At 40.0% G+C, this 51277-nt stretch overlaps 1 protein-coding gene across 2 annotated transcripts; it reads right to left on the bottom strand.

Annotated features, from left to right (window-relative positions):
• Nucleotides 1–9369: 9369 nt before the first annotated feature.
• On the bottom strand, nucleotides 9370–47753 carry COL1A2 (collagen type I alpha 2 chain). Of its 2 annotated transcripts, XM_052692374.1 has the most exons (52): nucleotides 47496–47753; nucleotides 45645–45655; nucleotides 45023–45040; nucleotides 44336–44371; nucleotides 42642–42725; nucleotides 41279–41335; nucleotides 39229–39273; nucleotides 39074–39127; nucleotides 38729–38782; nucleotides 38318–38371; nucleotides 37802–37855; nucleotides 37533–37586; nucleotides 35866–35910; nucleotides 35577–35630; nucleotides 35423–35467; nucleotides 33123–33176; nucleotides 31789–31887; nucleotides 31656–31700; nucleotides 31441–31539; nucleotides 30861–30914; nucleotides 30653–30760; nucleotides 29744–29797; nucleotides 29542–29640; nucleotides 28710–28763; nucleotides 28268–28366; nucleotides 27495–27548; nucleotides 26733–26786; nucleotides 26589–26642; nucleotides 26414–26467; nucleotides 25538–25582; nucleotides 23923–24021; nucleotides 23202–23309; nucleotides 21731–21784; nucleotides 21123–21176; nucleotides 20581–20634; nucleotides 20423–20476; nucleotides 20214–20321; nucleotides 19232–19285; nucleotides 19085–19138; nucleotides 18081–18242; nucleotides 16983–17090; nucleotides 16446–16553; nucleotides 15169–15222; nucleotides 14959–15066; nucleotides 14695–14748; nucleotides 14263–14370; nucleotides 13634–13687; nucleotides 13393–13500; nucleotides 12746–12992; nucleotides 12158–12348; nucleotides 10805–11047; nucleotides 9370–10299 (listed from the first exon to the last, which is right to left on the bottom strand). In XM_052692374.1, exons 1-52 carry the CDS (start codon nucleotides 47563–47565, stop codon nucleotides 10153–10155), a joined length of 4092 nt encoding a protein of 1363 aa, XP_052548334.1. In that variant the 5' UTR covers nucleotides 47566–47753; the 3' UTR covers nucleotides 9370–10152. The 2 variants fall into 2 exon arrangements, with proteins under 2 accessions (XP_052548334.1, XP_052548335.1); XM_052692375.1 differs by lacking the exons at nucleotides 25538–25582; nucleotides 26414–26467; nucleotides 26589–26642; nucleotides 26733–26786.
• Between the last annotated feature and the right edge of the window lie 3524 nt (nucleotides 47754–51277).

The raw sequence follows: 51277 nt of genomic DNA, 5'->3' as shown, positions 1-51277 counted from the left end.
TATCTCTTATGTTCCTGTCTGCTGATGAATTTAATGTTAATTTTAAAAGAAGTAAACCAGAAGTACGTTAGCTCTCCTGCAATTACACCTCAGTTTTTGTTTTCCAAATGCTCGAGCTTGGCACTGGCTTTCAGCTTGTTCTGGTGGAAGGATCGTAAGTGGGAGGGGAAGGTCTGGAGCAGTCATGGAGAAAGGCTCAGCACAGCGACAAGTAATTCATCTGAGGCGGGAGGAAGTGTGAGAGTGCTTCGCAAATTGGGTAATGGCTGTGAAGAGTGAACAGCCACAGGAGAGATTTCACATTTCTGTTCTCTACAAGGAAAGCCCTGGCTTAACTGAATTCATTATTTTGATAAGACACTGTGGTGTTATGTGTGGTCACTGAAAATAAAACAGCTGAAAATATTAATGTGGTTTTCAACCATGCTGTTTCCCCAAAGTGTCAGAATAATAAAGTGGTCAGGAGAGATGGGGTTCACTGCACCTAGCTCCAGCCACTTGTAAGTCTATTTATTTTAAATTCATTATCTGAACTCCTCTGTAGGACTGGTGGAAGAGAGGCACCAGTTTCTTACTCATAGATAAGAATGCAGCTGATAGACTCACTGTTAGGTATGGCAATCCTGTGTTGAATTTAGATAATTAAAGTGGACAGATGGCATTTATACAGATGTAATTAAAGTAAGATAATGCTTATTTTACTGCTTCCTGTTTTGCTTGGCAGGCTCAATGTTTATGGGAGGAGAACGCTGTGCTGCAGGTTGTAATGGGTATGCACTTATGACTCTGCTGATAAGCTCAGTTCCCAGGAAACCTCATTCTCTTGGTTCTGCTGATTTCAGTATTGCAGCCAAGTGTGGCTTCTAGAGAGAGCTACTGTCCTCAGTCAAAGTCACATGGCAGTCCCAAGACCTGAAGCCTGAAAAACAAGGACAGTGATTATCTGTTACTGAGAGGTTATGTATACGTGTGTTCTCAGTCAGGGCCTTCCCATATGCTGTTTTCCCCTCGGAGTTTTTGCATGCTTATAGGAGTGGAATTAATTTTGCATACATTTATATAATGGACACCAAAGCTGAAAGAAAAACTGCAACGTGTTTAAAATGTCCATTTCTTGTGTTATTTTGGGAACATACTGTTTGTGATTTCCTGACTGGATGAGTCTCTGTGTTATGTGATAGATTAAGTTTGTTGAATGATCAGTAAGTAGGATCTGCCATACCCCAAACCATATCAGATCTTAATTTAATTTGTGCATCATTATCAGTTTGCTACCCAGACACTGTAATTCCAGAAACAAAGCTGTATTTCCAGCAGATTCCTGGAGAGAACTATCCTGTTGGTAGTGCAGGTTTTCCTTCTGGAGCTTTTATAATCACCAAACAACAACATCAAACATTTTGATTGTTGAGTGTTCAACCTCGGAAAAGCAACCAGTCTTTCTGTAAGCATCACATCTTCATGTGGCAGGCGTGTGTGGTAACCATCCATTGCAAATACTTAATTATGTTAATGAAAGGAGAGTACAAAGAACAAGATTTGTTCAGTCAAACAGATTACCGTCTCAGGCAGGCTCCTGAGATCTTGGAAATTCTATCAGATTACTGCTTTTACAGATTTCTAACTTTATAAGAGTTATAATATTCCTCAATAGTCTGCACTAAAAGGAAGCTGATATTAAGAAGAGTAGTTTTGAAATCATGTGCATAAGGGATATATTTGGCTTTATCGCTAATAGATAAGTGCATCTGCAATTCTGTAACATGAGCATTACTGTTTTAATTTCATGTATCCATGGATCTGGAATAGAAGGGAGTTGGAAGGGTTGGAGGGATGGGAAATAGACAAAATCCAAATGTTTAAGTGTACTCTCCTCTTCCCTTAAGAAAATGCACCTTTCTATACCATGGGATGTCATCACCATGCAGCCACGTAGGCTTGAGGTCAGATGGGGACTCTGCACAGCTCATCAATGCAAATCGATTTTTCTTTCAGCTGCTTAGATTCTTGCCCTCAAAGCCTTGTATACGACAATATAAGGGGTTCAGAATGTTCAGCTTTTATCAGTAGGTTGTTAACTAGTAGGTGCCTTTTTTTTCTGTTTTTCTTTTTTTTTTTGTTTTTGACTCTTAGTAAGAGAAAATGATAGCTCCCTGTCAAGCCAAACTGTTCTCTTTTTGTCTTTTCCTGGTCGCCCCTTATGGTCCCAGATTTGCCCCTTTAAAACTGAAAGTTCTGTATACACATCAGGCAGTTTTTGGAAGCCAATGCAGCTGCTGTCCAAGCTTTGTCATGCTTGAGGAGCAGTAGAGCATTTTCTTTTGGCTGCTTACAATGCAAGTATCATTCTGTAATTACATTCTCTTTAGAACATAATACATAATTTCCACCTCTATCAGTCTGCAATAATCTATAATAAAAATCATTCATACTGATTGCCATTAACATTCTGTACAATACATTAGTAGTCTGTGTGATATTGGCCCATTAGAAGAAATGCTTAGCTTTGAGTTCCAGGAGTTCTTCATCACAGTCTCTGTTAGCTCATGGTGTGCAGCTATAGTGTATCCAGCTACAGCAGGCACTGCTGTCACAGATGTTAGATCACTGTACTCTGATAAAGGGACAGGTGCCTGTGGGCCGGAGTGGGGATTTTCATGTGCTGATATCCTTGACATGAAGCTGAGAAGCTGGACAATTCTAGGAAGAACTTTACAGAATGTAGTAACTAAGGAATACAGCAATGACATAAAATAATATAATAAAATATGGTAATGCAGTAAAAGATGGTATGGAAGAAGTGAATTGAGAAATAGCACAAAGTGAAGAAAAGTTATCTGGGAAGAAATAAATTTTCCTGCACATGATATGAATGGTAGTTGAAGATAAAACAGTTGAAGATAAAACTCTGTAAAACAGTTCTCCTAATTCTCTTAATTATTAAAGAATCACTTTAGTTTTAGAAGCCTGGAGTCTGTAATGCAGTCGGTAATTGATATAGGGCATCAAAGAAAAGGGTATGGTTGACAGGAAAATAGACAAAACCTAGAATGTGATCAAAAGAACATCATTAAGAGGCTCATATAATGATGTTAGCTGAATTTCCCTGTGAAACAATGTTCACAAGCATAAAAACAGTGTAGAGAAGGAATGACATTTTGAATGCAGGTGAATGTAGGACATTTTGAATGTAGGTGAAAAGCTGCAACAAGAATGCAAAGCTTTTCTTTGAGAGAAGAAGAGAAGCAATGCAGCTGTTTTTGCTTTCAGTAAAGCCAGAGATGCTGAGATAGCCAATAAAAAAAAAAAGAAACTGTGATCCCTGAGAACAAACAGAGGCAGACTTCAAAGAAGATGTTTGGTTAAAGAAAAATTAAGAACAATGTAAGTGTTAATGATGAACGACGCGACAACTCCTACTGTCTGTGAGAAGCTTGGAAGAATGAAGAACTTCAGAAGGTGCCAAAGATAACCAAGCTTTTCTGCTGATGTATGACTGAGACTATTTCTGTGTAGTTCAGTGTTTCAGAACCTCTCTGAAACAGAAAATGAAATACTAAATATACCTACATTGCTCAGCAAATACTTGACCAGATCATTTAACACTGCTGGAGAGAGGCTTCACAGCATTCCTTCAGCTGGCCAAGGAGAATGAGCAGATCCACTGGGCAATGTTCAAGCTGTCTTCTTCCAACAGTGTGCCCTCCATGTTCTCGGTGGATGTGGTTATCTGGCAGTAGTTCAGACAGTGAAACTGTGGCTGTGAAACTGGCATACTTTCACTGTGGATCCTGCTGTGAATTTACAATTTAAAAACAAAAGTGAAAGTGAGAAGGTCTGACTACTTATGGGACAAAAGCTGAAATGGAAAACTCTAAGTACAGGAAGCTTTACCATGGATGGAAAATTGTCATGGGCTGTTTTGGACTGCAAAAACACTTCCTTGAAATTATTTCGTGTCTTGTCAGCTCTATCTTTTCCAGAAAACTGGTATGTATTCTCTTTTTTAGAAATGGAAGAGGTCAATTTTGTAAGGATGTCTCCAGAAATTCATTTCTCACTGAACTTGATGCAACTATGCATCTTTAGAGTAACGGCTACTATCCCAGGTTTCTTTAAATAAGTAAAATTGGGTGGAACTGAGCATGTTTGCCTGAGATCATGTGGGAATATGTGTAGCATCTTTTGATTTTGGTCAAGAGGGATCAAGGCTTTGGAGGAGAACTCTTTCCTCACCACTAAGAGGAAGATCCTCCAGCCAATCTGACCTCTCTAGTAAGAATTATCTTAATTCTTCTGTATTCTAATTCTTTGTTGGAATATGCAGTGTTCTTTTGAGTAGCTTTTACATTGAAACCTGAAATGACTGAGATACACTGTATAAATACTATAATGCTATATAAAATAATCTGCCAGAATGAATCATCATACTGTGAAGTTATTTTCATCTTGCAACAGTCTGTAACTTCATAGAACCTAATGCAGGGGATCTGTACTACTTGGAGCCAATGTTTTTAGGAAGGTAATTATGTTTTAGGAAGGAAAATAACTTCTTATATGAATGATAATCATAACATTGGAAAAAATATCTCTATTTTAGCTTCAGGCTCAGTAAAACACTGTTCAAGTATTTGCAATAGATTAACAGAATAGAATATTCCCATGAGTCATTATTTAAAGATGAAACTGCAAAGAAGGAATTTAATTTAAGCAGATTACAGTGGTCCTTCGGGTTCACATTGCTCTGCTGTATCTGTTTGTCTGTGTGGTTCTCCGCTGGGTTGCTGTGAACTCTCATGGGTCTAAGCAATTTTGTGATGCTGAAATGTAAACATGCATGCAGAAGGATCATCTGCACACCTCAGACTTAGCAAAGATTTATCGCCTGGGAATTAAGAGATAGCTGAGTAGCTATGCCATTCCTATAAAATATTCATAAAAGCCTGGTGAGCTGGAACCTGCAAGGCAGCTGTTATTGTTTGCTTGTACCTTCAAACGTCCTGTGGATGACACACTTCAATAATCGCTCAAGTGAGAGTTTATGGAGTATATGGATCTAATTTTTTTCATTCCATATCGTTGCTTATGCTATAAAAACACTTGTATTGAAATGTTTCAGTAACAAAATATGACTTTCCCTAAAGCCTAAAACCTGAGCAAATTCTTATGAAGTGAATCTACTGAAGCCTGTATCCTCAGCAACGCCTTACGTCAGCCTATCTCAGCAGAAATTGATAGGGCTCTCTGCATTGCTCATCTGCATATTTTGATGGTAGATGGCAGAATTTAATGTTCTTGAGATGTCATCCTTTGTATAGTGCTGAAGCAGAAGGATCTAAAAACTATTTCAAAGCTGAAGGCAAAAACTCTCAAATACAGGAGAAGGAAGAAGATATTTTGCTGCTGAAGAGGTGAACCAACAGCTAAGGAAAAATGCAGGCCTTGATCTAGGTGCAAAAGAGCAGCAAATAAAAAGAGCAGAGATCTTTGGTCTGGCTTGTTGCCTTTGACAGTGCTTCCACTTTACGTAGAGGACACAAACCTTACAAACACCTCCTGTTTTGTAGAAGACTTCTCTGCATCCTCAAAGTTCAGGGAAATGTAAAACAGCTTCAAAATGGAAATGAAACTTCAGTTTCTCCACTTGGTCTTCTTCTCCGAAAGCAAAGAGTATGCTCAAAGACTGAGGCCCATGCATGGGAGCTGAATGAGCACAGAATTGACAGAGGGGCTATCAGTCAGATGAGTTTGCCTCTCCTGCTTTGGTTTCATAGTCACTGAAAGCTAGATTATAAGTATTCTCATCTTGATTTTTTTTTTTCTATTCCCCACATAAGGCTGCATTTTGCTGCCAGGGTCTTTCCTGGGTTGGATGGGTGTTCTTCTGGCAAGCCAGTTTATTTGTAGAAGAATTGTGGAGCTGATATTTTGCTGAAATATCCCTTGGGATATTCCTGGCCACACAGCTCAAAAGATTTTGGTAGTAACCACGGCAGGTAGCAGCTGCACTGGAACTCTTCAATGGCCAGTAATGACTGCCTGAGTCAATAGGTGGTGCACTGCTCTTGTGGAATCATTCTGCTATTTCACTCATGGTCTTAAGAACTGGCGTTCAGGAAAACTTGTTTGATTTCACTCAAAGAACCAACTTCTGCAGCTTGAAAAGCAACATGAGAAAATTTTCTCTCTCTATGTATATATACACACATATATATATATTTATAATATGATTTTTACATTGAAATAATTATTGTAATGAATTACATAGATTTCAAAATCTTGCTATCAAAATGTATTTAGACTTTAGGGCAAATGTATTTCTTTGGATGCTTATGTTTGGGTTAATGAGAGCTATCAATTCATGATTAGCTAGAGAATATACGTAAGCCTGGAATTGTGGCTAGAAATTTTTTTTCATGCAATACCTGCACCCAACCACTCAATGTCCAAAAACAGACTAATGTGTTCCAGCCCAGGAGCATAGAAATAGTCATAGCTGTGGAAGATATTTGCATATGCTTTGCAGAGCACATTCAGGCTGATTCTGATATGTATATGGAAACAATATGGAAAAATAATGCTTTTTTAATAAGCCAATAACAAAGACTGCATGTAAGGAGATGAATTATAAGCCACTTCTGATAGCGTGTCTGAGAACTGCTTTATTTGAATGTGCTATTCTTGCATTGTTTGGCATCAGTATACACGATTCTAATACTGTAAAACCAGATTGAGTGGGTTCCAGAATAACAGCTTCTAGGAGAGCCTGTCTGAAACCTCCAAGCACTACAGAGGAACAAACCAAAAATCACATCAAAAGGTGCAGTTTAAAGCTGCATCATGGAAACAGAAGATAACTTGCCTTTTCATAGCCCTGAGCACAGTATTCATGTTTCAAAATGGTCTATGCAGATCTTTAAGATGATTCTCAGTGGGTCATGATTTTTCTCCCCAGTGAAGAAACCTGGACAGTTACAATTTTCCCTTCCATAACTTCTTTCCAGTTTTATCATTTCTTTTCTCTCTCTGCATTGGTTGAATTCACCACGTTCCCTTTCCCCACCTCCGTTTTTCACCTACTTATGCCATGTTCCTACAAAGGCATGTGCTGCAGAAAGCCCCGCTTCTGCTAAGTTCTGAGTAACCATCATGGATGCCGTAAAGTATATTTGCACTGGAGACATCAGGCATCAGGAGCATCTCAGCCTCTGCTGTCTCCGAGGAAGGCTGTGTGAGAAGAGCCGATGGGTAGAACGCTTCCACTGGCCGCACAGGTGGGTGTTTGGACCTGCAGCACAGATTGGGCCAAATGCTCCAGTACTGCCATTTACAGCTGTACCACAGCTGAGCCCTGCATTCGGCAGTGGTTTTAACCCTACTGTTTTAGCTTCTCTGTGCTGATGGTCTACTTAGGTTACTGCTGATGCATACCTGCTTGTAATTAAATTCTGCAGAGATAATTTGCATAGGGAGGCAGATGACTCCCAGAAATAAGTAAGCAAACTTCACCAAAAATTTATTCAACACATTATATTTCTTAAATGAGACAGTATGAAGACTCCCTGCACTGTGTGCAGCTCACCTTACTTATTTTCAGCTACGGTCCTTGGAGAAGAAAGAAGCTCTGCAACACTGTGCATAGCATGAGAATAATGCTTGATTGTGCAGTAATTTCTGATGAGTTCAAAACCCGAAAGCCGAACAGTATTGTCCAGGTGCTAACACCCAATGTGAGGTGGGGGCTGTTTTTTCTCTTCTGGTTTGATTTCTGACTAAGCCCACCTCAGTGGCAAAGGTGCAAAAAAGACACAGACCTTGGGTACAACTAAAGGGCTGGTGGAAGTAGAATGGGAGCATTCTTCATCTGGAAGGAAGTGCCATAAAGTAGATCAGGCAGAGCACAGGAGAAATCAGAAGATGACCAAAGAGAGAATACTTGCCCTTTCCTTTCAAAATCACAAGTATTGCACTTTTTTTCCCCTTCTCACAAAGGTATGGGCAGCAATAGCTCACCTATCAGCCCTGGCAATAATGCTTGCATACTTCCTAGTGAGTTACATGGACTCAGGAAAGTAATTCTACCTTTGCAGTCCAGTAGAAAATTCCTGGCTTCTGGATAATCTAGGTGAGAAAACTCTTAATATTTCAATATTTCTTTTTCTTTACAACAGCAGTATATATTTTTAAATGCTAAGACAGTGAAATGCTAACACTTCACAAATCATCATGGTCCAATGAATAACAGTGGGTAGTTACATTAAACTGTATTTTACTCATTTAAGTGAAAGGCTATATTTTATCATGGCAATTTCCCTATTGTTAATCTAGCACAGTGCTGCAAACATTACCCCTTTTATGTATGCAGCACACAACTAGCTGTGAGCTCACAGCAGCTGCACACCAGGCTGTGTTTTCCTATTTGCCCTTTCTCCATTAAGCAATTAATTGCATGCAAGAATGAAAAACTTCCTTTAGAAATAGTGCTTATTTCTCTTTTCATTGTCCAGAGCAGCTTTTGGACTCTACTCACCCACCAGCATTGGGATGGTGCTGTGTTCATGCTACAGGATCTTCTTCCGGTTATTTTCTCCAGGCTTTTCTTTGCGGATTCCTGCTGATTAAGCTCATCTCATCTCTTCCCTTACCTGCTCCAGCTGCTGTCCTCATGTTCTTGCATATCTCTCCAGCACATCTCAAGACCCTCCCAATGCCAAAACAAAGCTGTTGAAACTGCTGTTCATTTCAGGCTTTTAGAAAAGCACTGTATGATAGCATCATCTTAAAAGGTCTCAGCCAAGAAATGTCTTTGGTTTTCAGCATGTTCATTGTGACAGTAAATTATTTAAGTTAACAGCAGCTAGATCTGTTTCATACACAACTGAATGAAGTATAAAGGCCTAATGAAGTCTGATCTTCTGACTCTTCCTCCACATTATTTCAGAAGTGTACATGCCTACAGACTGCAGCAGAGCATCAGCCAACAGACTTCTCCCCACAGTAAGTTTTCACAAGACAGAGCCCTCATTTTCTGTCTATTTTATGTGAGATGGTTATCCTTCTTTTAGTCATTAATTTTGTTTAGAATTCAGATAAAATGAAGAATCTCTTCAACTTTTGAAGTTTGCATACTAGGAGGCATGGTTTTTTTTTTTTTTTTTTTTTTTTTCTTTTTCTTTTTCTTTTCCCCTCAGACTTCCTCAAAAGGGGATGTTGAATTGAAGGGTCAAGTAGACAATTACAGTCAGAAGACAGCAGTAGGCAGTCTCTGAATGCTGCATTATTTCTTAAATTAATGCTATAAAATATTTCTTCACTCTAAGTGAATTTCTGCTGATGCACCTAAGCAAGTAACTTTACTCATTCGATACCTTCTTTTGGAACACTGGACATGCTTTATTTTTTTTTCTTTTCACAATTTATTTAAACATCTCACATATACAAAATACATTTTCTTTTTTTTTTTCTTTTGAGAAATGATGATTCTTTTTTATCCATTGGAGATGAAGATGAGATTTGTAAGCAGAAATACCTGATTTTGGAGGAAGAGGACAAAGATGAGAAAAAATGATCCACGTGCTTAAGCTGGGGATGAGATAGATTTCAAAGAAACAGAGAAGTAATGCTTTAACTGCTGCTAGCACCATCAAAATTCAAGTATTGGAACATACTCTGGAATAATGAAATTAGCACCACTATATTCTGAGTGGAACTGAAAGTAACTCATATGATATGGAGGAGAAGTGCCTACAAAGGATGTGGATCACACTTGGTTGAGTGTATGAGGTAGTTTAAACCTTTGGAAGTTGTGGTTTTAAACTTCCTCTGTGGAAGATAGTCAAAGGCCACAAGTGGTGCAAACTTTCATGATTTTTTTATTTTATTTTTTTTTGGTTTTTTTTTTTTTGGTTTTTTTTTCTTTACAAAGGTTGACATTTCCCAAAGCAAGGTGTTAAATCTTGAAAGACTTCCAAGTCCTTTTGGGGCTGTATTAAGTTTCATTGCACAATGCTCCAATCAATTCTTCTCCTTCTCTTTCGCCCAGAGTTTAAGCAAGTAGATGAACAGAAAAAAATGGAAGGAGTCAGCTCTCATTACAAAAAGAAATGACAAAGAATAATTCTGGGGGGGGGCGTTAAGTTAATTTTAGTTCATTCATTTGAAACAGACTGGGCCAATGTGCAAACCGAATTCTTGGTCAGCGCCACCAATGTCCAAAGGTGCAATGTCAAGGATGGGCAAGCGAGATGGCTTATTTGTTCTGTACTCAATAATTGTTTTGCCCCATTTGTTGTTCTTTCTCTGCAAGAGAAGATGTATTAGAATTGTTATTGCATTGTTCATAGAATTGAGAATTGTTTCACCTAACTGGATAAATTCTGAAATAATTTTACTTAAATTTTACTGCCATTGTTTGCAAATAAGATACCCATATCCAATTATTTAGAACTCTAATACAGAGAAAACATTTACTTTAACCTTTCCATATTATTCATGCTGATTAAACACTCAGTGACCCTTGCCTGATCTTTTGAAGACTTAACCCTGCCCTTCCTGTACCTTTCTCAGCATGCTTCAGTTTCCACAGAATTTGGATCTGGTTCCTCAGTAAAGCTTTTTTTGTCACATTGCACAGTACAGGAAGCACCCCAGTCTTTGTCACTTATTAAAGACCTGGCACAGGTGGTTCTATAGGCTATTTATCCTCACTGGATAAATTTTTTCTGGTCTGACTGATAATCTAGTTCTGAATCAAAGCACAACTCATTAATACAATCATACTGCCCATGCTTTCTGTGTTACTTACAGAGCAGCCATCCACAAGAACACTGAAAGTGAATCTGCTGTTGCCTTCAGCTCGTAGTTCAACATCATTGGATCCCTGGAGTATAACAGCCTTTTTAAGATTTCCAGTCTCCTCATCCATGTAGGCAATGCTGTTCTTGCAGTGGTAGGTGATGTTCTGGGAGGCATGGTTGGCCAGCAGACGCATGAAGGCAAGTTGGGTGGCCATGTCCTTTGTGGTCACACCTTCACCATTGTATTCAAACTGAAAAAGACAAAGAAACCCACTCAATTGAATTTCTGGGGAAAAGTGAGTGTTTACATATTTTTTGTAGGAATAGAAAAAAAATTAAAGAGCACAAATGTCTGAGATCAATTGCCTATTTCAACTGCAGAGCTAGACAGCACCACCCAACTAGCAGGAAGTAAGGTGAAAGCTGAGCACAAGTAGTGGATGGAGTTAAGTTGTAGAACTCTGATGCAAGATATGGTGGTTTTTAGCCGTTTATGTGGATTTAAAGATGAGATCAGACATATTCAAAAGAGGAGAAATCCATTGTTTCCACAAATACACAGACAATGCCTGGCTCAAGAAAGCCCTGAGTTTTTATTTCTTATTTTAGTTTTATAGAGTAGCGTCTGTGGATGTTATGAATGTTTGCTTCCTCATATTCTTTGACAACAACTGCTTTCAGCCAATGTGAGAAATAGGACTCTAGAGTACCCTGGGTCCTTGTTCTGACCCAGTGATAAACTTTTTTGATTTTGTATTAAAGAACTTGGAAACTGGGATTTCATCATAAGACTGATTCAATTTCATTTTAAAATTATGAAATTAATTCTTAGTTGTATAAAAAGGACTTTCCAGCAGGCTGGTACAATGTCTGATATGCAGGTAGATATATTTCTTGATTTTACTTAATGGCAATTCTGAGTGCTACAATGGCATATAATTAGGATCTGTCATGGGTAATAAAAATATTTTTTTCAAGAATAGCACAGTATGTCAAAAATAAATCCCAACTTAAAAAATAGCAAAAATTATTATTATTCCTTTCTCAGTTTCCAGACTGTCTTTGTACTAAAGTAGCACATTCCAGGCCAGAATTCCCTTAGGTCTGGACACTAATCATGCTGAATTGATCACTGGCAGACACTAAGAAAAATTAGAACAATACTAAGAAAATCTCTTTAGCAAACTCTGTTTGAAGCCAGAACTGGAACCCTGGTCCCTTGAGATAAAACATAGCTGTTCCCCTTTTCATATTTTTCCTCTAAGAGTTTAATTAATGAGTTTTGCTCACTGAGTGTCAGCGGGTAGGGAATTATTCAGAAAGCACTGCAGGAAACAATCATCCTCCAGTGCATCACATACCTGAGTACCACCATTGATAGTTTCACCGAACCATATGTGCTTTTTGTCCTTGGGATTCTTGCTGACATACCAGGTCTTAGTTGGAATATCTTCAGTGCTAGCATGGATGCAAGTCTCACCAGTGGCAAAGTCACAGTATGCTCTAATGGCATCTGCAGTGCAGCCTTGGTTAGGATCAATCCAGTAGAAACCTTTGAGAAAAGAAACACTTGCGTTCAGTTTATATTCACTGGTTTGATACAGAAATTCAGAGAGGTCATAAATGTCACAGCTAAGTACAGTATTGAAGTGATAACTGGGAGAAATATACCTTTTAAACTGTCAATGTGTAAGAAATTAACTGTACTCCAAAACTAGGATTACACATTTTTGCATTATTTTTAAAGAAGACTGCAATAATTCCACAACAGTAAATGTTTGAATGTCTCTGAATGTCCTCATAGATATGCATTTTCACTGGAGGCACAGAACATCTTCACTAGCCATTTAGTATTCTCACTGGTTGACCAGGGTTACCATTCAAAGAAAGCTAATAAGCTGAAAATAACTTGCTGAGCATGAAGGGACAAATATCTGGCACTAACGTACCGCTGCTCCATTCTGGGTGGCTAAGTCTGAGGTCACGGCAGGTGCGAGCTGGGTTCTTTTTGGAGCCTTCTGGGGTCAGCAGGGTCTCAATTTGGTTGTTCAATGTTTTCAGAGTGGCATCAACTTCATAATCCTTGGGTCTAAGAGAAGGCTGATCAGCCCGGTAGTATTCTGCATCAAAGCCAACTTCGTATCCACCACCATTGGGACCAGGAGGACCAGGGGGACCAGGAGGACCAGGGGGACCCTAAAGTTTTTCAAAAGCAAAAGTATTTGTATTCTATTACAAATATGATTATTTCAGACCACTATTTTCACACATGCATTGTCCTACTGAAGACTTAGCACCCTCAGCAATAATCTGAGGAAGGACCTATGGACCTGCTCTGTGGTAACTCCTGTGAACTAAAGCAGAAGATACAGTGTGTAGGACAACCACACCTTTGTGCTTATACTGGCTGGCCATAAAGAATGAAGAAAGACTTCAGGTTTAAATCCATTAGGGAAATGTTGGATGTTAAACAACAACATTTCAAAATCCCTCATTAAAGTAGAAATAAATCTCTCCATAAACTAAGATTTTAAAGTGTTTTTCATTTAACTGTTACCTGCATGTGTTAAATCAACAAGACATAAGTTATACTCACAGCAGGGCCTTGGCTACCGTGAGAGCCACGTACACCAGCAGGGCCAATGGGTCCAGGGAGACCATTGCGACCATCCTTACCAGGAGGACCAGAAGGACCAGGAGGACCCTAGAAGGAAACTTGAACAGTTTAATGACAATAGGGAATGCTACAAATAGGGATTCATACAAATTAGAGCGTAGAAATATATTCCATAAAAAGAATGAGAGAATTATTTGCATATACTCTTAAAGTCACATACCCTTGGGCCAGCAGGACCGTTGTTACCAGGAGGACCTTGATCACCGTGCTGACCCTATTGGGAAAAACAAATACATATTCATTAAAAAGTGCAATGCCACACATTGTATTAACATGATTCAAAAGGGGATCAGCAGATGTATTTGGGTTCAGAGAATGGAAATCTAGGGCAACTGGCATTAGTATCCCAACTGCAGTTGAGATATAAAATGTATAAAAGGAAAGAGAGTGAAAATAGTTGTTTAAAAGGATAACCTATAGGAGTCTCTATATTGTTTCTTAGGTTTTTCTCTTTAAAATAAGAGACAGAATTCCCAAAGACAATACCAGAATTTAAAGGGAAGATAATCTGTAAATGACTCGCTTCTCTCTGATACAGAAACTTTACAATTTCTGACCAGAAAAGAAGAAATACTAATTAAACAGATGCAGAGCTTTTTGAATTCTGTGCTACCCAAATGTAGTTCGTAGTTTTCAGAGCAAAAAAATCGTACAGTTCTAAAATCAGCTATCAGCAGCATTATTAAAATTCATCTTATTATGTGGAAAGCACTGAGTGTTTGGATCATATGGCTTTAGAAAGATGATGCAGAGTGAACTAAGTCAAAATATTGAAAATCATTTACTTACAGCAAGACCAGGAAGACCCTGCAATCCATTGTGTCCCTTCAGGCCAGGCAGACCTCTATGTCCCTTATCACCAGGTTCACCTTTCTCACCACGTGGACCTTGTGGGCCCTAGGAAAGGATATACATGCTAAAGAAGGCCTGAATTAGATATTACCGACAGAATGAATTCAGTATAAGCATTCTACATTATGCCACAGGTTGCCCCTGATATATTTATGTATATCCTGTTAAGATGCCCAGAAAAAGCATTAATTCCAAAAGCTTCAGGTTCAATCCCGTGAGAGAAGATGATCAAGATCCTAGATTTATAAATATTTACAGCTCCTTAAGCACTACTTTTTGTGCTTGAATGCAGTTGCAGGCCCTTAATGTTAAGCATACGTTTTCTATTCTGGTATCAATGTAGTAATGTATAAAGAAATTAAGACTTACAGCGAGACCTCTTGGGCCAAAAGCACCAGCAGGCCCAACAGCACCAGCAGGACCCTGGAACAGGAAAAGAAAATGCATGTCATTGATGCATATCATACCTAATGAAGGATCCATGCTAAGCATGTCTCTACAGAAAGCAAAGTAATTATTCACATATGATAGGGTTTTGATGCATATATGTATATAAAATGCACATGTGCAGGTACAATGGACAAATGTTAGTCCTGTATCAATCAAAAGAAATGTAAAATCTCATCAACTTACAGGATCACCACGGTTTCCAGGCTTTCCAGAAGGACCAACTTGGCCATGAGGACCAGGAGCACCCAAAGCACCACTGGGACCAGGGTTACCAGGAGCACCACGCTCACCCTGAGCATAAGGAAATGCAAGAGTGATGCTGTGTTACTACTGACTTGTACATACTGGAAGATTTCTTTCATAAATATGAAATAAAAGGAAAGAAGTAGTCACCTTGAAACCAGGAGCACCATCACGGCCTGGAGGACCATCATTTCCAGGATTGCCCTGTTAAAGTACCATTTAAAAACATTAAAGTCTATCAATATCTCACATAGAACTTTGACCCAGCCTAATTGCTCCTTATGAGATCTAGAAGACATTGAGATAGAATAGCATGAATCTTGAAGGCAAACTTTGTTATAAGTCCCACTTCAAGTCCCTTACACAGATTAACATTCTCTGAAAAATAGGGTGGCCTTCGAATATTTTAGATTTTACAATACCAATATAAGAAAAATTCATGACTTTTGGTTCTATTTCTGTAAATGAAAAGTTAGTACAAGAGTTCTGTACTAACAGTATCTCAGATTATCACATAAACATCCCTGATAATGCCCAGAGAAAAATTTATATCTTAAATCCTTAAGGAAAACTATAACGTGCGAATATTTTGCTTTTCTTAGAGTATAAGTAATACCTAGAAACTGTATGGATATCCTTCAAGGTAAACTACTAACCTGGATGGCTGCATTGAATGGATAAGTTTATTCACTGCTCTATGAAAAGCTGGTTGCAGGGCCCAGTCCACCAAATAATCATCCATGAGGTAGGGCATTGAAGGGGGCAATTTATTACACTGCAGTACTTCCACTACCCCTTTCCAGATAGGATACAAGTACTCCACTGCCTATATTTATCTGTGGAGCTCAGCAGTACCTGCCACACAAGCCAGAGTTTGTTCTGACATGTTTTTAGCCTCCTTTACATCTCATGGTGAAGGAATGCATGTCAGGAAACATTGTGTATACACCTGACATTAAAAGAAATTATCACAGATAATCAGCTTCCCTGATGTAGCTTCCCTCTCTACAGCCAAAAGCTTGTTGCATGGGATGTAATGCTTTCACCAGCTCCTGCAATGAAGGCTTCTTCTCACTCAATCTTTTTTGGCAATTAAGCAAAAGTCAAAAGATTCTGATTGTGACTCCAGGATATCCTTCAGATACAATTTATGCCTTGAAGAATTTGTCACCTAGTCGGAGTTGTTGGGGAAAAGGACTGAAATTCATTCCACGATGAGGAGATTCCCTGGTACCACTGCTCTGTTTTAGACCTTGCCAATAAGGGATTTGTGTATTGGGATCCTACTACTATTTTCACTGAAGACACTGGAAGGTACAAGTTTGCTAGCAGAACAGCATCCAATTGCATTCAGTTTCTCTGTGTGTTAGTCTTTGGCTCAGAACAAAAGCAAAGCAATCTTGGAAAGGAAAGAAGTCACAGCTTACATCACGACCAGCTTCACCAGGAGCACCATTAGGACCGGGAGAACCCACAGGACCAGAGGGACCACGAGCACCAGGAGGACCAGAAACACCCAGGGGACCAGGTTCACCCTAATACAGGAACAGGGGAAACAGAATGTGACATATAATACATCAAAAAACAGTCTTACAGAACTGTCAGCCTATATCTAAGAGAAACATTTCTCTGCAGTCAGTTCTGGAAGTGAAACAGAAACAGGAGACAATGAGAAACATATCTAACTAGAGCAAAATATTTAAGTTTCTAGCTTCTCTGTGTCTTGCTAAGAACAGATGCTTCTGATGCCATTCAAAAGTATGTTCACCTGCAGATACAAGTTTTGCTTGTCTGCAGCAAGCAATAATTTCTTCCACTGCTCAAACCTGTAGGCTACATTTAACCAAGATCTATTTGCAGCAGAAATGAAAACAATCTATGCCTCCTGTCCACCACTATTCCTTAAGAGGAGACCTCAGCATTTTTCTTTGTAGTTTAGTGCAGTCAACGAGTCATATACTCACTGTTGCTCCAGCAATGCCTGGAAGACCACGTTCTCCCCGAGAGCCAGGCAGACCAAGGATACCAGGAGCACCAAGAATACCCTGAGGACCTGGGGTACCAGGAGGACCCTGAGAGAAGAAAGATTCTATTAACGGGGGGGGGGGGTAAAAAAGTCCCTCCGTATTTCTCACTTATTTTGCTCTGTAACTCTTTTCCAAAGATCTCAATGTGGGTCATTGCCAGTTTCCAAATGGAAAAAATTGTAACCAAGGTGGAAGACTGAACCTAAAGGTCTCTAAGAAAGTAATGCTGATTATATTCTGACCCCAGCAAGTACATTTGCTTTTCCTTTCTGGACAAGATCTCCTATTGCGTTTTTCCCATTCTAACAGTGGGTGGTACATGAAAACTGGGGTATTCAGAGTGGAGAAGATGACTGTGCTGAGGGAATTGCATAGTGAAAAACCAGCCATCTGATTCTGTGACAGTCTTATCATGCACCATCTAGGTACCTTCTATCTCCCCACAAGCCTTAGAGCTCATTACTGATCCTTTGAGAAGTCAAAGCATCTTTAGTTAAGAGACTTTTCAATTTCCTTAAAATTTGAGCATGTGCTACTAAACGTGATGTAAGTGGTCATCCTGAAATATTACTTTGTTATTCCTAATTGCAGTCACACCCTCTAGTTCAACTACAATACAAAACTAGAAGATTTACTGCTTTATTCCAGACTTTACAGGGTAAATATTCAACAGTCACCTACAAATTTTTAGCATACATGTCCAACAGTGACAGTGACAACTGTATTCTTATCTGTAACTTCTACAGATTATGGAAGAAACTTCTATATATTTACATTGAGAAGGTAGAGAGAGGTAATTCACACAAATAGTTACTTCTATAAGACACCCAGCACAGAGGTAATGCTCACTTTTAGGGTCTGTTGGTCAAACATGCATAAAAAGTTTCCTTAATCTCAGTGGAGCTACTGCTTAAAAAACTTTGCTAAATTTGGTAAAGAAGAAATGCCCTTCAAAAGTACCAAAAGTATCTCTTAGAAGCTGTAACATTTACACAGAGAGACACTTGTGATGAGATGTGATACTCAGTTACTTACAGCAGCACCAGCCTCTCCAGATGGACCTTTCTCACCAGCAAAACCAGGTGGGCCAGCAATACCCTGTTCACCAGTACGGCCGACTGGACCAACATCACCACGCAGACCTCTAGGACCATCTTTGCCAGCTGGGCCAGGAGGACCAGGGGGACCAGTGATGCCCTAGAGGATCAAGCATGAAAGTGTCATTACAACACAGACCAGAACTAGGGAGAAGAATAAGTATCATGCCATTTACCAAAATGGTGCTTTGCAATAAACAGGTTATCAGCTGCTACAGAGCAGCTACTGTTACTACTTCTGTTAAGCAGTGCATAGCTGGAATCAGCAGAATTATTGAATTAGGGAATGTGGCAAAATTTTGCCTGTAGATTTGATACTAGAGACATCAATTGCAACTATAAAGCCTACAGGGAAAAGAAAAACAAACAGGATTGTTTAGCTTTGGATGGTGGGATTTAAAATATAGGAAAGGAATACCTCTTCCTAAGGCTTGGAACACTGTTGTTAGAAGGAAGTTTTATGAAAGTCAATTGGAAATAACAAGTTTGGGCTGAAAAAGAAAGTAGTAAGTCACATTCATAGACATAATCAGAGGCTCCCCTGCTTCAGACAGCAGTTGGAACTGCAGATACTTTGGAAAGTGTTGACATGAGATAATCTCTACATTCTTTTTGAGGTAGGATATGACCTTATTTCACTCAAAACCAGTATCTATGCAGTTACTCTCTGTGAATAAAAACAAAAAAGCCAGATTTTTACAACAGGCAAGGCACTTCATGGTGCAGAAAGATGCCTTTTAGCCTGTGAAAAAAAAAACAAAACACCAAAACCTAAATACATAATTCCCAGTCTGTGAATTTTCTTTCCTATCCAGTCCTGTAAAGATCTGAAGCGATTCCAGGATAGTCAGAATTTGAGTCATGTAACAAAAATGAGGATTATCCCTAACTAGTACAATTTCAGACTTGTCTCCCACTAAAACTTCTCCATCAGTCACTTACAGCAGGGCCTGGAGGACCAACTCTTCCAGCAGCACCAGGGAAACCAGTCATGCCCTAAAAATAAAAGTCAAAAGGAAAATTTAGTTTAAAGGAAACAATGACTTCATGGAAAGCAACAGTGCGAATGGTAAAAGCCTGAGGACTTACGGGAGGACCAGCATCACCACGAGGGCCAGCAGGACCAGCAGCACCAATGGGACCCTATGTGTGAAGGGTAGAAAAAGAGAGATGAGTCAAGCAAAGACCTGTTATAAAGGGGACCAGTCTCACTCTTACAAAAAAGAAACAGTTTTGTTATTTACTTTAACTGAAGAATTTTGGGGCCCCAAAACAGAATGTGCTGATATTAGGGGTAAAAAATTCTCATTGACTTCTTAAATCAATATGGTAAGGATTGAAGTGTTGCATAAGGCATGCACTATTCAAATGAATCTGCCTTGCCAATGTTACATGCATCTATGCAAATCTGGAAGTAAAATGTGAAGGGTGTAGTAAGGCAAAGAACAGCAGGAGTCCTGTTTGTATAGTATGCCTGCTACAGCCATGTAGTTCCAAGATCTGGTATTGGTCTTACAGAAGCATATGGTAAGACCCTCTGCCTATGTTACCTTGCGATATTTCAGAGTATTTTAGATACCAAGACCTTTCTGCATCAATTCCCCAGTAATGGGCTGCGTGCATGTGAAACCTTTGGACTATTTTATACGCTCATTTGCAAGAGTGTGCACCAATTTGCACACACACAGCTGCACAATTGGATCTAAAAGTCAGGCTGCAATAGAACATTCTATCTCTAAGGTCCTCAGCTCAGGAACTTACCCACAAACATCCCCTGAATGGTTCAAGACAGACAGATTTTGCTGATCTTTAGCACAAATTGAAAATTATTTTTTTCTCTTCTTTTCAGTTCCAGACTCAGGATCTCAGCCCACACAAATAAACTGATTAGGTTTATATAATGTGTGAAAATCAGGATGTTGACTTTCCTCACAGTCTAATTTGATTTTCTTGTTTTTTTTTGTTTGTTTGTTTTCTTTTAATTACCTTTTCAAAATTCAAGGCCTTCAGGTTAGCATATTGCTTGCATAACACAGTTAAAAACCATTTTACCAAGATACAGTTCACTTACTGGTGGTCCAGAAGCACCAATTGGCCCAATAGCACCTGTTGGTCCAGTTTCACCCTTTGGTCCCTTAGGGCCACGCTCGCCTTTAGCACCAGGTTGACCAGCTGCACCCTATAGGCAGAAAAGAAAAAGAACAAGGAGTTGAAAAAGTAAACTAAGAAAGTAAAGGAATGGTGTGGCATCAATAAGAGGAAAGTGAAAACAGTACTCACAGGAGGTCCAGCAAATCCACTAGGACCTACAGGACCAGGCTCACCACGTTCACCCTAAAGAGAAGACAATGAGGACTAGTTGGAATTGGCTTTAAAAGGGCATTTTGTGAATATCATGTCTTTGACATGATGAAATAATTGAAGGAATTGCTTCTTACAGGAATACCACGGGCACCAGCAGGACCAGCGGGACCAGCAGGACCTCCTTCACCCTGAAACAGACAGGAGACATTACATTACATGGGGGAAGGCCACACATGTCAAAACAGATCTTGTGGTATTGATGCATACACTCTATCTACCCCATGTTAAGAATAATTTCCAATGATACTTGAATAGGATGACGAGTCATTAGGAGCTAATGTGTTGTTGTTTGACACCATATCAGAACCTCTTCCCAGTGTGAGGAGGATCATAGCCTCAATCAAAAAGAATTCAGACAAAGCTCGAATCTGAAGATTTTCTGTAAAAACCACTGCCATGTAGATGTACATCCATTCCCTGCCCTTTTAAGAAAAGGTATGGGGCACAATGGAAAACTCCCAATAACACTTGCTTCACATAATGTGAGAACTTACAAAACTTTTGCACCCTAACAAGATGCAATTGTTTTCTAGTAGACTAGAGTCTTCCTCCTAAATATTCATACTGTGGGCAAACTATAAAAAAAGACACACTTTCATTCAAAGAGCAAACTTACCCGATCACCAGCACCACCAGCAGGGCCAGGAGCACCAATAGCACCAGGGAGACCCTACAGGTTAAGAGAAGGACATCATTTCTAACAAAATGTAAGCAAGAGTCACCAATTACATTTTTTTGCTTTTTTTCCCAGGAGATAGATAGGCATGTGACTTTATCTCAGTTACTCTTAATATATTTTACATAACCTGGTGTCCTTGAAATTATATGTTGTTACTTTCCTCCCAAAATTTGAAATCATGCACAAACAGCCAAAATGCCAAATTAATGTTGTGTGGCTTTGCAGGCTGCCTTTACAATTAGCTCTATGGGCTGGACCCATAAAGTTCCAGAGGACATCACACTGACAACTGTCTATGAAATAGTGATCTCTGCCAATGTCACATCTCTGCTTTCATGCATGAAGAGTGATTGCTTCTCTCTCACTCCTCAAATTCAAACATCCCTGAACAAGGGACTACAGAGTCATACTGACTTGCATCAAAAGCAAGCAGTTGTTAGAGGAAACTGAATACGCTGGAAAATAAAAGCCATAAATATCATTTTTAATCACTTATGTAGTCAGGTGCATCCAAGTAAACTCAAGTAGAAGCAAAAGATACTTACACGGGCACCATCTCTTCCTGTTGCACCAGCATCACCTCTCAGACCTGGGGCACCCTAAAATGAATACATACAGGAAGCAAGCATTATCTCAGTAATGTACAAAACAGTTTCTCAGAAAGAAGGCCTGAGCTGTTTTCTGAATGCACACATTCTACAGAACCTATGCTGGTTCTGTTTTGGGAATGGACTTTGACTTATCTAATTCTTATTGCTGAATACGTACCTACTCACAAAGATAAAACGTGTAGACAAAAAGGACTGGTGTGACTTGACAGAATTATTACTTTATTCTATATATAAACCTATTAATTTTCTTCCAGGTAACAAGAATTAAAAATTCAAAATTAAGATGTCTGTTCCAACTGGTGAACGTACATATTACCTCAAAACCCCTTTTCTTTTGGTCACAAAAAGAACCAAATGTAAAAATCTTCCTAGGGATTTATGTTATGTCTTCTATTTGAAGCAAGAAAAGAAATGATAAAAAAAAATGAGGTTGTGAGTGGTCATGTAAAAGGCCATGTTTTATATAACAAAAATAGTATCTAGGTCATTGGTAGTGTCAATAATTCAGACTAGCACTCTGTTCTCTCTTCTTTTTGAAGAAATCCTACTCTTCTGCATTAATCTGCATGCCTGTACACAGTTTTTATTAAAAGTTGCAAGCAATTTTCATCTTAATTTCTTTATAGTCATGTAGCATAAAGGCAGTTGTAGATTTTTTAGTCTAAACAATTAAAGGTATGGAAATCTCAGTTTAGAGTTTAAATAGTGAACTGAGGAGAACTTGGAACAAAGTGTCCCTAACAAGGTAAAAATCCATTTTACACATAATTATATGAGTAAATCAGAGTTTGCAGCAGGATTTACACAAAACTGTGAAGTCTGGTTCCATGCGAGTGCTTGCACTGGCTGAAGTTTTCTGCTTTTATTACACACATCTGATACAATCAAAAATTTTTTGTAATTTCATAGAATCGCCAAGGTTGGAAAAGAACTACAGCATCATCCAGTCCAACTGCCCACCTACCACCAACACTTCTCACTAAGCCATTTATTTATATATCTTACGTACTGCATCAGAGATCAGAGTAGAGCTATTACGGATTTGAGCAGATGACACAGTTCTTCGTGATCCATAAACCCATTCCTGCTGTAAAGCCTGTATTCAGATTTAACTCTGCTTTCATAAAGGTAAGCTCATTGTTACTCAACCCTGTGAAGCCCTACCTGCCACTTAAACCAATTCCAAATGCTGAGCAAAGATCAAAATGCAGTCTTTGTACCTCAAAATATTGCCACTCTGTTGGACCAACAAAACCTTTACTTACTGAGAACTAATGAGACACCATGAAATACAATTTCACAGCAAACAGAAATTGTATTTGGGTAACCTGCATTTTTTTCAGTTAGTGAAATTCAAGCATCTCCCAGACCTGTGTATATATAACACAGAGAACATCAGCCTTACCTTCTCACCCTTGCCTCCTGGAATACCTGCAACACCTCTCTCTCCTGGGATTCCACCAGGCCCAGCAGGACCAGGAGCACCAGCAGGACCGACGTTACCAGGCTCACCCTAGCAGCAACAGGTTATTGTGTAAGAATGGTGAAATACAGAACAATACTGCAATATAGAACACAATTTTTCCATTACTTACAAGCCCATATTCTATTGGCTTGTAAATATACTGAGTAGTAGCACTTGGTCTCTAGCTATTGTGCATGTGTAACTTTTCAGTAAAGACGCTGGACATGGACTCTCTGATTTGTGGTCCCATATTACAAACTAAACCTTCATGGCAAGACTGCATATGAAGATCTTGAAAATTGAGCCCCACACTTAATTTGGCAGAAGACCATGCAGAAGATCATGCTAATGTTTTTGGGAAAATACTGCTCACCAGACACAAGAATGTCATTCCCCAGGAGGGTATAAACAGGCTAGTATGAATTTTAGCCAAACTCTCAGAGTAACATATTCCCTCTCATCAGTGATAAAACAAAAAAAAAAAATCCATGTTAGTGTGGACTAGCTGTTACATGGATTTACTACTTGAAGAAAGGGCCCAGTACCTATGATGTGTGTGGATTACCTGTTAGCAGCAACCATTTATACTGAGTAAAGAAGGTTTCTGACTGCCCTCATCTGCAATTCAGTAGTGAGGCAGTGGTAGCTGGAGAAGACATACCTTGTTACCATCAGGGCCTGGTGGGCCAGATGGACCACGGCTTCCAATAGGACCAGCAGGACCAACAGCACCACTTTCACCAGGAAGACCACGCTCACCCTGTGAGAGACAGTTTGATTTGAGTTTTTCCTTTAATTGTTCTGTAGGTTGAAGGTTTAAAAGCATCAACTGGTAGCAGTGACACTATGATGCATTTTTAGCTGAACGAACTATTATTAATATCAGAATTATGCACATTAAATTGGTGGGAAAAACTGGCTTTAGCTTTTGACACAAATAAAGCAAAGTACCAATCAGGTCAGACAATGGACCCTAGAGAAATGAGGGCCACAGAAATTGGCAAATAATTGGTTTTACAGTGGCAAGCGCCACTAGGAAATAAAGGTGACAGCTAAAAACTACTAATGTGACCTGAACATTCTAACAGGGATACATTTCAAAGAAGATATTAACTGGAAATAGCCAGAAACTGGGCTCAGATTCAGTAGATTATCAAATGTAGTTATATGATTTTCACTAATAAAGAAATCTTGGATTATCCCAGCGTAATCAAGCTGAAAAGCAGTGAGTAATCTGATGGATATTTTCAGTTACATGAGAGAATCTGGGGGTTAGAGCAAGAACTGTAATGCGATCAAATAACTGACTCAAGGAGAGATGGCACACTCTGAAAAGCACCAGTGAGACCTCATGCAAGCACTGTGGAAGTTTTAGGAAGTGTTAATTCTGTTATACTGAACATTGCTAAGACCTAATTTGGAATACTGAATGAAATACAATCGGATGAGTACATGATGCTTAACATCAAGCTAGAGCAAAGACAGTTAACTGCTGCTACAATGATGAAGGGAGCTTGGGTTGTATAGATTAGCAAAATGAAATTTTAAAGAAGACATGGTTACTAACAGCCTCACAGCTGACTGATGTAAGAATGAATGGGAGTATTTGTCACTCACAAGTACATTCAGTCAGGAAGGCAGAATGCTTATAGTGAGAGAAAAGAGGAAGAATAGTTTAAATATCAACGTTTTATAAAAAGATTCAGAAAGCAAATAAATAATTGAGCATTCTATAAACTGGAATGTGAGAGCTGACTCCCTATTGCTCTGTGGAGGCTCTCTACAGCCCTTTTTTTACAGTTCAGGAGTGAAGAGAGCTGAGGGCAGTATTTTCTAATGACTATTCCAGGCTCTGGACTCAGCCTACCTCTCATTCACAACACCACCACATGGGAGGCAGAAGCTGGCTAGCAAGGGTGATATAACAAAATTGGTGAGGCTCATAAATCTACCCCTTTGGGTAGATGACAATGGAGTTAAAATTCTCATATGCACTAAGCCTCACTGCAACACTGTAGGACTGTTTTTTTGTCACCTATATTCCCGCTGCTAAGTTAACATAAAAAACATATTTAACCAGATCATCAGGACATCATTACTTGGGTAGCACTTGTATTCCTTATCCAGAAGTTTACTAACAATGGCAACTATTGTATGGTGTGATCAGGTATATCCTGACAAGCAGAAAGAGCATTAAAGATTCTGCTTCCAGGCAGTCCGCTGCAATACATGATATTCTGTACTTGAGAAAAGTAGATTTCAGATGAGTCACTCACCCGTGGGCCAGCAGGACCAGGGACACCAAATTCACCATGGAGACCCTAGAAGAGAAGAGATGGATTGATAAAGTTTATTTCAAGAGCAGACTTATTAGCTCACATTGAACTTTCGAACTTTGTTAATTAGCAGTAAATAGAAATGCTTCTCAACTTTCAGCAGTATGTTGAAAAATCTTCAGACTAAAACCAGTTTTTTAGATACATAAACTGTTTTCATATAACTGCACAAAATCTCAAAGCACACATGCTAAGAGATGCACTTCTCATCTGAAGGGAGTTAGTTACTAAATTTCAAGCTCTTAGGTCAGGCACATGCAGCGCAAACTTTCCCACTGAGTCACAGAATGATTAACTACCAACTTGAACGACTGATACGATGCACAGGATGCACAATTTGCAGGTTCCATCACACACTAACTGTGCAGAATCAGGTGCCTGAATTATCGCCAAGTTATCTCCATTGTATTCCATGTAAACCCACCGAACTTCAGCAGCTGAGCAAAGGCATGCAACTGGAGTAATGCTGGTTAGATTGAACCTTGCCTGTTTCAAAGGAAATCTGGAATACAACGTTCTTCGTGTGCTGGCTTGTCTTTTATGGGGGATGTTTTATTGTTGTTTATGGCCTCAAAAGCAAAGGACTGCTTTTTTTCCTTTTCATAAAGGAACTTTTAAAAAAGGAAGTATGCTCCAAGTGCCAAAGGACCTTCTCCATTTGTGGCTAATTTTAACAAAAGGGATTATTAAACTCTGCATATAACACAGATCCATTTTGGCAAATGGATTCAATGGACTCTTGCTTCACCACAGTTGTTAACAAAAGGCTTATGCAACACATGCCTTTACTTGAGCAGTACTGTATCTGCTACTCACCCTTTCGCCTGGTTTGCCAGCTTCACCAGCTGGACCAGAGGGACCTGGCAGACCCTAAGTGTAAAGAAACAAAGATGCAAATAAAGTTAAGGCAGAACTTTATGCTTTGTAAAAAAAAAAAAATTAAAAAAAAAAAAAAAATAGGTAAAGTAGGGCAGAGCACATAGCTTCTTACCTGGAAGCCTGGAGGGCCAGCAGGACCTGTTTCACCCTTTGCACCTTGGTTGCCCTGGATAGAAGAAAATGAATTTGAAAAATCAGAAGTCACAGTGATGAAAAATAAATCACAAATTGGATTTGTGTGGAGGCTGTTACTTACAGTGACACCAGGAGGACCTTGAGCACCGTTGTTTCCCTCAGGACCAGGAGCACCCTAAATATGTTCAAGCAGAAAGCGGTTATCAAAGTTATTTGTTACGAGTAGTATCTGTCTAAAGTGCTTCTGTGCCAAAACTGAAGGTCTCTGGCTGCTTATTTTGAACTCATACTGCTACATTTAAGTTGAAGCCCTATTTCTTCAACTTGCCCATTTGCTCATAAGAGCTTCACTATCAGAAGGTAACACAGATGCTTACAAAACTAAATTACAATAGGCAATTTTATGTTATTGCAGTGCATTTATCCTTACAAAAAATCCTTTGGAATTACAGATACAGAAATCCAGCAAATAGGTGGCATTTTTTCCCAGAACAGATCAATTATTTGATTCCTTAGTTGAGATTTACAAAGTCTTCCATTTATCAGTAGGAAAGTGCTGAAAATTTACAAAGTAAGATAGAAACTATACACTCTCCACAAAAGTATACAAAGGAATTGCTATTTATGCCTTTTTTTTATAGGAAGCTAATACCCAATAATTAATTACCTAATCCATATCTAACAAGAGTAATTTTCATTTGCACTAATATTAATCTTCAAGTAACAGTCTCCACTGACATGAAGCTATGTGAATGCATTCCAAAGTACTCTCCTGTTTCGTCACCCCTTCATGCTTTTACAAGACAATGCTATCTTATAAAAGAGGCCTTGAAAATCTACATTTTTCTCTCTGGAGGTTGATAAAGAAGACATATTCACATACCCGTGGGCCAGCAAGACCAACATTGCCTTTTTCACCAGGTTTGCCAGGTTCACCCTGAAGGTCAAAGAGAAAAAAAAGAAAAAAAGGAAGTTAATCAGATTATACTACTGGATAGAAGGTGATACTTCCCTGATGAAGGATTCATTGTAACATTAATTTAAAAAGCCACAAACTGCATCTGGCTTGCTGAATCAGAGAAGAGCAATAATGCAAATAAGTATTTTGTCTTTTCCAAACTCCGTTTGATTATTTTTGAGAAAGTAATGCAAGCTCCTGATATGCTGTGCAGTTTCATATGTAATACACTAATACCTATGTGTGCACGTGTGCACAGCAACACCACACATCTGGGGAAAACTATTATCTGTTTCATCTGTGGGTCATATCAAGAGCCTCAGTGAAACTTGATGGTGGCTTTTCTTCTAAAGTGAACGAGATTTGGATTGTGTTCCAAAAATAACAAAGATTTCATGTCCAACTTCCACAGAACTTTTACTGAATTGTATATACAGAAATGAACAAATGGACACAAAGAAATGATAATACAGACATTATTAATCTTGTCACTTCAGTGTCCAAGCATTCCCAATTAAGTATATTACTGTTTATCTGCATTTTAGATAATTGGGAAGCAATTTAAGAAAGAACTCTTGAAAGTGAGCAAATGCCATTCGATATAGTATAGGAATATGCAGATGCATTTGGCTGTTAAGAGTTGGGGACCTACAACTTAGTCTGCAAATAGAAACAGAAACTTTCTCTACTGTACTTACAGTGGGACCTTTTGGTCCAGGGAATCCAATGTTGCCAGGTTCACCTCTATTACCAGCTGGACCGATGGGCCCAACCCTACCATCGGCTCCAGGGAAACCCTAGGAAAAGAAAACACACCTATGAAATAACTAGTGGAGAAAAGTGTACTCACAGAAAGTCACTGTCATTTAACTTTTAAACATTGATCATATATCACATGCACCTGCATTCCTCCCTTTTTCTTCTTTTTACAGAGCTCTGTATTTTTTCTTCCCCTTCTAGGACAAAGACCCCATCTAAGACCCACAGAAATGAATGGAAAGTCTTTTTACACATCTGAGTAATTGATTAGTAGAATCTCACTGGTTTTAAGTAGCTGTATTAGAGTACAGATTTCTGCTTCTTAAATCTTCATTGATGCTTTGTATGCACTGGGGAAACAATTAAAACCAGAGTACTTACAACAGGACCTTCTTTGCCAGCAGGACCTGGGCTTCCAGGTTGACCTGGGAGACCCTGAGAAAGGAAAGGTTTCATGTTTTTAGAAGGCAATCAAACCAGCCAACATTTAAGCCACTTTTTTATTTATTTATTTATTTTTTAAAACAAATTCATGCATGTGCTTGCATGCACATAAATGGGACTGTATGTTCTATCAAATTTACATCTCATCTAAACTGAAGTTTAATTTGGTGGTGTGTGCTTCCAGGCACACAAAAAATGAGGTTAGTGTGTTTTGCTTAGATAAACTCATTTAGGCTCCATGTTAGCAAAAAGTTTGCAGACCCTCAGTAGTTCACAAATTCAGTGAAAACACTCTTCATGAAAGGTGGGTACAAAGGGTAAAAAGATTAAAAGGACAAAAGTCATTGACATGTACATAATCCAGGTGGATCCAGAGCCACTAAAGTGGATGGCTGTTTTCAGTGAAATCATTAGCAAAATAAATTGAAATAATTGAGATCAGTCATCTCGTATCACTGAGGAGATAGACACCTCAACTGTCATCTTAATGGTTCCATTCTATAAATAATAACAAGCAGAACAAGTCAGTGGAATATCCAGTGCAAGAGAATGCTGCTCCACAACCAAGGCTATTAGATGCTACCACATACTAAAGAAAAGAATTTCAATAAACATTTTGATGCTGCTTAATCACTTCTCAAGGATGTTTTTTCAGTGGGCTGATAGAAATAGTTTAATTGTGGCATGAATAGACTTCCTGCAATTGGATTTCTGAATAATTTTATACACAAAATGCAAGTAGTTTTCTTTTTGCACAGTTCAAACTTACTCTTGGACCCATAAGACCAGGCTCACCAGGACGGCCAGCATCACCATTAGGACCCTTAGCGCCAACAGGACCACTAGCACCACGGTTACCAGCAGGTCCCTAATAACAGAAGAAGTAAATAAAAGTACAAAGAGGTAGCAAAAAGTATCACACATTTGTATGTGAAAGAAGATGGTTTAGAAATGACTCAGATAAGCCTTACCATGACACCAGCTCTGCCATCAGCTCCAGGGAGACCACGAGATCCAGGCACACCCTACAAGTGAATACAAATCAAATTTAAAAAGGGAAAGAAAAATATGTTCCTGTGAGGAGGAGTGCCAGCTAACTTTCAGCTTTTCAAGAAAGTCTGCTAAATATGATAGAAGTGCAAATGCATATTGTGAAAGAAATCCCTCTCCCCTCTGATTTCCCTTCTATTTCTCTAAACTCTAATCTGCTTCTATGAGAGCATTTTCAGTGTTTAGCACAATCTTAACAGCGGGTCTGGCCAACAGCTGGGATCACCAACCTGGCAGGTGTTTCAACTGCACATCTCTACAGTGTTACTAGCTTCTCTTGGACTCTGTACAACCTATGCAAGGTGCAATAATGAATTCTTACTTCCACCATTAAAAAAAAACTGATGAAAGCATTGCCTTTTTTCCTAGGCTCTTCCAGTGAAAAAGGGACCTGCACGAAGCTATGTGCCTCCTGAAAGCCATTGTGTTGTTTCTTGGCCCAGTGATAAGCATACTACAAACACCCTTGACGATACTGGGTTTAAACTTCTCTCACATTACAAGTCAGCTGACTATTTCTTTCGAGCACTTATATCTCATTATGAAGCTTTATAGCAAAATCAATGTTAATTCTCTAAATATTAATCAATGGATAACACCATTAAGCAACCTATAATTAATTCAGGGATAAGATAATAATCAGCATTAATGCAAGCAAAAACAGGGTTGGTCCCAACAAATCAAAAGGCTCAGAATAACAAAATGCCCTTTGTCTAGTTGCAATAACACAAATTTAGTCATTTATAATTATTCAATTTGCCTTTGTGAATACAGCTTTATTTCTTCTTTCCTTTTTGCTTTTACTTCTGGAACACAAAAAGAAAACTTACTCTTAGACCAGCAGGGCCAGGGGGACCAGCAGAGCCAGGTTCACCATTGCTGCCTCTCTTGCCTTCCTCACCACTTGGACCAGGAGGGCCAGGGGGGCCAGCAGCACCCTATTTCAGCCAAAAGAATAAAAGAATAAATCAGATGCTGAGCTATAGGTACTAAGAAACTCTATTCACTGAAACAGCACTCACAAATTGCCATACTTACAGGCTCACCCTTGTTACCACTTTCTCCCTTGGCACCAGCAGGGCCTGGTTCACCCTAGAGTCCAACATAGAAAGAGATCCTAGGATTAAGCACCATTCTGAAATTCTTTCTATCTATAAATCTTACCTGTACATTTTCATGAATCAAAAATATCTTTAATCACCCAGTGTCATGCCTGACTCTACTCTGACATAGTCAGTTAATGTAGCTGTACTTTAGGCTTAATGGGCGTGAAAACAAACACATTGAAGGTATTTAGAAATTACAGTACTTGAACTAAGAAAGACTTTGGGCTGGTTCCTGCACTAAGGATACCTCTTGAGGGTCTGATTGTGAGACTTCTATTACATCTATGTTGATACCATCAAGAGGGTCAGAGCTTAACAGTTCTTGCAGCCAAAGTGAGTACAAAGTAAACCTCTTCAGTCTCAGTGAGAAACAGAAACAAGCTAAGATGCTTAATTATACTGAAGCAAGAGAAGTGTCTGCATTAGATGTCTCAAATCTGGAAGAAATACTTCACAGTGATGGATGCTGTATCCAGTTTTCAAATGAAGACATGCAGGAGACAGTCACTTACAACAAGTCCCCTAGCACCACTTGGACCAGCAGGGCCAGGAGGACCAGGAATACCACGGGGACCGGGCAGACCAGGAGCACCAGCAACACCAGGAAGACCCTGTTCAGCACAGAGAAAACTTATTGTAAGCTCATTATCTTTTCTGATGCATTAACTGAAATGTGGTGGTTTTTTTTTTTCCTAAAGCAAATAAGTATGCACATGGCTATACTTACAGCTGCACCTTTAGCCCCAGGAAGACCATTAGCACCAGGGTTGCCCTATTGAGGCAGAAAAAAATTATACTGGTTAATTCAAAGTCTCAAATGCATCCATCTGACAATAGATAAAGACTGGCAAGATACTCACAGGAGGGCCAACAGGACCACTGGAACCAGGAAGTCCAATCTCTCCTCTTGGACCAGCAGGACCAGTAGGGCCAACATTACCAGCAGGTCCAATTTCACCCTGTTTGAGAAAAGGGTAAAGCTCTGTATCAGTATCCAGAGTGTTAGGGCAATTGCAAAGTAATTTAATTAGCCTGACATTGTAAGACAATCCAATATACGTTCCTGTTTCAGAGTCCAGGGGAACAAGAGGCTGAAAGCCTTTACTGGAATTTAAAGGCAGTGAAGCTGGTAAAAATAGGTAGATCCCATCAAAGCTGATGGACAACATGGAACAACAGATGATCAGCATATCTGCATTATTACAGAAAGCTAACCTACAAAATTAGAATTAAGATTCCAGTCTTCTCTACAATGATGAGTCTCCAGCAGTGGCATAAGATGTCTCAATGTGTAGGAGCCCTAATTGACAGTTATCTTGTACATAAGCTGTTGTTTGCATGGATGCAAATTGCACCTGGTCAGAGAACTGCAGGCTATTGCTCACAGTGGTGTAAATAGCAGGGAAAAAGATTCTTGATACCAATCTCAGAAATCAGAAACTTGCATTCACCAAATCCATTATGGAAGTGAATCATGAAGATCAGCCAAGAATCAGACAAGAAGGAAATGATACTGCCCAAAACCTGAAAAGTTTAAATACAGTTTCATCACTGCATCTAATTTCTCCATCAATTTCAAGAACTCAGGTTGGAAGGAGCCTGATACACAACTAAAGCTTCTTTACCCTCCTCTTCTGATGTCAAGTGATGTAAACTGCTACTTCATTATTTGTCATGATCTACATCACCTTTCAAAGGTGTATACAACCACAACATGTAAGATGTGAAAAATTAGGTTACACCTGCATAGCATCTATTATTTGAATCAGCTCCCTCCTAACTCAATCATAGCTTCCAGACATGATTTGCTGGCTATGCTGGCCTTCTGATCTTTTCTATATGTGTGACAAATGAAGATGTCTTGTATTTTGGATGTACAATACAGCCAACTTCTGGAATAGATCACACCCTGGATCCCAAAGCAGGTTACTTCTTCCAGTGATATTATATGGTTTTAAATAACATGTGAACTCTTCAATGTGTGTGTGTGTGTGTGTATCAGCTGTGGAATAACTAATAACTATATCAGCATTCATATAAATATTCCTCCAAATACTGTTGGAATTCTTCCTCATTCTGACCTGTAGCTGACAAGATGGTACTACCACATCAGGTGATTTCTGCTGCCTAACAATACTAGTTACCACATTTTGTATTAACTGTCAAATGCAGCTGCATAAGCAGACATTCATACCTTAGCACCAGGAGCACCTGGGAAGCCTGGAGGACCAGCAGCACCAATGGGGCCCTATGAAACCAAAGGGAAGCATTTGAGCAAAGGCTTTCAATGATGACAAGAATTTTGCTGAAATAAACAAATTTTAAAAAAGCACATTTACTTAGACATTTCTGCACACTGAAATATTATTTGCCTTTTGCAACTCTAAACTGACAGGTTTGGTTCACTACAAACAGTTGAGAGTAAGGTCAATGCAGAAAAAACATTTGCAGTGTATCTGTAAAAACGAATTAAGCAATGAAGCCAAACACCTGAGAAAGAATAAACAAAGGATAGGCATCCTAGACAGACAGGTGTCTGCAAGACAAGATGCCTTGCTGTACTGTCCCAAAACAAATGAGGAGGAGTGCTGCACCCTGCAAACACTGGTTTTAGAGTGGCCATTTCTAACACATTTACAGCATAGGGATGACTGTGTGCACTTTCACACCAGTAACTGGTCTGATCTATTGCAAGAGTCCATTCTTGCAGATAGCATTTTTCCTTCTTCACACAAGAGAAGAGAACTGGTAAGATCTCTGCATCTCTTTGCAACCCAGTGCTTGACCCAAATTATATTAAGGTCATTAAGAATGTCCATGGATTCAAGAAATTGGATCAGTTAACAGCTAATGAAGATAGGAGTTGCTTATAAAATATGAATGAATTAGAAATCTTGATTCATACCGAGAAATATACAGTTTGAGGCAGTTAGTGTGCTTAAACCTCTTCTATGGCAAAAGCAGCAGCATTTCAGCTTGCCAAGGCTACTGTATCTAGTGATTGCTATGAGATTTATGTTTATGATAGGACAAGCTTCTTAGCATACAGTACTCAGACACCAACAGAGAAAAGACATTAATGGATTCATTGCCTGTTAGCCTTTAATGCATAGTACTACAAAGAGATAGTTTTTCTTTGATGTTTAATAAAACATGAAACTCATTCATAGCTACTGGGGATTGATATCTGCTTTTGTGAGCTAATACCTATTGTAGAACTGGTACGTGGATCCAAGGGAATAAAATAGGTCAGCCTACAAAGTGAAGAGGAATTGGCTTCTGGCATTCGATAACTGGGTACGTGGCATTCTCACTGGTTTTGCAGAAGCAAAGAAAAAAGATTAAATGCTCTGTAAAATACCTATGAAAATATAAATGTTCTGAATTTCTATTATAGTGACTCTTCTTACATTTTAAATTCCCAGAGGCAAAGGAGAATAACGATATTTTTGTTCTTGCTTAAAAGAAAAAAATCCTTTACAGAATGCTTGCAACATGAAGACCTAAGCAAAATAACTTTATGGTACGGACACCAAAACCCAATACAAGCTTCTATTGCTGTCCAATCAGAGCAGCATCAGATTATTTTTCCTAGGGTACTTCATTTACCTTCAACATAGCTAAAGCAGTTTGGATCTTCTACAGAGTATAACATCAGATCTTGGCTAAGGTATCTATGTGACTGCATTTTAAATGCTCAATCATGTATATTTTAGAATGCTCTATATAGCAGGACTGGAGTGAAATTCATAATTCTGCTAACGTTCCTACTCTGCTGAAGGACGGCAGATGTTTGCTGTGATGAGGAGCATTAGAATCAACTTTTGGTAAAGTTGACAGGATCACGTATGGCTACATCACTGATGTACATTCTGAAGGCTAGAAGGAAAAGCTATTCTGGCCTGTTTCTGATATTTTAATTTTTTTTTTTTTTTTTTAATTTTTTACAGCTTTGAAACTATATGTTTGTACACACATTTATGCCACTGAAATAAACGAGGTTTACTAAAATCAGTGGTGTGCAACAGCAACACTAACTCCTTTAAAAAGGGTAAATCTGTACTGCAGGTACAAACTCATGTCATAGAATGAATGTAATGCTTTAGAATATATGCAATATTAGCCATTTGCAACATATGCATTAAAGCTACCTTTTAAAAGGTATAATTGTTAATTTTGGGAGGAGAATTCTTCTGTTAGACTGGTGCAAATAAGGATTTTGTTCACCAGCTCTTTTACTATGATGAATTCGTTAGTGTAAATGAGAGATTATTTTGTGCTATAGATATAGATGGGTTTACAATAAATCCCAAGGATCACAGCACATTATCTGCAAAGAACTTACAGTTTTTTAATGCTTTTTGTGGCAACCTATAAAGCAACAAAATACCCACACAATCAACTTCTTTGAGGCCTGAAAAGTTCTCTATAAATGGAAAGATGGGCATAAGGCCTAACAGAGCTAAGCTGTTAAAGATAAAGTCTGGAACTTACTGCAGGTCCAGTGGGGCCAGCGCTGCCATCACTCCCACGAGCACCCTGTAAGCAGAGAACACAGTGAGTAGAGACAGGCAACAGCCAATGATCAGAGAAAGCCACAGTAAGGGGCTGATCTTTGGTACCAATGGACAGCTGGGAAGCCACTTACAGCTGGACCAGGGGCGCCTACTCTTCCTCTCTCACCAGGGAGACCGCGAGCGCCCTGAAAGAGAAATTAGTTCATTTAGATCTGTCTACTGAACAAACATACAGAGTTATTTCACTTGCAAAGTCCTCCTATGCAAAGTGGATTGCAACCAAATAATTCTGTTTGAAATATTAATGTATTATTACATTAGAGCATTTAGCCAGCTGGACTGCCACCGATGAAAATAATTGGCCAAAATGCCAGCTAAGCCACACCTATCAGATTTTCCACAGCAGCACTAAATACTCACAGGTTGTCCTGGGGTACCATTTTCACCAGGGGCACCAGGTTCTCCCTGTGAAAGAAAAAATTACCATGCTTAAATTACTCAAAGAATTCCTTGGACTGACAGCACAAAGCCAGCTAAAGAGGAAATATTCAGTTGCTGTATCCTACTGTTCTCATCTGCTATAGCACTCATACACTGTATAGAATAATGGCACATGAGCTCCTAATGGTGTAGAGGCTGTGACTGTCTCATTATATACTGGAGCAAAGCCAGCTGAAATCCTCCTAAAAGAGAAGGCTTGGAGCAAATTGATTCACTTGCCAATCTCAGCTGTCTTTACTCCCTTTCTTCATTCTGTTATATTTGGACTGTAGTACACACCTAAGAAATAGGACTAGAGAACTGTCAGCTACCAATTCTGATCAAACTGCAACTTTTTTTTTTTTTTTAGCTAGAGAAAGAAAATAATTTCTTTTGCTTTAGGTTAAGGTGACAAAATTCCTAATCTGTGCTGTCAAATGACTAAAAATAAGACAGCAGTATCTGAGTCAAATTCTTATGACCAATCATACTGATATGAGTGAAACTACTAGAACATGACTTATCTCCCTTAATATTAGGAGTTCTCAGTAAGCTCACAGTTTGTCTAGACTGGCCTATAGTGACAAAGTCTGTTCCAGGGCACTAGAATCCTGAGCATATTTGAAAGCTCCAAGCCTTAAATGCTGCAAACTGTAGAAGTTTTTGCCTTAATCACAATTAAATCAAACATCATACTTGCGTTTTCACTTAAACTAGCATTCCTAATAACTGTTCCTTCATTTAATTATTTACTTCATCTGCTTTTAGTCTCCCAAGATTGGACAGAGTGCTTGGTATCGACCTCATTACCAAACTTTCTCTGGAGCTTAACAAGTTGCAGTGATATTGGAAAATACCATGGTACAGTTAATAACTATAAGCAAGTAGTGCTAAGTTCTTGTAAACAAGCAACAATGAGGATTAGAATTTGACCCTTACATTGTTACATTAAAAGTTTTTGAATGCAGACCTACTGTGAATGAATCACTAACATTAAAATTTCCCACAACCCAAAAAAGCAGTAGTGTTTTTTTAAGAACACTGCTAATAGGCACTGAAGTGGGAGTGATAAAGAAATTGAGAGGAAGAGCTTACTAAATGTTTCTAGATCACGTTTAAGGAAAGCTTTCTTAAGCACAGTGTTCTAACACATACTAAGCTGAGGAAGACAAAAAGGAAGAAGTCTGAAAATCGAGTAGCATTAACTCGTGAGAGCACTGCATTTATCCAAAGTTTTAGCAGAAAGCCTTACACTAAAGCATGTATCACACAGCAGAGCTTTCTAGACAAATTAGATTCTCATTTTTAATGTGCTTTAGAGAAAACACCTCCAACTACAGTCTATATAAAGGCAATTATTAGGAACCCAGTTCTGCTGCTCTCACTCATTAACAGTTATTACTTGACTGAGGACTCAAGAAAAAGGCCCTAACATGATTTCTCATCTTGAGTTGCATCTATTTGTCCTACACGATCTGCTGACTTCCAGATTATTGCAGCTGGGCAATATTCAGTGACAATACTGAAGATCAATTGGAGAAGATTTCATACACATTTCTTTAGAAAGAACTACAAATGCATCCTGCATTTTCAGATTTTAAGTTTACCTTGGTGCCAGGAGTACCAGGTTGTCCTTTTTGACCATCCAGACCATTGTGTCCCTATATTGAGTAGAAAATTAAATGTTAAGTATACACTTTCTGACTAAATGCTATACACAAACTGTCATTCTCTTTTGATAGGAAATATTCAAAACTTCAAAGATATTAATGCATTTAGAATACATACTTTTAACTACGAGGGGATCTTCTGGGGTTTTCAGTATCTTGAAGTGCTGTCAGTTAACTATTCAGGGAAGAAGTACACACATACTCACCCTAATTCCCTTAAAGCCAGGCAGACCAGGAGTTCCAGGGAAGCCACGAGCACCCTAAAAAGACACAGAGCACGAAGGATTGTCTCTCATGTTATACAATTAAAGAATAAAGAAAAACCACGTGTCTTTCATTAATGTTAGCAGGTAGATTGGGGTCTTGCTCACTCAAGTGAGAGACAGGGCAATCCCACAATCAGCCTTGTTCTGCTCTAACAACAATCACCTTCATTTCCCAGTTCTGAATCCCGGAAATTTTATTAATTAACCTGTGACATCACAGCTATGTTAGTGTTCTATTTTACCTCTGTTACGCGTAAAGAGGGGTGAGGGGGCAGGAAACAAAACAAAAACATAACTACACAATATCCTTGAAAATAAGAAATGAAACAGAGATGCTGAGATTAATCCATGTAAAGAATATTAATGGATTGTTTATGGAGAGCAATTCAGAAATACCATTAGAGTTTAATTGATATGAGTATTATTTCATGTAACAGACAGTAGATCACTACTTACCTGAGGACCAGCAACACCCCTCTCACCAGGTCTTCCAGGTTTGCCAGGGTGACCCTAAAAAGTTCAGTAAAAATACACTGAGAGGGAAAGTTCATTTCATAAAAGAATAACATAAAGCTTTTTTAAAAAAGAAAATACATTAGGAAAGATTTCTTTCAGTAAGCAGACAACTTGGGAGCTTCTCTTTCCCTATGTTCAGGAAAGAATGTATTTGGAGAGATTTTAAATTTATCCATTTTTCCCAACAGACAGCATCTTCTGTGCTAATAAATAATTATTTCAGGGGCTTATTTATTCTATCAAATATTACAGAACAATGTAAAAGTGATAGCCAATAGAATGCTTAGCTTAACAACTTAATGCTAGAACTGAATCACAGTCCTGAAAGAAATGAAAAACTTAATGACTTACATCTTCACCAGCCTTTCCTGGAGGACCAGGGGGACCACGAGGACCTTGGGGACCCTGTTAAAAATAGATGGAGCATTATGTCAAAGCAAGATGAGTTTCTTCCCTGGTTTCTGACTTTAGTATAGACATAGGAGACTGAACCAACTCAAGGTCCTTAGACACTAACTGCCTTTGCACTTTGTGAGGAGTGAATATGAATGTTCATCTCTGCTTCTGTAACAGAAATATCCAATTCAAACATTCAAGAACAAGTAAGTGGATGGGAGTAGCAGGCCTAAGCATTACAAGCCTATCTTTGCTTGTTATTTCTAATGCTAATAGCGTCTATGTGAAATCTGTACTTACTGTTTGACCAGGTTCACCAGGCTCACCAGGAACACCTTGAAACCCAGGAGGACCCTAGACAGGAAGGGAGATTTTGTTAGCGTTTGAACAAGCTACTTTGTGATTTGATAGGTATGAAAAAAATCCTTATACTGATTAATATTGACTGTACTTACAGGAGGTCCAGATGCTCCAGGTGGGCCTCTAGGTCCCATTAAACCCTAGGGAGGAAAGATAAATAATTAAAAAAAAAAACCCAAACACTACTACATAAATTCATCTATAATATCTGTTCTGATGTTTCTAAAATTCTGGTAAAAATGGTAATTTTCAGTGTGCAATATTCAGATCAACTTTGAGGAAGTTAAAAGATCTGCATGAGGCAGTCATGCCTCTGCATCATGCAAAGGCAGTCCAAATACAAATAGATCTGATGCCAGTGAATCCTGTGAGATAATTAAGAATGTGCCATTATGGCCGAGAACCTTATGGTCAGGCATCTCATTCTATTGTAGCTCATTAACAAATGCTTTCACACACTGGCTCATTCCTGCATACTCATTGCTTTCTCGGGAATGAGCTTCCAGACTTTAAAGGTCATAATGACATATTATGAAAGGCTGTATTTTGGGGCCTGTTAACTTTCAAGAAGAGATACTGAAATAAGGATAATTATAAAGGTAGAGAGGAAAAAAAGGAAAAGAAATGTGCATAAATGTCAGTGTTACTAGGAACTGGGAGACTCGCACATCATTTTGGAAAGCTAATGCAGTAAAGGGCTATAGCTATAGTAGTATACACTAATTCTAGTCAAGAAACTAATCCAAGCTTGTTTCTGGACAGTTTGAATCATCTATCCTGCGTAAGCCCTTTGAATCTGTTCACAGGGTACATTCCATAATTGCTTCCCTTTCTTTTCTGCTTTCCCTCTCTCACATTTTTCACTTGATTTCAGGAAGTTAAAAATCCCTCAAGGAGGTAGAATTTATTGCTTTTTCTGTTGTGAACCCTCACTGAGTAAAAAATTAGAGCTTAGAGTTGTTACACCCCAAATAGTCACCTATATTACTGTCAGACATCAAAAGCCAAGCTTGATTAAAAATTATCCTGTATTCCTATAGTTATTATCTAAATGCAGGTCAACATAAATTTCAACAATTAATTACAATATTTTGGGGAATAGTAATAAATACTTGACCAGAATAATCCTGGGCAGTTTTCATCATGCTATTCACCCACCCATCAGACTCACTGTCTGTAATGTTATTGAGATAGGCAAACTTAACCCATAGCTTTGCTGTCTATATGCACTGAAAAATTCTTGCTAACATCAGCAAGGGTTAGAAATCTGTGTAAGGAGGTAGTACACACTTTAGATGCCAATATCATATACAGTAATTGGCAAAGATTCCTCCTCAGAATAGCCTTGTAGTAGCAAGTCATACAACCATAGAATCATAGATTCTAGATAGCAAGTGCTAGCTTTCAATAGCTCAGACTCATAGAATCATCGTAGAATCATCATAGAACTACAGAATGGCCTGGTTGAAAAGAACCTCAAATATCCAGTTCCAAATATCCAGTTCCAAATATCCAGTTCCAAATATCCAGTTCCAACCTCCTGCTATATGCAGGGTCACCAACCACCAGACCAGGCTGCCCGGAGCCACATCCAGCCTGGCCTTGAATGCCTCCAGGGATGGGGCATCCACAACCTCCTTGGGCAACCTGTTCCAGTGAGTCACCACCCTGTGGGTGAAAAAATTCCTCCTAATATCTGACCTAAACCTCCCCTGTCTCTGTCTCCCTGCCTCTGGGAGAAAAAATGGTCACCAACTGGATCTGAGATATTGAGTTACTTTCTAGAGAAACGTCTCCTGTAGTCAGTGTCTCCACAATTGATCTCATTCCTAAAACAGAATTCTCCTGTCTCAGCACAGATGAAGTACACTGTATCACAGCAGATGTGCTATCTGACATCAGATTGATATTCACTGATTCATGAAATTGCAATGAGAATACAGTAGTGCTATATTCAAGTTGAGGACACAGTCCTAAGACTGTTATCAGACACTTCATGTTGTGCTCTATCTAGGGATAAGTTTACAACCTGACTACATATGGGATCAAAACACTAATTTTAAAACTATGCTGTGAGTTAACACAGCTGGAGTAGACTTAAATACGTGTTTATGCAAGTTACCAAGTGTTAAATCATATACTTGCCATAGGTCCGGGGCCAAAGTCAGCCGCTTTAGATGGATCATATTGAGCAGCAAAATTCTGTAGATGAGAAATTTGAAATAATAATTACTACAATTTCTACTTTCGAAAGCATTGATAACCCTCATTCTACATGTATCCATCATCTCATTTGCTAGACAATATGTTGAAGCAACATATTTAAAACTCAGAAAACACGACCCTATTACAAATACATTTCTATTCATCTGTTTCCAGAAAGACTTGATTTCATTAGGAAGGCCCTTTCACACATTGGCCTCAACTATCTACCAAGTAGTGACATACAGGCCCTGAAACACTGTGAACTGAAATATAAAGTATGTAGGTACAATGCCCATTAAAAAATTGAAAATATTCTTGAATCCCTTAAATAATTCTGTGTAATTTCCAATGACAAAAGTTATGTGTATTTTTTTCCCCACATTATTTAAGTAAAATTTACAGCCCACCCCTGACAGAGTGTTGGATGAAGTGGGCCCATCAGCTTCAATAAAATCTGTAGAGCATGCAGGCTTAGAAACACTGCATTGGATTTTTCACTTTTTAATCTTATAGACAAACACACATCTAGCCTTCTTCACTAAAATGGAAAAAAGTCACATGCAACACAATTGAAAATCCTTTTCTTGCTTGTTTTATTAGCATATTAAAATAAGAAAAAACTAATAAAAACAGTTGGGGTCTGCTAATACAAAAATAAATTTTAGCTATTCGCTCTGAAGGGAAGTGTATTCTTCCATGCAGGAGGATTTGTAACATTCAAAAAAACCACTGTCTTCATGCTGTCTGCTAAATGTCAAGCAAAGAGTTAAAGCCAGCGTTCTTCAGAGCATACACAACAGACACTTTTGCAGAAGCTGTATATATACCTGTCCACTTAATGTTCTGCAGTATTAATACAGATAGATACAAAAAATTCTGAAGGAAGAGAGGTGCTGACTTCTAAGGATGGACTTCTAGTTGAAGGGTACTTTTCTCCAGCTTATTCCTATACAGTTGTTTTCTCTTGAACATAACAGCCCTTCCATGTAACAGCAGAGGCTTTGAGTTGACTCCTAACTCATAACACATTATGGTGGAGCAAATTAAATGCTGATAAACAAGGTTGATTTGCTTCTATGCATAAGACTCTGTTGAATATAGAATCCAAAGCTGCTGAGGAAGATACAGATCCTAAGAAGAGTTCCACTGGAACTCAGACCACTAATCTCATGCTAATCACACAAGATTGCTTCCTCTACTCTCCAGTTCAATGTCAATGTTTCCCAGTAAATATTCATTTAGTCTTTAGTTGTCACAAAGCAGAGATTATCAATTTCAGTAATAAAAAGTTTGGATGTCTTACTCCGCCAAGACCTGGAGGACCAGGGGGGCCTGGAGGACCTGGTGGACCATCTTCACCATCTCTGCCTGGTGGACCTGGTGGACCCTGGAGACAAAACGAGGATTATAAAGTGAGCATTAGAAGTAGCTCATGAAGCCTCTGCAGTGATAAGACAACCAGGTACCTACGGCACACACTGTAGCTATATGCATAATCTCAATATATGACTAACATCTGAAAATGAGCATATCCTGAGTTCACACTGCCTTGCCACTCCTCATTTCAGATATACACCATAGTGCCATTTTTCAGAAGGTTTATAAGGGTAATATTGGATCTGTACTAATAACCTCCAAACTGAGAGGTAACAAAAGCCCGGAGCCATGAAAACCAGGTTACCCATGTGGACCCATACAGCCTGTCAGACACTGTTAGTGGGAGCTAAAAAATTTCCCTGACAAACTGAGCACTGGCAGGTCAGCCCTAAAAGCATGAACTAACAAAGATCCAGAACAAGTCAAATGCTGGTTCAGATTACTTGCTGCTAAAACTGCAAATCCGACCACAACAAAATACTGCCTCTCTACTGGATTTGACAATACCACTCTGCCATCATTGTAATGACCACTCCTCAACAACTTGAAATGACATACATTTGGTCCTGAATATTTGCCTTCACACTCTATCACTCTCAATGCACAAAGCTGGTCAAGGTTCGCTATCACAGTATTTGAGATGAAGCATCTGAGTCGGGTTAGCTAAAACCCATATTCAAAATCTTACAGATTTCAAAAGAAACAGAACTAGACTTGCTATCTTCAAACAAAGAACAAAGTATGTACCTCATCGCATTAAGCAGATTTAGTCAGTGGTAGTCCAAAGCAAATATCCAGCTGACCACATAGATAAACTCTTCCTAGCAGCTCTCATTGTGTTTGTCTGCATACTAAGACCTAAGAAACTTTCAATAGCTTCCTATCAGTAACAGGCATTTTCATTTTCAGAAGATGATACCAAAAAATACATAACCACACATTACTCAGATAAGGACATGAATTACAGAATACAACTTCACAAAAAGTAGCAGTGATGCAGAAGCAAATTAGAAAAGCAGGTATTAGCAATATGAATGGACATCACAATTAAAGTATCCAACCACTTCCATCTATGGCTGTTTTTACAAAAATCTTCAATGGTATAACATCTATTTTCATTAATAGTTATCAACAGGAGAGCTTTTCCAAGCTACCTTTGGAGATACAGGAATTGAATGATCCTCAAAGAATGATCTTTGTCTATTTGGGTTTTATGTAAAGAGCTTCTCTTTATCCTATCCTGTTCAAAGACAGCATCTGTATGCAACAACTTTCTCTTCTGCATTTTCATGCACTATTTCCACTGGTGCAGTTGGAAAAAAAGCTTTTCAAACCATCACTTGGAATGCTAGGTTGCTCTCCAAACCAAATCACATCTGATCAGGCACAATAACTAGTAAGTTATTGTGTTATAAGTTATGACTAGTAAGTAAGGTTGGTGAGATATTGCCAGTGTTAGCATTGGTACATAGACAATTTGATTTCTTTTTAATTAAATTGAACTTGTAAGCTTCTAAAGTAACATTAAACTCACTAATAGCTAAACTTAGCTTTTTCCTACTGATCTTCCAGTAACTATTCAAAGACCACAAATAACTGAATGTCAGTCTACTTCCTTACCCTTTCTCCCTGTGGCCCTTTGTCTCCTCGAGGGCCCTGTTGGAAGAAAATAGAACTTTATCAGTTACCACGGAAATTTTTCCAGGACAATACTGGGAAAGAGACACATGAAGAATCATTGATGTACATGAAAACAGGGAAAGAAAAATGCACAGACAGGTCCTAAGCTTATTTTCCATAGTATATCTTTGACTTCAAGATGCTACTAGAAACAGATTAGTTACTATCATCACTACATCAGTTGAAGTATCACTGCACAGAAGTACAGACACAGTTTGTTTTGTTCTCTACTGAGTAACTGTCTGTTATTTAATAACAAGACCTTTCAAAATGAAATGGTTATCTACTTAACCTTTGAGATCTGTACAGATAGTTCTGTACTGTTCAATTCATGAAACCCTTCCAAAAGAACTCTTGCTGAACAAGAATCCTTTCTTGATGCAGTTGGATTCTTAGTATGCTTAGTTCTTCTCTTGGATACAGCAGTTTAAATCCAAAACTTGCATTTACCATTTTGCTAAGTTACTGCACCCACTGTTCTCCTCTTTACATCTTGCTCATCTCAGTGAGCACTGGGAAATAATGACTTTAGTCAATTTTGTCATCCAACATTCCACAAAATATTGCTTTGCTCAGGAATATTTGATGTCATCTACAGGTCCACACAAGAAAAATGAAGCTGCTTACCTTCCGCCCTGCAGATGCCTGGAAGAGACAAGGCAGAGAATTAGAAAAAAAAGGTACAAATTATCCGTTTCAAAAAAGAAAGAATTTAAGTTTGTACTCTATTTTATCTCCTTTCAACCCTACAATTTCTGTCAGCACTCTATATTTAAGTATACCCTATGCTTTTTAAATTACTAGCAAGGTTAAGAGTTTATTATATAGTAAAGATATATGTACCTACATTAGAAACTTCTGTTGAAGGATGGCAATTTTATACTTATTATAGCCTACAAATATAACATAAATGAAAATCACACCTGAATTCTCTCATAATCCTTCCGTGCAATGAAATTTAGCCTGAAGATTCGCCTTCTCCACCCCAAACTGCCAGGTATGATGCCCGAACACCAATGCTCTGTTACTTCTCCTCATGGTCTTTACACCTACGAAGGCAGTCCCTCAAAAAGGCCAGCCCACTGCAGAAATTGGGGTGGGTACATTTCAAGGCAAGCCCTTCAGGACTGGTATCTTCCCAGGGCCACCTTGGGAAAAGGTTACTACGTAATACTGCCCTGACGAGGTAGTGTGGCTTCTTAACGGAAGTTGAAGATCAGATATTAGATTAAAAAAGAATGATACTGACCTCACTCACATCTGCCGAAGGAAGGGAAAGAAAAGAAAAAAAAAGAGATAATTAGAATGTGGATTCTGTTCTTTTAAAAGGTTTACACTTCAATGTTTTTGAATATAAATGTGATTTTTGTCAACTTTCTTAATGCAATTGCTTTCTCTTAATGCCATTATATCAAGCTGTGTGAACCCACAGCCATGACTGTTATATTTTCCCAAATCAAAACAGATCTTTAGATGAAATTAAAGCAACATTTTCTACAATCCTCCCTTAAATGTGCTTAGAAATACATATCTAAAAAAAAAAAGAAACAAAACCCAAAACAACCTCATATATATTTTCACACGTACATGCAACAGCTGAATAAACCCAGACATGACATACATGAAAATATTAATTAGAAGGGGTAACTTCAAATTTTAATATAAGCGGCCCCTTGTACTCTTATGGAAAATGTTAAAGAACATCTATTTCCAGTATTCCCTGTAAAACATCTTCGTGTAGAGCAGAGAACTATCTGAAGCTGTCACCCACCAAATGGAAGGCAATTTTCTTTGCATGCCATTTACTACAAAGAATGCTTTTGCTAATTCATTGGAGAAAATGATTTTCAAAGTCTGTTTTCCAAATTGCAAGCAGCAAGTTATCTATTTTGGCTGAAACGCTTCACACCACAGTTCAGTGCCAGTAACCTGATGCGTTACTCTCTGGCTTTTGGACATTCCTCCCCCTTATAAAGTGCCACTTGAGCAATGAATTATTACAGTAAATATAAGCTGTTCATGCAGCAAAAGAAGGCAATACTGAAGCGCAGAACAACACTAAGCTAAAGTACGGTGGATTACAGATTGCCTATAGCAAACAGTGTCTGCTTTCAGGAGATGGTGGCACAGGGGGTATGTGGGACTCCCAGCCGAGTCCCCTCAGCCGCCCAAAGAGCTCCGGCTGACGCGCTCCGACCGCCGCCCGTCACCAGGGGGAGGCGAGGGGCCGAGGGCGGCCCGCAGCGCGCTGGGCCTCAAGCGGGGCCCCCCGCCGGGCACGATCTCGCCGCAGCTCTTGGGCGTCGGCCACGGGCAGCTCGGCCGGGTTCTTGTCGGGTAACGCAGCCAGCCTCCCCCCTTCCCCCCGCAAAGCAGTTTCTTCTAAGCGGGGAGGCTGGGGCAGCGTTTCCCTGAGTGCTGCAGGGCGAAAGGCAAGGGAAAAGGTGCGCTTCTCCCCCGGGCACGCGTGTGGGGGGAAGACTCCCTCCTATCACTGTACGTGCAGAGGGACTGCGCTGCTCCCACAGCAAAGCGCGGGAGAACCAAATCCTCATGCCAGGGAGCGGAACCCTTTAAAATCTCCAACAGGAGCTGATATCCCTGCTCGTCCTCTCCTCTCCTGCCTCGTAACGCCTTTCCCTCTCAGGAGACCCCAAGGACAGCGAGGACCCCCGTTCTTGGGAACTAGCTGCGCGGCCGCTCCGCGCTCGGCCGGCAGGCGGCGCCATGGCGCGCGGCGACGCGGCACAAAGCGGCGGAGGGACGGGGAGAGCCGCGCCCGGTCCGGGGAGCGCGGAGTGGGTGCATCCCGGCCAGCACTCTGCTCCAGGACTCTGTGCCTCTGCACCTGGAAGAGGGCTTTGCGTGCTCCTTAGGATGCGAGCGCGTCTTCTGTTTCTTTTTTTTCTTTCTTTCTTTTTTTTTTTTTTTGGAGGGGGAGTGTTATCTCGTTGGCCTTTTGCCATCCGTTGGTAGTTCTGAACTAGAGGCGCCGCTCTGAGACGGAGGTGGCAGCTTTAGAGAGGGTCTCCGGAGCGCACAGAGCGGGACAGCCACCCCCTGCCGCCACCCATGCCACGAACAAGCGGAAAGAACTTACGTTGGCTTGTTGCTAGGTATGAAGTTACTGCGAGCAGCAACAAAATCCGCGTATCCACAAAGCTGAGCATGTCTACTTGCTAGACATGCAGACTCCTTGTGTTGCAGAGCCCCCGGACGTGGTTGGCTATTACGTGCAGGACGCGGGCATACAGTCGCGAGGAGTAACTCCAAACTTAGCAGAAACCTGCTGCCCGGGATGCTAAATTAATCAAGCCCCGCTCCGCCCTACTTATACCGCAGGAGGGTCCCGCGGCTGCGAGGCACCGGCAGCGCTGCAGCCAATGGGCGCGCGGCGACCGCGGGGCCCGCGCGGCTCCCAGCGCTGTCACGTGCTCACCGGCCCCATCCCGGCGCTGCTCGGCTGCGGGGTCGGGGAGGGGGGGGGCGAGGGAGGGAGGTAGGGAGGGAGGGAAGAGGAAGGCGGCGGCGCTAAATTGGTTCCATGCTTTGAGGACGTGGACACTTTGAGGCTTTCGGGAGGAAAATCTGACTCGCCGTCTGATTTTTTTTTTTTTTTCAGACGTTCCCCGCCCCTCGCCTTGCTTTGTTGGCCTCGCCGGGCGGTGGGCAGCGCCGGGAGCGCGCTCCGAGGGGTCTCGGAGCCGGAGCTGTCCAGGGCCTGGGGCAGCGGCCGGGGGAGGGCTGCACCCCCTGCCCGAGCCCTCGTACCGACCTACCGAAGGCAGCGCCACGCGCTCCCTACGGCGGACGAGGGGCCGCAGCTCAGCCCTTCCCGTCGCGGCTGTCCGCTCTCCTCACGGAGGTCCCTGCGGGCACGGAGACGCGCATTCCCCCTCCCGGCCTCGGAGCGTGCGGCACGGGGCCGCCTCGGGTGTCCCCCGTCCCCAGCGCACCCTGCCCACGAGCCGGGAGCCGTGTGGTGACTGTGGTGTCGGAGGAGGGAAGGCACCCCGCAGCCACACTGCGCGCCCGGCAGTCAGCCGAGGGGATCTCGCCACGTCCGATTCTGCCTTCCGGGGTGGGGAGCCGCACAGGCCGCCCGTCGGCTCTCAGGGAGGCCGGGAAGAACTGCGCTCAGACTCCCCCATTCCCCCGTCGCCAGCGGGCTGCATCACTTGGGGTCGCCCATCCCGGCCCCGCAGCCCATGCGAGCTGACGTGGTGCCGTGCCCGCCGGTGCCAAAGCGGTCAGCCGGCCCCTCCGCGCGCTGAGGGGAGTCCCGGATCGGCGCGGGCCCCTCTCCGTGGCGGAGGGGGAGAGGAGGGCGTGGCGGCCCGCTTCCCTCCCCCCGGGTGGACCCACCTCGCGGGTGCGGGTCGCCGCGCTGGCGGATCTCGCTCAGATGCTTCAGCGAGCCGCGAACGGCCGCAGTGCTTGTGGGGGGACGGGCGGGACCCGCAGCCCGTCCGGGAGGTGCCCGGCTGAATGCAGCCCTGCGGGGAGGCTGAAACGCAGCGCTAGCGAAAGGGAATCCAACAAAGAATGTCTGACCGCAAAGTGGGCGCACAGGGTGGATGGGGATACAAAAGCTGTAATAAATGTGTACCGCTTGAACAGAACTGTTTCAGACTGTTTCCTCGGTGTGAATTGTAACAATTTAAATCAAATAGGATGTAAAACTAAGCTGGGCAGCAAAGTGAGCTGCTTGAAAGTTCACGTAAATCTAAAGTTACTTAGCAGGCTTCAAATAACTTGAAATAATGATTGAAATTAGACTCAAAGTGCTGCAGCTTGAGTCCAAGAATGACTATTTCCTGACTTCTCCATTTCCAGTGAATAGCAGGTTTTTTCAGTCTTGTCCCTTGAAATCAATCATCTAACCCTATAGCCACAGTTTTTCTTCATTTGGTCCAACAAATTCTCGCTGTTGCATCAGCAGAACATTCATTGCCTGATTATAATGAGATTCAGAGCATTTTGTGATGAAATCTGTTCTAATGGTGTATATATAATGTCAGGTAACTACTGCTTGCCTACTTAAATGCATATTTTCAAGAAACAATAGCCCTTCTCTGCTAATGGAATTCTCTGGAGCTACAGGAACGTGGACATGTATCCTGATCAAACCAAAGTAAACCACCATTTCCCTCTATCCTCAAATTTCACACGGAAAAGATGTCTCCCTCTCTCTACCTCGGAAAAAAAAGCCCTCAAAGACATGAAATTTCAATTATTCTCCTACCACAATGCAAAAGGCTGAGAGAGGGATATAACCAAAAGCTCAGCAATGCACATTGTGCATTACAGCTTCCCAGACTTCAAAAGATACATTTTTGGTGTGCTACAACCATTTCAGGATTGGAGCACGTAGTTAAGGATGCCCTTGCCTAGAAGAAAGAAAAAAGGAGTTGGAGATACAGAAGAATAATTCAGTGGTATGGCTCTTTCCCCATGACTGTAGGTCTCCTATGCTGAAAAAACCATAACTGAAGTTCTGTAGTACTGGCAGCTTTGATAACAGTGGTGCTGTTCACAAGGTATGGACCATTTGGACATTTTCTTATCTAACACATATCCATAATTTTTTTTTTCTTATTTTTGAAGAAAGAAATAGTAAGGGAAAAGAGGAAACTCATTTTATCTCTACTCCTGAATTAAGAAAAGTAATATTACTGCTTTTGGAGCCATTAGCGTAACAGAAAGTGATTTGATCAACCAATTTACCAAGGAAATATCTAAGAACTCCTTTTCCCTTTGCATCATATTTATTTAAAGAAACTATTTCACAGTGAAGCCAGTAATGCCTGTGGCATAATTTAAGCTGAGATCAATTATAATAAAAAATTATCTTTGGAAAATTTTCTGTGAAGTCAAGCTTTGAAATAAATGACTCTCCAGGTAATGTCAAAGCAGGTTTGTTTCTTATTATTTAGAACAATTTATGAGAATGCAGACCTAAAATTCTGAAAGCTATAACTGTTTTCAGTACATACGCTGGGAAGCTTTTGCCCTTAGTGCTCTTTCCAAATTTATTATCCATCCATCCATCCATCCATCCATCCATCCATCCATCCATCCATCCATCCAGTTTAATACTCTTTGGCTAGTACTATATTACAAGAACACGTAGAGCACTGCCAGAGCTCAGAGAAAGAATCTGCATCTTTTTAGGCTTTCCCCAAACCTCATACCTCAGGCTGAGTAGATGGGTCTGGCATGGTCTCAGAACCCACTTTTCCTCAGACTGAGATGAATGGACAGCCAGAGTGTTTGTGGGTGGTGCAATTAGTTTTTGGTTTCTTTGCATATATTCCAACACAAAGCTTCACACATTCATTTAGATAATGGATACAGCCCAACTACATAGCAACAAAAGATGAGTAACAAAGCAGGACACCATCCTCTTGTGCAGCTGAGGATATACAGAAATCTAAGAGCATGGCACAGTCATTATTTGGCCCTGTACATGGACGAGCATTTAGAAGGAGCCTGTACAGTGCCACCTGAAGGTATGAAGGCAAGAGTGCTGTTCTTTGTGCAAATAGCCCATAGCCATTGACTTCCTCGATATTCTAAGAGAATTCTTTCAGAAACATCTAAAATGGCTTTGGAGAATAGTCCATCAAATTGACTTTTAATGAGAAATAAATAGGTTCTACATGAATAGCTATAGCAGCTGCTGCCTTTAGTTCTTGTTCCCTGGGTGATGTGAACACTTAAATCATCGTTCATTGCTCTCAGTAGGAGCAATGCTCATGTATTCTCAGGAAGGAGCTGCTTGTAGGCAGATAGAAAAGAGTTGCACCTCAGCAGCCCATGCAGGAGTGCTATTAAAGAGATCACTGGACAAATTTAATTGACTTTTTTTTCAATTATACT

Source organism: Tympanuchus pallidicinctus, unplaced genomic scaffold (assembly GCF_026119805.1).
Source record: "Tympanuchus pallidicinctus isolate F22 unplaced genomic scaffold, pur_lepc_1.0 scaffold3, whole genome shotgun sequence".
Taxonomy (NCBI): Eukaryota; Metazoa; Chordata; class Aves; order Galliformes; family Phasianidae; genus Tympanuchus; species Tympanuchus pallidicinctus.
The sequence above is the reverse complement of the archived record's forward strand: the minus strand, read 5'-3'. Positions and strand labels throughout refer to the sequence as shown.

Excerpts from the sequence above, each read along its gene's own strand:
- COL1A2 (XM_052692374.1), bottom strand. The coding sequence starts at position 47,565 with ATGCTCAGCTTTGTGGATACGCGGATTTTGTTGCTGCTCGCAGTAACT. Across the intron at positions 12,349-12,745 it reads CCACCCAGAATGGAGCAGCG|GTTTCTACTGGATTGATCCT; the intron begins GTACGTTAGTGC and ends CTTTTCTCAAAG. Across the intron at positions 10,300-10,804 it reads TTCTTGTGGATGGCTGCTCT|AGAAAGAACAACAAATGGGG; the intron begins GTAAGTAACACA and ends CTTCTCTTGCAG.